At 36.5% G+C, this 72,089-nt stretch overlaps 3 protein-coding genes and 1 pseudogene across 3 annotated transcripts; 2 read left to right on the top strand and 2 right to left on the bottom strand.

Annotated features, from left to right (window-relative positions):
• Positions 1 to 28,806: 28,806 nt before the first annotated feature.
• Positions 28,807 to 36,788, bottom strand: LOC113337776 (annotated as a pseudogene).
• Positions 36,789 to 36,935: 147 nt separating this feature from the next.
• LOC113337774 (chaperone protein ClpB1-like) lies at positions 36,936 to 41,006 on the bottom strand. The gene is made up of 6 exons (XM_026583369.1): positions 39,638 to 41,006; positions 39,127 to 39,308; positions 38,348 to 38,970; positions 37,971 to 38,250; positions 37,683 to 37,880; positions 36,936 to 37,412 (listed from the first exon to the last, which is right to left on the bottom strand). The coding sequence occupies exons 1-6, from the start codon at positions 40,803 to 40,805 to the stop codon at positions 37,113 to 37,115; spliced, it is 2,751 nt and encodes a 916-aa protein (XP_026439154.1). The 5' UTR covers positions 40,806 to 41,006; the 3' UTR covers positions 36,936 to 37,112.
• A 7,286-nt stretch (positions 41,007 to 48,292) lies between these two features.
• On the top strand, positions 48,293 to 52,515 carry LOC113337937. The gene is made up of 6 exons (XM_026583471.1): positions 48,293 to 48,471; positions 50,741 to 51,298; positions 51,419 to 51,579; positions 51,683 to 51,820; positions 52,141 to 52,172; positions 52,392 to 52,515. Exons 2-6 carry the CDS (start codon positions 50,815 to 50,817, stop codon positions 52,513 to 52,515), a joined length of 939 nt encoding a protein of 312 aa, XP_026439256.1. The 5' UTR covers positions 48,293 to 48,471; positions 50,741 to 50,814.
• Positions 52,516 to 53,842: 1,327 nt separating this feature from the next.
• Positions 53,843 to 55,456, top strand: LOC113337936. The gene is made up of 5 exons (XM_026583470.1): positions 53,843 to 53,848; positions 53,943 to 54,059; positions 54,302 to 54,831; positions 54,931 to 55,135; positions 55,322 to 55,456. The coding sequence occupies exons 2-5, from the start codon at positions 53,997 to 53,999 to the stop codon at positions 55,454 to 55,456; spliced, it is 933 nt and encodes a 310-aa protein (XP_026439255.1). The 5' UTR covers positions 53,843 to 53,848; positions 53,943 to 53,996.
• The last annotated feature ends 16,633 nt before the right edge of the window (positions 55,457 to 72,089 follow it).

The following is a 72,089-nucleotide window of genomic DNA, read 5'->3' as shown; positions in this document are numbered from 1 at the left end:
CAATTGTGAATTACAGCAAGCTTCAAAATCTGGGTGTGAATATAGTTGGTATAACTGTCAACATGGTGCTAAAAGAATTTTATGCAATCTTGACAGGGCAGTAATTAACAATTTGTGGATTGAAAAGCATGCAGGCTGGAATTATAAAGTTGGTTTGAGAATAACTTCTGATCATTCTCCACTTTTAGGTGGTTGTGTAAGCTTTCCTAAACCCAAAAATGTCCCACAAAAGTTTCAAAAAATTTGGATTGATCATCCTAACTTTATGGAAGTTGTTACTAAGTGTTGGTCTGAAAAGGTAGAAGGGGATCCAGCTTTTGTGTTCCAAAGCAAACTTAAAATGTTAAAAAAAGTGCTGGTGGAATGGAACTGGAAAGTGTTTGGAAATGTAAATGAACAAATCAAGGAAACTACAAAAGAAGTTCAAGAAGCAATGAAGTTATCTGATGACAATCCATTTAATGAGGAGTTATTAGACAACTTAGTAAAATTTGAAAATAAGTTGAATACAAAAGAAGTGCAGTTAAGCACAATGCTTAAACTTAAAGCTAGAACCAAATGGGTTAAATAAGGGTCATCAAATACCAATTTCTTTCATACCAAGCTTAAAGTAAGACAAGCAAGAAACTCAATCTATGAATTGGAGAATAACAGCAATGAAATCATTACAGATCAAGGTAAAATAGCAGAAGAGCTTGTTAAATTTTTTGAAGAAAGATTCAAGTTCAAAAAAGCAAATATTTCAGAAACATTGCTTAAAGTAATTCCAAAAATAATCACAACAGAAGATTAAACTATGTTGGATGTTGTCCCAGCTATTGAAGAAATTAAACAAACTATATTTGAAATGGATCCAGATAGCTCTCCAGGTCCAGATGGATTTTCAGGTAGTTTTTACAGGGCATGTTGGAAGATAATTCAAGATGATGTGGTCAATGCAGTTCAATTTTGCTGGAAAAGAAGATTTATTCCAAAAGGCTTAAACTCTGATTTTCTTGTGCTGCTCCCAAAAGTAGAAGGTGCAAGATCTCCTCAGCAATATAGGCCAATTGGTCTAAGCAATGTAAGTTTCAAAATCTTCACCAAAATCATTACATCAAGAATTTCAAATCTCATGCATAAGCTAATTTCTCCTCAACAAGCAACATACATCAAAGGAAGAAACATACAAGATCAAATTATTTTAGCTTATGAAATGGTCAATGAAATGAAAAAGAAAAGAAGAAATGGCAATATTGGTCTCAAACTGGATAAAGCTCAGGCTTATGATTCTCTGAGTTGGAAATTTCTTTTTCAAGTTCTAAAGAAGTATGGGTTCTCATATACATGGTGTTAATGGCTAGGCATTCTTTTTGAGCCTGCAAGAATTTCAGTCATGATAAATGGAGGACCAAATGGTTTCTTTTCAGTGGGTAGAGGGTTGAGACAAGGAGACCCTCTATCTCCAATTCTTTTTGCTTTAATGGAGGATGTTCTTAGTAAAAATATTACAAAGTTGGTGATGGAGGGAAAGATAAGTCCAATGGTAATAAGGAATGGAATTCATTCCACTCATATGTTTTTTACAGATGATGTTTTTATCTTCTGCAATGGAGCAAAGAAGAGTATTCAAAACCTGTTGAAACTATTAGAAAAATATCAAGACAGTTCAGGCCAAGTAATTAACAAGATAAAAAGCAAACTTTTTGTGGATGGAACAACCACAACAAGAATGATGCAAATTAAAGAAATGATGCAAATGGAAGTGAGTAGCTTTCCTGACAAATATTTAGGAGTCATCTTACATTCTGGTAGAGTTAAAATTGCAACTGTTTGGCCCATAGTGGAGATAATGCAAAAGAAGTTGGCTAGATGGAAAGGCAAAATGCTTGCTTTCAATGATAGACTTGTGCTGATTAAGTCAGTTCTTTGTAGTGTTCCAATTTATAGCATGTCAATTTGTAAATGGCCAAAATCAGTGATCAAAATATGTGAAAAAATCATCAGAAATTTCCTGTAGTTTGGAGATGGTGACCTTAGAAAATATAAAACTCTTTCATGGAAGAAGGTGTATTCTCCTTACAGTGAAGGGGGTCTTGGCTTACAAAGATTGGAAGTTCTCAATAGAGCTCTACTCATGAAGATTCTATGGAGGATAATAAATTCAGAAGCTGAGTGGGCCCTATTTATCAAGGCTAAATTTCAAAACAAACGGCATCAATGGAAGAGCAACTGGTTGCTTTCATCTATTTGGCCAAGTCTGAAATGGGCTTTGAATCACTTGAAGGAAAACATAAGGTGGTGTCTTGTAAATGGACAAAATATATCTTTCTGGTTTAATTCATGGTTAAGCAATACTCCTATAATTGAAGAGGTTGGATTCACAGATTATGTTAAGGAGCATATCAATCTAAAAGTCTCAGACTTAATTCTTGAAGGAAAATGGAATTTACCTGAGGAGCTAAATCAAATTCTTGCACATTACACTCTACCTGCAATTGGTGTTGGTGATGATATTCTAATATGGAAAGGAGAAATTAAAGTTAACTTTACAACTGCTTCTGCAATCAATTTAATAAGAAACAAAGAACAGCCTTTACAATGCCACAAAAAGATTTGGAATTCATTTTTACATCCATCTATAGCAAGCAACATACGGAAAATAATCCAAGGAGTGTATGTGGATGATTCTGTAATGGTAAAAAGGGGTTTTGAATTAGCTTCCAGGTGTTGCATTTGTGAAGAAGAACAAGACAATATGCATCATCTGTTATGGGACTGTAAATTCAGTAAGAAAATTTGGCATTGGATATGCTCTGTATTCAACTTTGCAATTCCAAAATCCTTTGAAGATGTGTGGAGCAGTGCAAAAAATAAAAGCCCTTTCATTAAAGAATGCTGGATCATAGCAGCCTGTGCAATTCTAAAAGAACTTTGGTTCCAGAAAAATAAGTTGTGGTTTGAACAGATAAAACCAAATATTCAAAGCTTTAAGGCAAGAATCAAGAAAACAATTTATGAAGGAAGCCTCAGAATGAGAAGCAACAAGTGGGATTCTGACATTGATAATCAAGTAATCCTGTACTTTAAACTTGAGTGAAAATCAAATTTCAAAGTATTAAAACTTGTTTCTGGAGTCCACCTTGTCCTGGTTTTATCATGTTCTGCTGTGATGGTGCTTCTATTGGGAACCCAGGACTTGCTGGTTTTGGTGTAGTGATTAGAGATCATTTGAGTCAGGTATTGGGAGTGATAACTAGAGGAATTGGTATTGCTACAAATTATATAGCAGAAGTGTATGCAGTCATAAGTACAGTGGAGTTGGCTGTTGAATGGAAGGTGCATAATGTAATCCTAAATTCAGACTCCAAAATAGTCATAACTGAATTTGAAAACAACAAGATGCCTAGGTTTGTGAAAATGAGATGGCAGAAGGAAATTAGACACATTCAGTCTATCATCTTCTTACACAGCTACAGGGAAACAAACTTTGCAGCTGACACAGCTGCAAAGAAAGGTGCTAGATTGGAAGCAGGGCAAAGACAAGTCTATTATGGAAGACCTAATTTTCTAGCAAGAGTAGAGCAACCAAATGTGGAATATTATAGAATATTTTATGTTTGTCTAGTAAAAAGCCTATGTAGTTGGCTTTTTTTCTTAGTATCAATTTCTTCCTTGTAATCTTTCAAATCATCCTTTTTAAAAATTAATAAAGTGTGATTCAGAAAAAAAAACAAATATTATTTTCGTCGTTTCATGAAACTCCTCCGTTTGAGCAAAAACCCCTGGTTTCTTCATATTTTCTCAAATATTGTTCAAACCATGAAAAAGCCAAAAAGTCAAATGGTCACATGACCGACTAGGCTATTCACGAAAAACATTAAAATATTATTATTATTTTAATATTCTCAAAATATTGATAGAACGAGCAAAGTTATACTTGCTCATTCGATCAAATCGAGAATTTCAGTCAAAGATCAAACTCTTCTGAAAATCCAAAATATTGCTCGAACGCACATCAGAAAATACCGAAACTCTTAGGACTGAGACATGGAAATTATGGTGACACGGGAATGCTTCCTTGAACGACCAAGGTTGGCCCTAAGGCTTACAATGATCCGGTCCCACACATTCCTATGATTTTGACCTATTTTGCTCAATTGCTCATATTGGGTCCAAACTCTTTCCAACCAACTTGGAGTTTGCTCAAACGACCGTAAGCTGGTCCCACGACCACCAAGATTCGGTCTCATTCCCTCTTGGTCGTCCCTCACTTTTCCATAATTAGATTTTATCACTGAATGCTCAATCGATCACTATTTTAATAAATGATGAAACCGACATTTAATCATCATTCTTTCACCAACCGGTCTACACTAAGGACCCTGGTACACGCTCTCTCGAGCACTTGGGCGCCACATGGACGTCCATCATCCCATGAGGTCGGTCCCTCCTTCACTCATGACCTATTTTCAGCAATTCATCAATTGACGAACAATTGATCAAAAATTAGGGTTTCGAATAAACGCTCCACAAATCATCATTATGAGCAAGTTCAAACACTAATAAATTTATGTTGATTCAGCAATCAACATCTGGATTAATCATATAATATTTGGTAGTCTACCAATATTTTAATTAATATTTTATTGGGTCGTGTTACCAATAAATAATCCGTCGAATTGAGCAATACCTTCTCAGATGCTCGAATATTGATCCAACTATCAATATTCAGTATTTTATCAATATTCAATGATTCGTCGAATTGAGCAATACTTGCTCAGTTGCTCGAATATTGATCCAAGTATCAATATTCAGTAATTCGTCGAATTGAGCAATACTTGCTCAGGTGTTCGAATATTTATCCAACTATCAATATTCAGTAATTTTTCGAATCGAGTAATACTTGCTCAGTTGCTCGAATTTACAATATTTTCTCAGACGAGCAAGTATCAATATAAGAACTGCATGTATGTTCAATTCATGAATCACTGAGCATTCGTAACTCATGCTCAACTCAACAAAACTTAGACTCATTGTATAATCAGTCAACAACTGACTAATTAATACACGTCTGCCTTGCAGGCTTCACAAATCATGAGACATCAATCATGTCACATGGGGGGATATCAATTAGGGTTATGGTCTGACGGCCTACGGCACGTGGATTAATCCACGATGAGAAATGTGAGTAAGTCATGCAAACGGTTGAAGGAGTTAGCAAAGTAGTGGATGGACGGTTAACCAAGTCTCCGCACGACCTGGAACTGGTTTCTCCACGATTTCCCACTTTCCCACTCTTTCACTCAAGAAACCGTCACACTTACAGGGATCAATGTGTTTATTCTGACAATATAAATAAGTCTCTGGATCCATGATTGAGACAGGATAATTTTTCGAGTCATCCCTCTCAGAAATTCCATCAATCGACCAGAACTTACTTTGAACTCAACAGTTCACAGAAAACTTGCAGAAACCTTCAACACATCCATAATCCTTGATTATCATTGATCCCACACAGTTCTCAGCTTCCCTCCTACAGATCAACTCATCTCCCTCTTTGTGACCAAATTGACTTTGGAACAGCCATTGACTTGGTTTAGTCTGGAGTCCTACCGATTGATCTCTCGAATCTAAGCACTCCCTTCGCAGTGCATCTGTGTGAGGTTGAGCAGTTTGCTCGGTTGAGGAGTCTCGACAACACGTCCGTCTCTTCAATTCTCTAAAAAACCAGCAAATCATTTTTTCCCTTTCTACAAAGGGGTACCACAATTTTCACTTTACTAGGTAAAATGCCAATGGTGTGCACTCGCACACTCCAAATGCGTTAATAGGCTCTTTGGAGGTACACTCATAAGTTGCTTTTCGATTTCTGGAAGTCATAAGTTAGTTTGGCAATAATTTTTCCGAACGACTTCTAGAAGCAGAAAAGTTATTTTTTTGTGAAGCAAATTAGTTTTGCTTCCGACTTCTGTTTCTGACTTCTACTTCTGGAGAGCAAAAGTCGGAAGCAGATTTTATCCAAACTTGCTATAAATCTTGAGTAATCTTCAGTAATAATAGAACTTCCAGAGATATAATATGTCCACTGAAACCGTCCATCGATAATTATTAACTTTTTTTAACTTACATCTACAAGTCTTTGAGCTACATCACAACACTCAAATGCAACACACATTGTCAGCCAAAAAATAAATTAATTGGCCCAAGTGATAAAAACTTGAAAACAAATTTCTAACTCTTGACAAAATAATAAAATTTACCAGACACGGATTCTTATAATTCACATCAAAGAAAGTTTGTAAAACTATCGAAGTGGGTAACCAGACTCGCGTGTCACTGAAGCCACTAAAAGAACTTAGTCCTCCATCTCCTCATCCTCGTCTACCTCAGCTATCTTCATCCTCTTGACATCTTGAATTGATACCTCATTCTTCACACCATTTGGGATCTCAATCAGTATAACATACTTTCATTATTACAAGAGACTTATCTCAAGAAAATAAATTGAACATAGTTAAAACATTATGTTATAAAACATTTATGCTCTTCGGATAAATATTTAGGATTACCAATTTTTGTTGGGAAAATATAAATCATGCTCATTCAATTCTATTCAAGACTTTTTTGAAAACAGACTTCAGGTATGGAGTAAATTCTTAATCAAGATGATAGGACAACTATGATTAAATCTGTTCTGAACTCTATTCCTGCACATTATATGAGTAATTTTAGATTTCCAAAAAACACCTTGCATCATCTTGATACTATATAATGAATATTTTGGTGAGGGAACAAAAATAAGAACGACGTTAATTTTATTGCATGGGATTCTCTATGTTTTTAGAAAGAAGATGGAGGACCTTCAGAAATTTAGAAAGTATAACAATTCCCTTATTACTAACCTAGCATGGAGATTGTGTAAAGAAGCTGACAAATCTTGGGTGAAAAACTCGAAAGCTAAATACTCTCCTTACTGTGAATTTATAAACTTACAAGAAAAACACCGGAATTCGTCTTGGATGTGGAAACCAATAGAACAGGGATGACTAGAAAATGTCAAGAAATATCATAGATGGGATTTTAGGTGTTGCACTAAAATTCTAGTTTGGTATTATAAATGGATTAGAGGTCTTGATACCCCACCTACCCCTAATGATAACTTTAGAGAACCAGCGAAAATAGTTATGTGACAGATCTTATGCTTTAAAATCCCAGAAGATGGAATATTGGACTAGTGCAAGCCCTTTTTCCAAAACAAATCGCTGACCTAATTCTTCAAATGCATTTAGTTAATCATGATTAAGATAAATGATCTTGGAACCTAATATAACTGGAGAACTCACAATTACATCAGCATACAAGGTACTGACCGACAATGCTTATTGAAAAAGCTGGGGTCTAACAACCACACCCAAAATTTCTCTTAGCAATCTGTATGGACATCTCCAATATAATTCCAAGAGAATCAAATAGACAGTCAGACTCAATCACTGGAAATATATCCAAGAGTTTGTATCTCAATTTCTCAATTCAATCAGCAATCAAACAAATACGAATTTGCGACCCCGATTGAATATAAGAAATAACTTGGATGGTATCAAAAACCAATATCCAAGTGCCAATCAATATAATCAAAAACCAAAGGTTGGATTCACAATTGATTGAACTTACGCACAACCTGTGATATTTCAATTATATAAACAAATATAATGAGGAAAAGAAATAACACAGACACCAGAAGTTTTGTTAACGAGGAAACCACAAATGCAAAAAAAATCTGGGACCTAGTCCAGATTTGAACACCACACTATATCAAGCCGCTACAGACACTAGCCTACTCCAAGTTAACTTCGGACTGGAATATAGTTGAGCCCTAACCAATCTCACACTGATCAAGGTACAATCGTGTTCCTTACGCCTCTAGAACCACGCCGGATTCTGCGCACTTGATTCCCTTAGCTGATCTCACCCACAACTAAGAGCAGGGGCGGAGCCACATGGAAGGGTGGGTGTGCAATTTCCCACCCATCCCATTTGGTTCCCAAGCCCAATTTTCCATACTTTAGCCCAATTTATCCATTTTTACCCATTTTGCACCCCTTAAATGTCCACCTATTTATAACTTTCCCACCCAATTCTTAAAACCTTCCTCCACCGCTGACTAAGAGTTGCTACGACCCAAAGCCGAAGACTTGATAAACCAATCTATCTCACACTTAAAAGTCTATTAAATAGATAAATTTGTCTCTCACAGATAAACCTATGAGTTTTGTTCCGTCTTTTGATAATTAAGGTGAACAAGAACCAATTGATATACTGGACTTATATTCCCGAAGAACAACCTAGAAATATCAATCACCTCATGATAATCTTAATTGTATGGTAACGAAACAAGATATTGTGGAATCACAAACGATGAGACGAAGATGTTTGTTGGAAAAGCGGGGGTCTAACAACCTCACCCAATATTTTGCTTAGCAATCTGTATGGACTAACTCCAATATACTTTCAAGAGAATCAACTAGACAGTCAGACTCAATATTAACAAAAAATATATCAAAGAGTTATATCTCAATTTCTCAATTCAATCCATAATCAAACAAATAGGAATTTTTGAGCCTGATTGAATACAAGAGAAATAACTTGAACGGTACCAAAGACCAATGTTCAAGGATCAATCAATTTCAATCAACAACCAAAGGTTGGAGTTACCAATTGATTTATTCAATGCACAACCTGTGATATTTCAATTATATAACAAAATATAATGCGGAAAAGAAATAACACAGACACCAGAAGTTTTCTTAACGAGGAAACCGCAAATGCAGAAAAACCCCGGGACCTAGTCCAAATTTGAACACCACACTTTATTAAGCCACTACAGACACTTGCCTACTACAAGTTAACTTCGGGATGGAATGTAGTTGATCCCTAATCAATCTCACACTGATCAAGGTACAATTGTGTTCCTTACGCCTCAAGAACCATGCCGGATTCTGCGCACTTGATTCCCTTAGCTGGTGTCACCCACTACTAAGAGTTGTTACGTCCCAAAGTTGAAGACTTGATAAAAAAATCCATATCACACAGAAAAGTCTATTGAATAGATAAATCTGTCTCCCACGAAAATACCTACGAGTTTTTGTTCCGTCTTTTGATAAATCAAGGTGAACATGAACCAATTGATAAACAAGACTTATATTACCGAAGAACAGCGTAGTATTATCAATCACCTCACAATAGTCTTAATCGATTAATGAAACAAGATATCGTGGAATCACAAACGATGAGTCGAAGGTGTTTGTGACTACTTTTCAATCTTACCTATCGGAGATAAAATCTCGAGCAAATCTTAAAGAAGATAGTACTCAATCACAATAAAAAACAACAAGATCAGAACACGCAGCTACAGAGAAAATAGTTGGGTCTGGTTTCACAAACCAATGAAGTCTTTAAGTCGTTAACCTACAGGGTTTCGTGAAAAAACTAAGTTTAAAGGATACTCGACTCTAGCTTATGCAACTAGTATCACACATGAGGTGTGGGGATTAGGCTTCCCAGTTGCTAGAGTTCTCCTTTATATAGATTCCAAATCATGGTTTGCAATCTAAGTTACCTTGGTAACAAAGAATTCAATATTCACTGTTAGATGAAAACCTGATTAGATTTAAGCTAATATATTTCAACCGTTAGATTGAACTTAGCTTGTTATACACAAATGAAATGTATCTTCATTTAGGTTTGAGTAACCGTACCTAAACGTGTACACTTAGTCGGTTCAACAATAGTTAACCAATGGTTAGCCATATGAGCACTTTCATGTCAACCTTATTCATCTTTAACATAACTAGTTCAAATGACTCAAATGAAACTAGTTAGAGATTTGTTCAATTGCTTAGATCTCATAGAAGTATACAAGACACAATTGAAGAAAAATCGATTTTGATTCACTTGAATCAATTCATGAACCTCATAGTCACGGTTTGAAAAAGATTTCATTCCTTATTATATAAATGTTTTAGTTCATGAACAAACCGATTTTATAAAGTAACCTACTTAAGTATGCAAACGGGTTTGCATACCTAAGTAGCCGGACCGAGTTTGGTTACGCCAGTATGCGTACGGGTACACATACCAATTCATACTTCCAAACTCCAGCAGAAATTCACGGAACCCAAACTTCCTCCAGTACGCGTACGGGTACGGATACCTAGGTTCCGGACTTCCAACAACCAACCAGTACGCATATGGGTACGCATACTTAGGTTCCCGGTTTTGGATTTTACACAAATGTGAATACACGCTATGTTTATATCCAAACATGGTTACTTGTTCTAAACTCTCATTTCAATCATTAGAACTTTCTTAGAGGATGACAATAGTTGTTATCCACAAACTATTAGCATCAAAGCGATTTTCAAGTTATTGAAATAATCAATATGACCTTCGTAAAGACTAAAGATGAACTTGGTTAAATCGAAAGCTTACCAACACATATTTCGAGAAATAGATAAGTGAGTTAAACTCAGCTCGAAATAGCAAATGTGTATAATTGAAGTCTATATAGCAATACGACTTTTGTCTCAAATAGGAGATAAAATAGATAGACTTTTGAGTGATACATAAGTTCAAGTCCCCACATACCTTTTGTTTATGAAGTTACACAAGTTACCTTGAGTAGTTCTTCGTCTTCATTTGATGAACGGCGTGGAGTCTAAATCTCAACTACACTTATTATCCTAATTCGAGACTTATCTATAAGTAGACTAGAAATCAAGACTTACAGTTTTGGCAACTAAACTTGACAAACAAGCTTGATATAGCAACGCTTGCGAGTTCTACTGAGAAGTGCTCTAATATTTGTGACTACTTTTTATCTTGCCTACCGGAGAATCAATCTCGATTAAATGTTAGAGAAGATAGTACTCAATACGATAGAACGGAGCAAGGTCAGAACACGCAACTACAAAGAGAACAGTTGGATCTGGCTTCACAATCCCAATGAAGGCTTTAAGGCGTTAACCTACAGAGTTTCATGAAAAACCTAAGGTTAAAGGAGAATCGACTCTAGTCACAACTAGTATCACACAAGAGATGCGGGGATTAAGTTTCCTAGTTTCTAGAGTTCTCCTTTACATAGTCTTCAAATCAGGGTTTGCAATGAATGATACCTTGGTAACAAAACATTCAATATTCACCATTAGATGAAAACCTAATTAGACTCAAGCTAATATCTTTCAACCGTTAGATCGAACTTAGCTTGTTACACACAAATGAAAAGTGACTTCATTTAGATATGAGTAACCGTACCTAAACGTGTGCACCTTGTTGGCTCAATGATGGTTAACCGAAGTTAGCCATATGAACACTTTCATAACAACCTTATTCATCTTAACCACAACTAGTTCAAATGACTCAAATGAAACTAGTTATAAAGTCGTTCAATTGTTTATATTCTCATAGAAGTATACAAGAAACAATTGAAGCAAAATCGATTTGATTCACTCGAATCAATTCATGAACATTATAGCCACGGTTTGCAAGAGATTGCATTCCTTATTATATAAATGTATTAGTTCATGGCACTATCGATTCTAGAACTTAACCCACTCCAGTACGCAAACGGGTACGCACACTTAAATATCCGGACTTGGATTGTGTCCGACAGTATGCGAACGTGTACGAATACTATCACACATACAAAACATCAGTTTAATTCAGTACGCGTACGGGTACACATACAATAGTTCCCGGACTTCAACTGAGTTCGCCAGTACGCGTACGGGTACGCATACCAAGGCACCCGGACTTTACCTGACCTCGCCAGTACGCATACGGGTATGCATACCATATCGGTCTTGGATCAACATATATGCAAGTACGCATACTATGTCTATAATCCAATTATGGTTAAGTGTTCTAAACTCTATTTCAATCATTGAAACATTCTTAGAGGATGGTAATAGTTGTTTTCACTAACTATTAGCGTCAAAGCGACTTTCAGGTTATTGAAATAATCAATACGAAACATTCCGAGTCTACATCAAATTACTGTATCACACAAATCATGTAAGATGTTACCATGAAATTTTTACATGATCATATTTTGACTATCGTCAAGAGCATAAGATGAACTTGTTTAAAGCGAAAGCTTACCAACACACATTTCGAGAAATATGTAAGCGAGTTAAACTCATATCGAAATATCAAATGTGTATAATTGAAGTCTATATAGCTATACGACTTTTATCTCAAATAGGAGACATAGTAGATAGACTTTTGAGTGATAGATGAGTTCAAGTCTCCACATAGCTTTTGTTGATGAAGTTCCACAAGATCCCCTTAGTAGTTCTTCGTCTTCAATCGATGAAAGCCGTGAAGTCTAATGCTCAACTACACTTTCTATCATAATCCGAGACTTAGCTATAGGTCGACTAGAAATTAAGACTTATAGTTTTTCCAACTAAACTTGACAACAAGATTGAGATAGCTAAGCTTGCGAGTTCGACCGAGAAGTGCTCTAACAATCTCCCCCTTTGTCAATTTTAGTGACAAAACTACCAATACATATGGAATACAAAATAAATAAACTTTGTAGCTCTCAATCCAAATGCTTGATTTCCTTGGTTCTTCAACATTACTCGAAATCTTCATCACTTCCAAGTACTCCAGTGATTATGAATGTGTTCAAATCAGCATCATTGTTGTTGAAGATCCATATCTATAACAATCAGAAAACAGTTGCTTCATGTCCATTATCTATTTTAACAAGAATATATTTTCTTAACATAAATAAAATAAGAAATTAACACTTTTACAAAACTTGTGCAACCTTGATGCAATCCTGATTTTCTCAAGTTAAAGATGAGGATGCAGACGTCACTAGAATTAGATAGTGACGGAGTGAGCAAAATGCTCACATCTTTTATCACATAGTGACTTATCAAGGTTTTTTGATAAACAAACTTCTTGCCTCGTCTGAATATGGTTCTTTTGGATTTCTAGTTGTCTTCAGGAGTATCCTATTGATTACCCAAGGCCAGATTCATTCTTTGCATGTCGTGTTCATGTTTGGCAATCCCTTTGTTATTCCTCTTGAATTTCCAACACTTACTCTGAACATGATTTGTATTTCCACAAAACGAACAAATCAAGGAAGATTTATTGTCTTGCTTATTTGCCTCATGTTTATCACAACATTCATCATTAATTATTCCAAAACTGGATGGAACAAATGAGTTGTTTGTGCTCACGGTTTTGCTTTTGAACCCAAAACCATTTGTGTTTCCGAAAGACTTCTGACCGAATAATATTGTTGAGATTTTTTCAGAACTTCCAGACAACCTTTACAGGTCACACTTAAGGGTATTAATCTATTTTTCCTTCAGAGACAGGATCCTGGTTAATTCATCATTAAGGAAATCTACCTCAAGAATTTTCACCTGAAGTGATGATTCAAGTTTCTCTAACGAAGCCTTTAGTCGAATATTTTCTTGGTGAAATTCTTCACACTTATACAAGAATTCAAAAATCTCAGTGTCAGACTCAAACTCTGAATCATGATTTGAGTAGGAAGAAGTTTCTGCTGCGAGAGCTGAAAGTTCATTGCACACATCGTGAGTATGCAAGAGTTTGACAACCTGGGATGATTTTTCTTGTATTGAATCATCTGAAGCCTTACCCAGAGAGATACCTTTCTCACATATTTTGCTTCTTCTTACAATATCCTTGGTCTTTTGTGTAATCAGTGATTTATCAAAATCAACATGATAAGAACAATATTCATCAACCCAAGACAAGTTAGAGGATTCGCTTGTGTTGGTCACAACATTAAAAGCAGATGTTTTGATTGTGTTTTGATCAAGATCAAGGATTTTTAACTTTCCAACAAGAGTATTTCTGGAAAGCGTATCAAGGTTATTTCGTTCAACGATGGCATGCTTCTTAAAATCATATTTGGCTGGCAACGATCTGAGAATTTTCATCAGAATGTCCTTTTCAGGATTAGTCTTACCCAACGCAAAAGATGCATTAATAATTTCAGACACTTTGTGATTAAACTCATCAAATGAATCCTCATTAGCCATACGAAGGTTTTCCCAATCAGAACATAGGTTTTGAAGCCTAGCTTCTTTCTTCGAGGAATTTCCTTCGAGTACAGTTTCTAAGATATCCCACGCATCTTTAGACCGGGTGCACGTAGTCACATGGTGCTGAAGATCTGGGGTAATGACATGTATGATAGCATTTAAACCGCCAGAGTTTTTCTTTGCAGCGAGAACCTCATTAGGTTCATATCTACCAATATCCTTTGCAATAGATATCTCGTCTATTGTAACCATTGGAGGATCATAGGCATTAACAACATAAACCCATGATTGAAATCACGCGCTTGAAGAAAGGCACGCATAGCAATTTCCCACCATGAGTAATTTGAGCCATCGAAGACTGGTGGTACGTTTATAGAGATAACACCTTTGTCCATAGAGACGGATCGCTACAAACACAGACTTATGAGGTCTTAAACGTGTTTTCCCTGCTCTGATACCAATTGAAAAAGCGGGGTCTAACAACCACACCCAATATTTCGCTTAGCAATCTGTATGGATAACTCCAATATAATTTCAAGAGAACCAACTAGAAAGTCAGACTCAACCAATGGAAATATATCCAAGAGTGTGTATCTCGATTTCTCAATTCAATCCGCAATCAAACAAACAGGAATTTGCGAGCCCGATTGAATATAAGAAATAAATTGGACGGTATCAAAAACCAATATCCAAGTGTCTATCAATTTAATCAACAACCAAAGGTTGGATTCACAATTGATTGAACTTACGCACAACCTGTGATATTTCAATTATATAAACAAATATAATGTGGAAAAGAAATAACACAGACACCATAAGTTTTGTTAACGAGGAAACCGCAAATTAAAAAAAAAAACGGGACCTAGTCCAGATTTGAACACCATACTATATTAAGCCGCTACAGACACTAGCCTACTCCAAGTTAACTTCGGACTGGAATGTAGTTGAGACCTAACCAATCTCACGCTGATCAAGGTACAATCACGTTCCTTACGCCTCTAGAACCACGCCGGATTCTGCGCACTTAATTCCCTTAGCTGATATCATAAACAACTAAGAGTTGCTACGACCCAAAGTCGAAGACTTGATAAACCAATCTGTCTCACACAGAAAAGTCTATTGAACAGATAAATCTGTCTCCCACATATAACCATATGAGTTTTTTCCGTCTTTTGATAAATCAAGTGAACAGGAACCAATTGATATACCAGACTTATATTCCCGAAGAACATCCTAGAAATATTAATCACCTCACAATAATAATCTTGATCGTATGGTAGTTGAAAAAGCGGGGGTCCAACAACACCACCCAATATTTCTCTTAGCAAACTGTATGGACTAACTCCGAAATACTTTGCTAGAGAATCAACTAGACAGTCAGACTCAATCTAGATAAAAGTATCTCAAGGAGTTAATATCTCTCTCTTGATTTGAATTTTACTCAAGCTAAAAACAATAGCGAGTCTTTATCAAATACAAGGAATACTTGGACGGTACCAATGACCAATGTCCAAGGATCAATCAATATCAATCAACAACCAAAGGTTGGATTTCCAATTGATGATCACGAACGCACAACCTGTATTATTTCAATTATATAAAATATAATGCGGAAAAGAAATAACACAGACACCAGAAATTTTGTTAACGAGGAAACCGCAAATGCAGAAAAACCTCGGGACCTAGTCCAGATTGAATACACACTGTATTAAGCCGCTACAGTCACTAGCCTACTGCAAACTAACTTCGGACTGGACTATAGTTGAACCCCAATCAGTCTCCCACCGATCCAAGGTACAGTTGTACTCCTACGCCTCTGATCCCAGCAGGATACTGCGCACTTGATTCCCTTAGTTGATCTCACCCACAACCAAGAGTTGTTGTAACCCAAAATCACAGACTTGATAATAAATAGATCTGTCTCACACAGAAAAATCTAAAAAAGGATAAATATGTCTCCCACAGATAAACCCTAGGTTTTGTTCCGTATTTTGATATAAAATCAAGGTGAACAGGAACCAATTGATAATCCGGTCTTATATTGTTGAAGAACAACCTAGATTAATCAATCACCTCTCTACAATCCTTCCTGGATACACAAGAGGATTGTCGAGGAATCACAAACAGTGAGACGAAGATGTTTGTGACTTCTTTATCTTGCCTATCAGAGAACTCTTACGATCTCAAGCCAATCAATCGACTGTACTTGTACGATAGAAGATGCAAGATCATATCACACAACTACGATAAATTAGTATCGGTCTAGCTTCACAATCCCAATGAAGTCTTTAAGTCGTTAACCTGATTTTAGAGAAGAAAATCAAAGGTTAATGGAGATCGACTCTAGCGGGCGCACTTGTAGCACACAGACGTGTGGGGATTAGTTTTACACAATGCTAGATGTATCCTTTATATAGCCTTCAAATCAGGGTTTTGCCATAGTTACAAAGAAATCCTTATTCACCGTTAGATGAAAACCTGATTTAGATTCAAGGTAATATTTCTCAACCGTTAGATCGAAAACTTAGCTTGTCACGCACACTTGGGTAGACGTTTACCGGGTTCTTGAAAACCATGCCCAAACGTGTACGTGTATGTTGGTTTAACATAGTAACCCAAAAGGTTAACCATATGAGCATTTCATATTAACCGTGTTCTTCTTCACCATAACTAGTTCAATTGACTCAAATGAACTAGTTAAAGAGTTGTTCAATTGCTATGAGATCTTATGTAACTACACAAGACACAATTGAAACAAAGATGATTCGATTCGATTGAATCGACTCATGAACATTATAGCCACGGTTTGCATAAAACATTCCTTAGTAATTTAATGTTTCATGTTCAGATCACATCTTTAGATCATAACCTCTTAATTTCACAAACAACTTCGCGGACTTAAGTTAATCGGTTGATTTTTCCAAACTCAGCAGAAATTCTCGGAAAGAGAACTTCCGCCAGTTCGCGGACTGGGTTCGCGGACTGAGTTCGCGGACTTAGCACACAAACGAGTTTTGGAAAATCCAGCAGAAATTCTCGGTCGAGAACTTCCGATAGTTCACGGACTGAGTCTGCGAACTAGGTTCGCGTACTTGGCAAGCCAATTCCACAATCTTCCTGATTTCTCTTGATCAACAAAGTTTGAAAACTTCGGTTCAAGGAATACATGGTTATGTAATATAAACTCTTATTTCAATCATTGAGACATTCTCAGAGGACGCTATGTAGCCGTTATTCACAGACCGATTCACGTCAGAGCAATTCTCAAAGTGATTGAAACTTTTCATGACTTTCGTCACTAGGTGAAGATAAACTTGATCAAAGCGAAACGCTTTAGCAACACACGATTTCGAGATAAAAGATAAGCAATGAATGCTCAGCTCGAAATGTCAAATGTGTATGATCTAGCCTATATAGCATACGACTTTTGTCTCATAAGAAGTAGGAGATAGAAGAGATAGACTTTTGAGTGATAGATAAGTTCAAGTCTCCACATACCTTTTTGTTGATGAAGTTCCACGGTTCCTTGTATAGATCTTCGTCGTTGTATGATGAATCGCCATGAAGTCCTTGAGCTCAAATACACTTTTCTATCCTAGTACGAGACTTAGCTATGTAGGCTAGAAATCAAGACTTATAGTTTTGATCACTAACATTGACAAACATGCTTGAGATAGCAACGCATGCGAGGTTGACCGAGATATGCTCTAACAATCTCCCCCCTTGTCAATTTTAGTGACAAAACTATTAATACATATGGAATACGAAAAATATAAACTTAAGTGGCTCCTATTCCATAGTCTAATCTTCAACGTTCCTTGAAATCTTTGTCCTTCCAAGTACTCCAATGATCCCAAAGGTTGTAAGTTTAGCACCATCGTTGTTGAAGATCCGTAGCTATAACAATGAGAGAAATCGAGATTCTCGATCATTATTATACAGTGTCACAGTATTATTATATAACATCAAAGTCCAATTGTATCACGACTTTAACAATAATACTACGGTGATATGTATCACTTCCCCTTAGTCAATACTCCATCTCGATCATGGAAACCACTCCCCCTTACACAATGATCCGAAAACCATATGTATTTGTAGTGTGAACTACAATATTTCTCCCCCTTTTTGTCAATAAAATTGGGAAAGGTACAAGAATGGGATCATAATGAAATTTCCACAAGAGACATTTCATGACCAAAAGAAAAATACATACCAACTTAATTTAGATGCAATATAATAGCCGAAGCTAACATCATTCATCAAGGAGTTTTAAGATACAAGATAACCCCTATATAATTCCACAGCCGCACTCCCCGCAAGATATTACCATTAAGCACAAGTTCAAAAGAACTCTCCCCCATTTGATGTCATTCCCGAGAGAACAACAAGAGCGACCTTAATTTCGAAAAAAAATAAGGATTTTTTATTGGACACCAAAAACCATAGGAATGATTTTCTATATCCAACGCTCAACCAAATTAACCACAAGTAAACCCATAATTAATTCAATTGGAATACACAACTAAATCAAACCACAAAAGTGATTAATTTAATTGAAAGTTCTCAACATAAGTAAACTCACGGAGCTACGACTAAGTCAATCATATGGAGATGACTAACTTAATTGTTCAAATACTCAACATAAGGAAAACCTTACGGAATATATGACTACATTAACCAAAGAACATGATAGTGTATCCTTTCATATACTCAACACAAGAACTTGTGGAATATATGAAAACTCGACTAGATTAATTACAAGAGAACCTATAATTAATCTAATTGGAATACAAACAACCAAACTAATGACTGAAGTAATCAATTTAATTATTTTGGGCTCAACATAAGAGAACTTATGGAACCCCGACTAAGTTCATCATAGAATATGATAACCTTAACCGTACATGTACTCGACATAAGAAAGAAAAATTATGGAGTACTAACTAAATAACCAAACTAGTTGATTAATTTAGTTCCTAATGCTCGACATATAGTATCTTATGGAACAACCAACAAACCCAAGGTAAATCGACTTAGTTGTAAGATGCTCAACATAAGACACACAACGGAGCCTTCACGGTAAAACATAATAAAATGGATCAATGAAGATCAATACCGTGGATAACATATAAGGATCTATTCTATTTTCCATCATAACGACATAATAGACTTTATCCTTGTTGAACAAAATATTTTATCTTATTTTCCATCAAATACATGACTGCATAGGCATAACTTTTGCATATGTCAAAAGTCCATTCGTCCTTTCATCAATACGAATACCGATTCATGAACGACTTTACTTTTGACAGCAATATGGGACCTTCAAGTTCACTGACGTAAACAATACATATCCCATAAAAATATTGCAATATCACAAACCATTAAAATACTGCAATAAACATCATCCTCCAAATATTTTTAGAATTTAATACCAATAAACCTAAAAAAAATAACATAAGAAGATGAAAACAAAAATAGCTATGTGTAGTCACAATCATCGCTATTCAAAGCACTAGTTATTCATCCAACTAATCCAAAAAGAAGACATCCTAGGAGACAATGCCTTTGAGAAATTCAGCATCATTCCCAAACTCCTTGTTGTCAATAGCCATAGGAATATACGGTTCACGAAGATATGAGTTTATATCAACGAACTATCTTGGCTGATTATGTCGTACCAAGGCTCTCTGAATTTCTAAGGACTTTGACACAAAAGCCTTTATTTCACGAATCTCCTTTTTACTTCCTTCAACTTATCAAGAACATCGGAAAACTTCTGAGAGTTAGAAGGCACAACCTTGGGATTTCTTGTATTCCTTCTTTTTCTTTTCAGGGACTTAGAAACACGAGATTTTTCTTTTTCCTTGATTGAAGATTTAACAATCATGTTGACATCCTTTCCATCTGACATGGTGCTTTGAGAACAGTTATAGACAACTGGATTTGTTTGATTGAATCACTTAACTCAACAAGCAATCTTATATAGGATGTCAAAAAGGAAAAAGGAATGTAGGGTTCGAAACCTATTGACAGGTTCGTATACTCCCAACTCTAAAACCCTATAAAGAGTAGAATTGTCGATAATAACCCTTTATTTTATTTGATAGACAGAAAATAACAAATCTAAGAAAAGAAGGAAAAACTTTATTGAAGCCTGAAACAACACTCAATCTTGTCTCTTTTCGATCAGGCACATGAGACAAGATTTTCCCAACAACACAATCAAGTTGTGTTGCGATGAACAACGATTTGTCCATCTTTTTCCTCAAGGGAGGAATCTTCAGACTTCTGTCTATCAAAATGATTCGACCATACTTTCTTTTCAAATGGTCTTACTCTATCCATGGAAACCAACTTCTTAGCCGAAGATAAGATCCTACATACCTCCGCGGTCTTCTGAGCAAGTTTCAGCTTCCTTGCTAATCGATCTGCTCTTCGTTGAAGTTTGCTGGCGTGCCTTATTTGGTTTTTTTACTTGTAACAACTTGATAGTTCGTGTCCCTTCATCGAACAAAACGAGCACGTCAAACTTGGATAGTATTCAGGCATCTGAGATGTGCAAGAAGCTAGACATACAGTAGATCCTGAAACATTACTGATAATGTTTCCAGTTAGAGAATCTTCCAGCTTGATTGGGTTTCCTTCTTCTCCGAACCCGTTGAGGTTGATATATGTATTGCTACAAGTATCAAAATCAATGTTTTCACCAAGGAGCCCCACACTTGATTTCCTATCTTCATCAGAGTCAAAGGTTTCAGACATTTCATCAAGTCTTACAGCTAGACCTTTGTTCTCAGTGTATTTTCTACGATTTGGGCATTCGTTAGCAAAATGGCCAAAACCATTACACTTAAAGCACTAAGGAATGTCCTCGTCATTAGCCTCATCAGCATCCCTGTTTTTAGGAGGTACGCGACCGTGAGGTTTGTCTGATGACCTAGGTTTGTCTCTTGAAAACCGTTTACTTCTCTTCAACAGAAGATCCCTAAACTGTCTTGTGATCAAGGAGACCGACTTGTCAAGGTATTCATCTGAAAAATCATTCTCAGACTGATCATTCTTAGAGACATGAACACTTTTACCTTTGGCAAGTAATTTAGTGCTCTTCTGTGCTTTAAACGAAACATCCTTACCGACTTTGGATGTATGCTCATCGTCAAAGATCTTTAGCTTCCAAACCAAGGTGTTTCTGGAAAGATTATTGAGGTTATTCCCCTCAACGATGGCATGCTTCTTAGACTCGTATCTAGATGGCAGCGATCTGAGAATTTTCATCACAATGTCCTTTTCAGGAATAGTCTTACCCAATGCAAAAGATGCATTAACAATTTCAGACACTTTGTGATTAAACTCATCAAATGTTTCTTCATCTGCCATACGAAGGTTCTCTCAATCGGAATTAAGGTTTTGAAGCCTAGCTTCCTTTTCACTGGAGTTTCCTTCAAATACGGTTTCTAAGATATCCCAAACATCTTTATACCTAGTGCAATTAGACACATGGTGTTGAAGACTTGGGTCAATGGAATGTATGATAGCATTTAACCCTTCATAATTCTGCTTTGCAGCAAGAATCTCGACAGCGTTATATTCACCAATATTCTTGGGAACAGTTCCGTCTCCAGCTGCAACAACGAGCGCATCATAACCATTCACCACATATACCCATGATTGAAAATCACGTGATTGAAGAAAAGCTCACATAGCGATTTTCCACCATAAGTAATTGGAGCCATCGAAGACTGGTGGTACGTTAACAGAGATAACACCTCTGTCCATAGAGTCAGATCGCTACAAACACAGACTTATTAGGTCTTAAACGTGTTTGCCTGCTCTGATACCAATTGAAAAAGCGGGGGTCTAACAACACCACTCAATATTTCACTTAGCAATTTGTATGGACTAACTCCAAAATAATTTTCTAGAGAATCAACTAGACAGTCAGACTCAATCTAGATAAAAGTATCTCAAGGAGTTAATATCTCTCTCTTGATTTGAATTTTACTCAAGCTAAAAACAATAGCGAGTCTTTATCAAATACAAGGAATACTTGGACGGTACCAATGACCAATGTCCAAGGATCAATCAATATCAATCAACAACCAAAGGTTGGATTTCCAATTGATGATCACGAACGCACAACCTGTATTATTTCAATTATATAAAATATAATGCGGAAAAGAAATAACACAGACACCAGAAATTTTGTTAACGAGGAAACCGCAGATGCAGAAAAACCTCGGGACCTAGTCCAGATTGAATACACACTGTATTAAGCCGCTACAGTCACCAGCCTACTGCAAACTAACTTCGGACTGGACTATAGTTGAACCCCAATCAGTCTCCCACCGATCCAAGGTACAGTTGTACTCCTACGCCTCTGATCCCAGCAGGATACTGCGCACTTGATTCCCTTAGCTGATCTCACCCACAACCAAGAGTTGTTGTAACCCAAAATCACAGACTTGATAATAAATAGATCTGTCTCACACAGAAAAATCTAAAAAAGGATAAATCTGTCTCCCACAGATAACTTGAATTTCATGAATTTCACCACTAGGTGAAGATAACTTAATCAAAGCGAAACGCTTTACCAACACACGATTTCGAGATAAAATATAAGCAATGAATGCTCAGCTCGAAATGTCAAATGTGTATGATCTAGTCTATATAGCATACGAGTTTTGTCTCATAAGAAGTAGGACATAAAAGAGATAGACTTTCGAGTGATAGATAAGTTCAAGTCTCCACATACATTTTTGTTGATGAAGTTCCGCGGTTCCTTGTATAGATCTTCGTCGTTGTATGATGAATCGCCATGAAGTCCTTGAGCTCAACTACACTTTTCTATCCTAGTCCGAGACTTAGCTATGTAGGCTAGAAATCAAGACTTATAGTTTTAATCACTAACATTGACAAACAACGCATGCGAGGTTGACCGAGCTATGCTCTAACAGCAGCGAAACAAGATATTGTGGAATCACAAACGATGAGACGAAGATGTTTGTGATTACTTTTTATCTTGCCTATAGGAGAATCAATCTAGAGCAAATATTAGAGAATATAATACTCAATGTGATAGAACAGGGAAAGATCAGAACACACAGCTACAGAGAAAATAGTTGGGTTTGGCTTCACAATCCCAATGAAGTATTTAAGTCGTTAACCTACAGGGATTCGTGAAAAACCTAAAGTTAAAGGAGAATCGACTCTAGTCGCCACTAGTATCACACATGAGGTGTGGGGATTATGTTTCCCAGTTGTTAGAGTTCTCCTTTATATAGTATTCAAATCAAGGTTTGCAATCAATGCTACCTTGGTAACAAAACATTCAATATTCATCGTTAGATGAAAACCTGATTAGACTCAAGATAATATCTTTTAACCGTTAGATTAAACTTAGTTTGTTACACACAAATGAAAAGTGAATTCATTTAGATATGAGTAACCGTACTTAAACGTGTGCACCTTGTTGGCTCAACAATAGTTAACCGAAGTTAGACATATGAACACTTCGTATCAACTTTATTCATCTTAACCACAACTAGTTCAAATGACTCAAATGAAACTAGTTATAGAGTTTTTCAATTGTTTATATTCTCATAGAAGTATACAAGACACAATTGAAGCAAAATCGGTTTGATTCACTCGAGTCAATTCATGAACATTATAGCCACGGTTTGCAAAAGATTTCATTCCTTATTATATAAATGTATTAGTTCATGGCACAACTGAATCTAGAACTTAACCCACTCAAGTATGAAAACGGGTACGCATACTTAAGTAGTCGGACTTGGACTGTGTCCGACAGTATGCGAACGGGTACGCATACTGTCACACATCCAAAACATCAATTGAATTCAGTACGCGTACGAGTACACATACAATAGTTCCCGGACTTCAACTGAGTTCGCCAATACGCGTACGGGTACGCATACCAAGGCTCATGTACTTTACCGGATCTCTCCAGTACGCATATGGGTACGCGTACTATACCGGTCTTGGATCAACATATATGAAAGTACGCATACTATGTCTATAATCCAATTATGGTTAAGTGTTCTAAACTCTATTTCAATCATTGAAACATTCTTAGAGGATGACAATAGTTGTCTTCACTAACTATTAGCATCAACGCGATTTTCAAGTTACTGAAATAATCAATACGAAACATTCCGAGTCTACATCAATGATTGTATCACACAAATCATGTAAGATGTTACCAGGCGATTTTCAGATGATCATATTTTGACTTTCGTCAAGAGCATAAGATGAACTTGGTTAAAGCGAAAACTTACCAACACACATTTCGAGAAATATGTAAGCGAGTTAAACTTAGCTCGAAATATCAAATGTGTACAATTCAAGTCTATGTAGCTATACGTCTTTTGTCTCAAATAAGAGATAGAGTAGATAGAATTTTGAGTGATAGATCGATGAGTACAAATCTCCACATAACTTTTGTTGATGAAGTTCCACAGGCTCCCCTTAGTAGTTTTTTGTCTTCAATCAATGAATGTCGTGAAGTCTAATGCTCAACTACACTTTTTATCCTAATCCGAGCCTTAGCTATAAGTAGACTAGAAATCGAGACTTATAGTTTTGGAAACTAAACTTGACAACAAGCTTGAGATAGCAACGCTTGCGAGTTCGACCGAGCAGTGTTCTAACACTTATGTCAGAAATCAACAAGCTCAATATATCCCAAAAATAGTTTGGAAACAACTATGGAAATCCAAAGCCCCTCATAAGGTCAAGTTTTTTATTTGGAAAGGCCTAAAAGGGATTGTTCATACTAGGAAAAGCTTAGTCATTACAAGATAAATATCGATAAGAATTGCCCACATTGTTACAGAGAAGAGGAATCTTTACAGCATCTTCTGGTTGAATGTGATTGTGCAGATCCATTTGGTTTCCAATGAATGTGAATGTGGCAAACATTCAGTTGCACCACATAGACATGACATCGTGGATTGTTAGTTGGTTTACTAATATTTTAAGGCACATATTCAGAAAATAGAACTACTTGAATTCTTACACTAACGTGCACAGCATGACATATCTGTAAAAACAGGTGCATGAAAGTTTTTCAAAACAAAAGCATAAGTACTCAGTATACCACCAATTAGGCCATTCAAATTCTAGTAACTCTTTGCATCGCAGACTCTCAGGGCCAGACTAATGTAGTTATTGCAGCAGACAAAGAAGCATGGTCACATCCACAAACTAATCAACTAAAAAATGAACGTAGATGCCTCTTTTGATCAGTTTACAAAAAATATTGGTATTGGTCTAATTATCAGAGATTCTTCATGTGAAGGCAGGGGTATCAGGGGCAGACACTTCAATGAAGGATTAAATGATGAGTAGGCGGAATGTGTCCACGAAAGAAGCTATATTATGGGTCAAGGAATTGAAGTTACATAATTTAATCTTTGAAGCAGACTGTCGGAATGTAGTTAGTTCAATCAGTAATGCCAACCCTTCTGTTCATTGGACGAACCAACGGATTTTCGAAAAAATAAGGCATCTTGTTGTTTCCTTTCCGTATATTGGTGTGAGTCATATCAAAAAAAATAACTAATAATATAGCCCGTGTAATAGCTAACTAAACTGGAGCTAACAAATCATCTTTTGATTATTGGTAAAATATCCCATAGGAATATGTTAAGATCATTAGGGATGGTCGGATTGTTAGCAAGAAGATATGTAATGTTGGCTTTTAATAAAGTTGTTCTTTTGCATAAAAAAAAGAAAGTGAAAAAGTTAGTTTAATAATATAATGAGAATAAAAATGGAGGCGTTCTTTTATTTTTTTACTAATGTGGGACCTACAAGAGATTCAACTTTAATCATGCGAAAGGTATGGAGTCGTCGGACTAGGTCCTTGGTATGACGCCAAAAGATGATACTAGGTATCGGAATAGGTATGAACAAAGGCGTTGGTCCTACATCTTTGTATACATTAGACCAAGGTTTTTGAGCTCGGTAGTCGGTGCACGATAATATTTGGTACGGCGAGACGTTGTATTTAGTGGGAGGAAATGAAAGAGGGAAATAGTGGAATGAGAATATGATTCCTACAAAAATGGAAGAATTTACGATCCACTTTTATATTTTTCCTCCCTAGAAAGTATAATTCATTTGAATGATATTGGCTTCCCACTATCCAAATATGTAGATTTATTTTCTTAAACAGTATGTATAAAAGACTAATACTGTAGTCATTTTTAGAGAAAGCGCACTATAGTCTATACAAAGAATAAACCTAAACAAGAATAGGTGGAGTGAACAAATAAAACAATATATCTGAGTAAGGACAATGTGTCGAAGTCGGGAATGAGAGGATATTAGTTTGTCTTTTATGTATTTTGATATTTTTCCCATTAAACTAGCATCCCGATTAGAAATGTTGCATATTTTGGGTTCACTAGTCGAAGATGAACTATAATATTTTGCTTGAGGACACATCTGAGAAATTTTTATCTTTTTATTTTTTTCATTTTGTGTGTAGAATGTCAGTCATACTTGCACAACTTTGGACATTGGTACTTCAAGTTTTTGAAGGACTCATTCAATTTACACTTTTATTATAACTTGGTCATTAATAGTTTATCATGTCTTCTTCCTTGAAAAGAACCCACAACCTCTTTTCTGCCATTCCCACCAGGTCACCACTTCCAGGATCGGTCTTGGAGGGTAAGCAGTGAAAGATCCACTTTGGGGAAACATGCCTAGAAACGCAACAAAGAAGAAGTGTTTTATCATATTTATCCAACTAATTGCGTAAAGAAGTGAGACCAATATGAAGATCGAAGACAATGAGACATAATTTTCCAACTGATTGGAAATCGAATTCTGCGTATCATGACGTGTTGTTAAGTTTTTAGATATCTCTCTCTCTTAAGTTAAGTTTTAGGGTAATATTATAAGATTTCATTTTGTATACATGATTTATTTTAAGTTTCAGAATGCCAAATAGATTCAATTAGGTTTCTATTTTTCAGAGATTTTGTTTCATGCGTTCAGTTATATTTCCTTTTTCGGAGATTTTGTTACGATTTAGTTGACTCAAAATCAATTTCCACTTTGCCTACAAGTTGACATGGAGAACCCTTTCTTGTTATGATAAAATTTGTGCCTCAAAACTTTCCTAAAATTCTTGCTCCAGAGACAAACAACATGTTATAACTACATGACCAGAAAACGGATATAAGGATTACAAACTACTCGTATGGCATCTTGGGGTTTCTTTCTTCACCTTCCTAGGTGAATATTTGGACATTGTACATGCCTTTTCATGTTAATTATTACGTTGGATTTTCGGTACGAAAATTTAGATCATCGATGACTATATAGTTCTTTTAAGATATGGGGGCAATAACTTTTGGGTCTGCTTTGGGGTAAAAAAAATCTCATGAACGGCCCTGCCACTTCATCTTTACGAGCTTTTTCTTGGTAAGTTAAAAGAATTTGTCAAGATGCTACAATCGAAATGATAATTCAAATCGAAGCAATTGGATGTCGGACTCGGGCCTATATGACATGACCGATCGATAGAAATACTCCAACACTCCGACTTGTATCATTGATAATAATAGGAACTGAATCATTATGGCAAGGAAAAGTTTGATTCAGAGGGAGAAGAAGAGGCATAAGTTGGAACAGAAATATCATTTGATTCGTTAATCCTTAAAAAAAGAACTAAACAAAGTTCCTCCATCTAGCCGCAAATCGCATTCACGAAAAGGCACATAGCTTACGAGGCCAGATACTCCTTATTCCTAGATCTCAATACCAGCGAAATCAGGGGTTACATCGCCTCGTCCATCTTTCTATATTCAGTTCTTTAGCAACTACCTCTAACCTCTCCCTTCCTCATTGATCTGAGACACCAAAATTGGCAAAGGAAATGGCACCAGGGCCGGTCCTGAATCTTTTTTTGGCCCGAAGCATACAAATTATTCTTGCCCCCCTCTTTTCATTTGAAGGCTTGTTTTTTTTCTTAAGCAGAGGCGTACTTGTAGTAAACAAGAACTATGATTGGTGAAATGAATACTATTTACCATTTCTCAGTTATAGCTTGAAAATTGAATTACTAGAAACCTAAAACAATTTCAGAGGGTAGAAGCTTTGGACAACATCAACTAATTATGCTTGCAATTAGTTTTGTCGTGTACGGTTAACAAGTCAATGCCTTTGGCTTTTATTGAAGAGTCTGCTGAAAATCCCCAGAAGACCACCTATTTAATAAAGCCATTAAATTGATTACTTAAAACTTAACCAAGTATTTTTAACTAGGTAGAAAAGAAAAAGAGATATTAGAAGGAATGGCTAGTAAGATTCTACTAATTTTTCATCAAAATCACCAATCATGATGATGGTTTATTACTAGTAAGGGTAGAACCGTACAAGTACTCGTAACAACATTGGACCTAGTTTTCTCCTCATCCTATTCTGCTTTGCTGCCTTCAGAATCGTAGCATTAGCAATTTATGTAGTACGCAAAACTAGTAAAGTTTACTTTAGTTTTTATTGGCAATGGTAATTTCATTGGGATTCAATTCAATTCAACTCCAAAATTCATAGATAATTCAAAAACACATTAATTTAAAGATTAAAGAACTAAAAAAGTCATCTAACATCAATAATCATTATATCCAACTATGATCCGACAATAATATTATGGAACAAGAAAGAGAATTAACACGTACAAGAACACAAAAGAAGAAAAATGAGAATCAAAAAAACCTTTACTAATAGCTCTAATTATTTTTTTCTTTTTAGCCGGCCGGTAAGGAATATCTAATGGAATGGGTAAGCGCTTCCATTTAAGCCCTAAAACTATCACACAATTATGAATAAGCCCCTAAAATAAATTTATTTTTGATGAAAACCCTCGCAAGAATTATTTTGTTGCCCCTTGAGCCTTGTTCAAAGTGGGGCTTTCCCTGCTTCCCCTATTGGCCCAGCCCTGTTTGTTTGAGCAACTTATGAGATACTGTCCACCAGTAACAATATCAATATCAATATCAAACGCAAACGCTAAACCTAACCCTAAAACAAAAACAAAAACAAAAAAAAAGGCTTGAAAGTACTTGGTGGAATGGTGGAAGTTTTGAAAGCTGCACGAAAGAAATCAGTAGAAGAAGTAAAGGAGCCTCCTATGAGTAAAACAACGCGACCGGAGTTTGCTCCTCCTTTAGCCTCAGAATCTGCTGTTGCGGGTGTGTGGTGGTGCCGCTGCTGACAATTCGACTTTGAAGGATGAAATTCCCTCTGGATCATCATCATCTATCCAAGAATTTAAGGAAATTGTTATAAACAACTCGGACGAATTATCCGATAAATATAAAGAGATTCCTCATACATACATAGCTGATCTGATATTAAATTGGGATCCTAAGAAGATAAACGACGAACAAGTCATCCGGAGTAAAATCCAGGGTATCGTCACTGGCCTATGTAGCTTTGAGTTTGAGGAAAGGACAGAGTATGAGCTTATGGTTTGGGTCGATGACGGTAGCTGCATTTCCGGGGTTGGCATTGACCACAATAGTGTGGAACGTCAAATAGGCATGTCTCTGCATCAGGTCAATGCTGCTCTCTCTTCTCCAAACTATGATGAAGCTTGGAACATGCGGGACACCATGGCGGAATATGCGACAATGTTGTCCAATTATATGGGTACGTTTATTGTAGAGATGAAGAATAACTCTCTTGTCCCTGTTGCCGTTGAGGTGTCTTCCACACTCGATAGAATCCTCAACTGGGGATGCTTCCATCTCACTTTGAGTAGAGTCCAAATGAGTTGTATGTGTACCCCTATTCTTTAGAATCTTATATAATGTCATGGCTTGCATACTAGAAATATGTTGCCGCACTTCCAATCTCTAATTTTAAGGTAATCATACAACTATCATAAACCAAGTGGTCTCAGACCTACTAGAATGTGTCAACTGAAAGTCCATTGACAGACTTTTTAACGAGCATCTTTGACAACTCCATCACCACCTTCTCTAGCCACTTCCTTACTGGCCTAGCACCATAAACCTGTTAAAAAAACAGAAAAGATTGTAAGAAATTGCAGGAATACTTTGACCAAGTACAGGTGTATCCTTAAAGAAACTCTTCCCGTTTCTTTAAGGCAGACTTTATAATCCTAACATTATATATCCCCAAATAAGAATTTAAGAAGCACTGTTCACGCATGTTACATCATAGATACATGAGGACCATCACATAAGTCGCAAAAACTCAAGTTGAGAAAACAATGCTATCAGGACCACCAGATAAATCAGGTTGTAGAAACAAGTTTTCATGCATACCAAGATAGTATTGAATAGATCACATACCAGATCGTGGCTTTCAATCAATACAACATCCAATGCAACATCCGACACATCTAGTACAGTTCTGCATCTCTCATCTGAAATTTAGCTACTTCCCTCATATGAAATCTACCCTCCCTCCCCTCCCTCTGCATTTGAGTTCATTTCCAAGGTTTGAGGTCATAATGATAACTGAATTCTTGAAGTCAACTGTGCGTACTTGGCCATCAGTCAGTCTACCATCATCAAGAACTTGAAGGAGCGTTGAAAACTGAAATATGAGCCTTCTCAACTTCATCAAACAATAGAACACTGTAAGGTCTCCTCGTACAACAAACACGAATGAGCAACTGCCTCAGCAACGACGTTCAAAAATAGATGTGCGTAAAAAATGAATGCAATGGAAACAGTTGCTTGCAACTTACCCTGGAGGAGCTCTAATCAACCGAGACACGGAGTTTTGCTAATTCGGATATATCTTTCCGAATAAGAAGGTTCTGATCACCAAAGAGACAAAAAGCTGTTCAGCAAGGGCTTTCGCTAGCTCAGTCTTACCAACACCAGTTGGTTCCAGGAGGAGGACTGATCCTCTCGGTTGTTGTCGTCGACCTAGCCCTGCCCTAGACCTCAAAATAGCCTCCGTGGCTCCGCCACTGCGGATACTGCTTGATCTTGCCCAACTACCCTATTGTGCAACCTCTCACCAAGCTCAATCAATTTTTCTGTTTCATGACCCGAGTCTCAGAACTGGAGTACTGGTCCAACGGCTTATTACTTCTGCAATTTGTTCAGATCCCACAGCCTCCTCCGTAAGCATTGAGTTTGCACCAATGCTCCCTTCAACTTTGGTTAAGGCAACTTCTATTTCCTGAAGAGACCCGTAGTGGAAGTCTGCAGCTCTACAAGATCCCCTTCATTTTTAGCTACTTCAATGGCTCAACCGCAGCTGTGATCTCCTCTCCTTACTGTTAAGTCTTCGAATTTCATCAATTAAAGCTTTCTCTTTCTTGTACCTCATCAACAGTGGTTGAATGGCATCTCTCAAATCATCCAACCCCTGAGAGGCCACATCGTTCTTCACACCAATCAGTATATCAGACTTCTCCCCGGTGCTGGCATTCACCAAACCACCATTCTTCTCCACTCGATAGGCAAGTTCATTTCCATCTATACTTGCATCAAAATACACAGTAGAGTTCTCAGCAATCTCCTCTCTAACAACCATCTTCGACAACTCTGTCACCATAAACCTGTTGATCGTACAAAACAGATTGTAAGCAATAGCAAGAATAGTTTGCCCAAGTTTTTTTTTCTTTTCTTTTTTTGCTCGATCAATAAGAATTTCATTAAAAACAAAAGAAGTTTTTTACAGAAAAACTGCCATTTTAAGGTAGCCAGAGCAAAAAGAAATTAAAAAGAGCAACAAGAAAGAACCCAAAATCTGGGATCAAGTACATGTCAAAAGGAAAATTAAAATTTTCTAAACCGATGAAAATTCTGGTGAGGAGACTCAAGATTCACCAAGAAATCAGGTCTGCCATTATATTCAATAATCACTCCTCTGTCTAAACCTGCACCAGCCTTAGCCAACTTATCGGCTGAGTAATTTACCTACTGTAACAAATTGAATCCTGAGAATCTTTATACAAAGCTTATTCCACCTTGATTTAATAAACCAAGGGATCTTTTCAGAGCAGAAACTATTAATCACACAGACTAAGAATCTGAACGGATGAGCATATTCTGAGCTCCAACACTAACCGCCCAGTCTGCACCACAAATAACTGCCATTACCTCTGACAAAGAATTCATTGCTATACCTATACCCCCAGACTTAGCAAAATTGGATTTCCCTGGATGAATTCTACAGATGAAACCATAACCAGCACTACCAGGATTACCCCTGGAAGCACCATCACAATAAACCAAAATCTGGTCCTCAAGTGGTAGTTCAAAACAAACTTCAATGATCTGTTGTCTTATGAGTTTCCTCAAACCCAGGCCAAAAGCCCCCAGTACATGATGATCATAGCTTGTACCCCACATTTCTCCATTCATTCTTATATCACAGTCCATTGTGAATTGCGAAGTCCTTCTTTTGATTCAGTGAATAGTTTGCCCAAGTGTACCCTCGACCCAAACTTATAATCCTATAACTACCTTATTATAATTCTGCAACTATAAGTATAAGAAAAATTGTCTACATACATGTGGCATCACAGATACACCTGGACGACCGTCAGATAAATCGCAAAAACTCAAGTTGAAAAATCAGGTTGAAGAAACAAGTTTTCGTCCAAAAGAGCACACTACAGAATAGATCACATACCGGATCGCAGCTTTCAGCCAGGACAATACCCAATGCAGCATCTGATACAGCTAGTGAAATTCCCTTCTCAGCCAGGCGAGAAGCACGTCTCTCATCTGAAATCTGGCTACTTTCCTCAATTGATATGTGAAAGGGGATCAAAGACGACAATTTCGTCAAGTCGATTAAGCAGCTCCGGCCTGAAGTGCTTTTTCACCTGCATACACCACCAGAAAATGAATGTCAGATGTAAAATTGCAAAATCACCACAAAAAGAAAATGCTCAATGATGCTGTTCCTAATTCTTACATCACCCTCCCTATTGCAGTCTCCGTTGTACATTTGCCCAAGAGTCCAGCAAGGTTAGAGGTCATGATGATCACTGAATTGTTGAAGTCAACTGTGCGTCCTTGGCCATCAGTCAGCCTACCATCATCAAGAACTTGGAAGAGGGTGTTAAAAACTGAATATGAGCCTTCTCAACTTCATCAAACAAGATAACACTGTGAGGTCTTCTCCTTACAGCCTCTGTAGGCTGTCCACTTTCTTCATGGCCCACATATCTGAAACACGAAGCACACAAATGAGCAATTACCTCAGCAATGACAGGTCAAAAATAGATGTGCGGACAAAATGAAGGTAATAGAAACAGTTGCTAGCAACTTACCCTGGAGGGGCTTTAACCAACTGAGACACCGAGTGCCATTCCATATATTCAGACATAACTAGTCTGATAAGAGTTTCTCATCATCAAAGAGCTTTTCGCTAGCTCAGTTTGACCAACATCTGTTGGTCCCAGGATGAGGAATGATCCAGTTGGTTGTTGTGGTCGACCTAGCACAGCCCTAGGCCTTAAAATAATCTTCGCCACTGCGGATACTACTTGATCTTGCCCAACTACCCTCTTGTGCAACCTCTCACCAAGCCCGATCATTATCAATCTTTCTTTTTCATTTTCCCCAAGTCTCGTAACTGGAATACTAGTCCAACTGCTTACTACTTCTGCAATTTGTTCAGGTCCCACTGCCTCCACAAGCATTGAGTTTTCACCAATGCTTCCTTCAAGTTTGGCGAAGCCAACTTCTATTAATTGGAGAGCCCCGTACTGCAAATCTGCAGCTAGAACAAGATCCCCTTTATTTTTAGCTACTTCAACTGCAACTGTTACCTCCTCTCTTTTCCGTTTAAGTCTTCGGATTTCATCAATCAAAGTTTTCTCTTTCTTGTACCTCATCAACAGTGGCTGAATGGTATCTCTCAAGTCTCAAATCATCTAACTCCTTCGGTACCTAAAAAATGGGATCAAAATAACAGGACAAAAACTATTGAGAAAACAGAATAACTTAATAAACCTATTGATCAACATACAACTAAAAACCATGGAGATAACAAGAAATCCATAAAAAAGATCTTAAAGGGAGCATCACAGGAGTACTTGACAGTTACCTCAACTAGACGAGCTTTGCTCGCTTTGTCTTTTTCTTTCTCAAGAGCATGAAGTTCCCCTTCTACTTGAATTCGCTTTCTTTCAAGATTATCTATCTCCTGGGGTTGACTATCAACCTGAACCCTTACATTTGCACATGCTTCGTCAACCAAGTCAATTGCCTTGTCAGGTAGGCGTCGGCCTACTAAGACACCAGAAATCAACATCTTCCATTCAGTGCACATACCAACTAGAATATTGCAGCTAGTCACACACCAATATCTAACAAAAAGAATAGCAAGACAACATTAACTATCTGCCTCTTAGGAATTACAATCAGGGCACCAAGAGATTTAGAATAGTCCATTACTGATGTTATATCCTAGATTCAACACTAGTTACCACACATGAATCAATAGTAATGTAGTATAATCTCAGTCTATGATACTCAAACACGAATCAAGATAATCAATACCAACAGTATAATAGAGTGAAAGCAAAAAAGTGAAAAACATACCAGTAATATACTGACTGGATAGCTGAGCAGCGATCAGTAGAGCCTGGTCCTGTATCCGAACACCATGGATTCCTTCATATTTATCTCTCAATCCTCTCAATATATTAACAGCATCAGGAAGGTTTACCGAGAACTCATTTCACACTAACCAGCGATTCATGTAATCAAAGCTCTGGGTTCATGTTAGGGCTCCCATATACAAGCTTTGCTTTCAGAGCTCTCTCGATAAGACTCCTGTACCTGCGACCATAAAAAATGGTACACCAACATAATCAACAGGAGATAAATCACATCTGAGGAATTATTGGTCAAGAAGATAAGTTCAGGTTCACTGGAAATTGATTAGGCGGCACTTTAGTCTAAAGGTTAAAATATCTATAATATATTTGCACATCAGCTTGGCCGAAAGAAAAAAGATCCCTGCTTGGCCAAAAGAAAAGAGAGCATTTATAGAGGAAGACGTGCATCTCACAGGAAATACCAAAATTATATCATTCCAATAGATTGACATAATCCAAATAAAGCGACCATTTGGAACAACATCATTCATGATTTCAGGTATAACCCTTTCCGTCCTGGGCTGCATTTCATGTTTTATATGTCACACTTCTTGTATTGGTTTAACTCTCCATTTTTGTTTATTCTGTTTCCACGAATAGTAGGAAATCGAAGGAAAATTTCAGCAAGTATGGCCTACAGTTTGAAAAAGTAAAAATGAAAGACTTGAAGGTATATGCTAGTGGCCTCTACAAGAAAGCATGCAATTCTATTGTACCAACAGTATCTTAAGTATTTCAACATATGCACAGTCTTTGCTCAGAAAAGTACCATCTTTGTAAAGAAATATCAGCAGGTTGATGAAGAAGGCAGCTCTATAAAATCCCTCTAAATGATCCCCACGTTTTGATGCACCAGTGACCTCTGAGGATAAGGAAAGATAAATCAGTTTTTGCTTCCTACATTTCACAACATTGATTAAAAATGAACTAGAAAGAAATTAAAATGAACTAGAAAGAAAAGGAGGCATTACCTGCTTAGAGTCGCCCCACCTAAGGAAGGCAGAGAATCACTGCAAGCAGGACCATATATACTGACTACCAACAGTACCATATCTTCTGAGACATAGTGAGTCCAGGTCCTTCAATCCCCATTCTTACTGAATAGATGACAGATGAACATAACAATCAACGACAGTTACGACACATTTCATAATATTCCAATTTGACATCAAGCAGATTGGTTTCTAAGAAGGTTGCAACTAAGACGCAACTTATGTGGGAATATATCTCATCCAACTCCCAAGTAAAGAGAAGTCTCCACACATCAATTAGGAGGTGCTCTAAATTCATCCTAGGATTACTCGTGTATGAAATTCAATAGATATGTTAATTTACATACAAATGGTAGTAAACCAATCAAAATTTCAGCGCTAACACATAAATATTCAGCAAGTATGCAGCAATTCCTACCTTCTTTTACCATCGTGGTGGTGGCACTTTTATCTCTACACCTTGAAATCATTAAAGCAGCAAGAGTAGGTTTATCCAACCATATCAAAACCTCCAAATGAGAAACTCAGAGAAAAGCATCAAGCTCCGGCTCATATTGAAATAAGAACTGGCTAATCCCAATCAAAAGAGAGGTAACACAAATGAACACCATATCGAAAGTGTTCCTTATAATCAATCTATTAATCAATAAAAATGTAAAAACAATACCTTCATCAAATTGAAAACCTTAACTAATTGTTCCTTCAACATCCCGATATCTAATCCAGCTGCATCAACTTGATTCACTCTTGATATTGGTGGCTGTCACCAACAACAACAACAAATTGAAGAAAAACCTCAAAACCCTAGAAAATTCATCTCGGAAACTATACGACTAGTACACTTTCAAAATTTAAGAAAAAAAAGGGGTAACCTGAAAAGAATAAGTGGTGACAGAAATCTTTGGGACGGTATCTCCAAAGAGGGCAAAGAAGATGGGATTTATCCTTCTTCCATCTCTCTACAGGAAGAGATGAGAAAAAGAGACGGAGTGAAAATTGATTCTCTTCTTCACTGTTTTTTCTACTCTTCTTCCAGTTTTCCGGCTCCCCGATTTAATTTAAGATGATGGCAGCTATAAGGGGTACCGGTTTCCAATTTTCATGCCAGACTACACAAAACCAACCAGCCTCGGAGATAAAGATGTGTCAACTGAAACCAACCGTTTATATTGACAAGTTAACTTTTATGCGCTTACATCTACGAGTCTTGGAATGCAACACAAATTGTCAGCCAAAAAAAAGGAAATTGCATTGGTCAAGCGAAAACAAATTTCTGACTCTTTAATAAAACATCAACAACAATTAACCAAACACAGATTCTTACAACTCAGATCAAAGAGAGTTTGCAAACCATCAAAGTGGGAAAACAGACTCATGCGTCACAGACGCCTGCACTACAGAAACTTAATCCTCCATCTCCTCATCTTCATCGACCTCTGCTATCTTCATCCTTTTCACAGCCTGAGAGGCCACGTCATTCTTCACACCATTTGGGATCTCGATCAGTATATCAGACTTCTCTCCAGTGGTGGCATTCACCAGTCCACCGTTCTTCTCCACTCGATAGGTAAGTTCACTTCCATCTATACTTGCATCAATATACACAGTAGAGTTCTCGTCAATCTCCTCTTTAACAAGCATCTTTGACAACTCTGTCACCACCTTCTTCTCTAGCCACCTCCTGATTGGCCTAGCACCATAAACCTGTCAAAAGAATATAAAACAGATTGTAAGCAATAGCAAGAATACTTTGTCCAAGCACGGGTATATCTGAGCAATAACATGTTCCTTTTCCTTCACCCTGACTTATAATCCTAAACCTTCTTCACATTGTCTCGGGGAATGTAACACATACAGATGAACTACACAAACTCGAGTTGAAAAAACAATGTCACCAAGATTATAAGATGAATCAGGCTGAAGAAACAAGTTTTTCATGAGAACTAAAACAAAAGAGAAGAATAGTTCACATACCGGATCGTAACTTTTAGCGAGTACAACATCCAACGCAGAATCCGACACAGCTAGTGCAATTCCCCTCTCAGCCAAGCGAGAAGCCACATCCCTCATCTGGAATCTGGCTACTTTCCTCAATTGATCATGTGAAAGGGGATCAAAGACAACAATTTCATCAAGTCGATTAAGCAACTCGGGCCTGAAATGCTTCTTCACCTGCAGACACCAATAGAAAAATGTATATCAGTGATAAGTTCCAGAATCTCAACAAAAAGAAAGTGGCACAACTGTGAGTATCTTTCCTACCTCTTGCATCACTCTCTCTCTTGCAATCTCCATTGTACATTTTCCCATGAGTCCAGCTAGTAGGTGTTCAGCTCCAAGGTTTGAGGTCATGATGATAACAGAGTTGTTGAAGTCGACTGTGCGTCCTTGCCCATCAGTCAGTCTACCATCATCAAGAACTTGGAGGAGGGTATTGAAAACTGAAGTATGAGCCTTCTCAACTTCATCAAACAATATAACACTGTAAGGTCTCCTCCTTACAGCTTCTGTTAGCTGTCCACCTTCTTCATGGCCCACATATCTGAAATACAACAAACACCAATGAGCAACTGCCTCAGCAATAACAGTTCAAAAGTAGATGTGCGTAAATGAAATAGAAACAGTTGCTTGCAACTTACCCAGGAGGAGCTCCAATCAACCGAGACACTGAGTGCTGTTCCATGTATTCAGACATATCTATCCGGATAAGAAGGTTTTCATCATCAAAGAGCTGTTCAGCAAGGGCTTTCGCCAGCTCAGTCTTACCAACACCAGTTGGTCCCAGGAAGAGGAATGACCCTGTCGGTTGTTGTGGTCGACCTAGCCCAGCCCTAGACCTCAAAATAGCCTCCGCCACTGCGGATACTGCTTGGTCTTGCCCAACTACCCTCTTGTGCAACCTCTCACCAAGTCCAATCAGTCTTTCTTTTTCATTCTGCCCGAGTCTAGTAACTGGAATACCAGTCCAACGGCTTACCACTTCTGCAATTTGTTCAGGTCCTACTGCCTCCGTAAGCATTGAGTTTTCACCAATGCTCCCTTCAAGTTTGGCTAAACCAACTTCTATCTCTTGAAGAGCCCCGTACTGCAAGTCTGCAGCTCTAACAAGATCCCCTTTATTTTTAGCTACTTCAACCGCAACTGTTAGCTCCTCTCTTTTCTGTTTAAGTCTTCGAATTTCATCGATTAAAGCTTTCTCTTTCTTGTACCTCATCAAGAGTGGCTGAACTGTATCTCTCAAATCATCCAACTCCTTTCGAACCTAAAAAATGGGACCACAATAGAGCAAGAGAACACATTCAGAGGACAGAATAACATACTAAACCTATTGAACAACATGAAACTAAGAACCATTAAGACAAAAAGAAATGCATAAAGGATCTCAATGGAAAATCACAGGCATATATTTGATATTTACCTCAACTAGACGAGCTTTGCTCGCTTTGTCTTTCTCTTTCTCAAGAGCATGAAGTTCAATTTCTACTTGAATTCGCTTTCTCTCCAGATTATCTATCTCCTCAGGTTGACTATCAAGCTGAACTCTTACATTTGCACATGCTTCGTCAACCAAATCAATTGCCTTGTCAGGTAGACGACGCCCTACAGAGACACCAAAAATCAACATTTTCCGTTCAGTACACAAACCAACTAGAATATTGCAGCTAGTCACGACAATAACCAACACTAAACACAGCAGGATAACATTTACTAATCTGCACATCCCGCGATATATGGCTTCTGAGGAACAACTCTCAAGCACCAAAAGATCTAGTAGTAGTTCATGTTACTGATGATATATCCTAAATTCAACACTAGTTTCCACACATGCTGGGATTAACAGTATAATCCTAGTCTATAATATAATACTCAAAACACAAATCAACATAACAAATACCAATTGTATAATAGAGTGAAAGCAAGAGACATACCAGTAATATACCGACTGGACAGCTGAGCAGCAACCACAAGAGCTCGATCCTGTATCCTCACACCATGATGTCCTTCATATTTATCTTTCAATCCTCTCAAAATACTAACAGTATCTGGAATACTAGGCTCAGCAACATAAACTTGCTGAAACCTTCTTTCAAAAGCAGCATCCTTCTCCACATACTTCCTATACTCTTCTAGTGTAGTTGCACCAATACATCTCAACTGCCCTCTAGCAAGCATTGGCTTAAACAAATTAGCAGCATCCATTGATCCTTCAGTTTTACCAGCACCAAGCACAGTATGTATCTCATCAATAAACAGTATCACCTTCCCTTGTGCTTCTTCAACTTCTTTCAACACAGCTTTTAACCTCTCTTCAAATTCTCCTCTATACTTAGCTCCAGCAACTAAAGCACCCATATCCAATGCAATCAACCTCACATCAGATAAATTACTGGGAACATCTCCTCTAACAATTCTCTGTGCTAATCCTTCGACAACAGCCGTTTTCCCAACACCAGGCTCACCGATCAACACCGGATTATTCTTCGTCCTCCTCGATAAAATCCTTATAACTCTACGAATCTCTTCATCACGGCCAATAACCGGATCAAGCTTCCCAACCTCCTCAACCAAATCACGACCATAAGTCTTCAATGCCTGGAAATTAGTATCACCAGATGCACTCTCCACCTTCTTATCACCTTTCGCACCTCTCAATTTCTCAATCTCCGCTTTCACTTTAGACACAATAACACCAGTTTCCTTCAACACATCACCAATCTCAGAATCCTCAAGGAGTCCGAGAATCAACGAATCAACAGCTAAATAAGTATCACCTTTCGATTTCTGTGCAGATTGAGCTCGTCTTATCACCTTAATCAAAGAAGTACTCGCTGGGATATGATCTGGTGGTGGTGTTTGAGACGGTAATTTCTTCAGAAATCTTTTCACCACTCTTTCGAATGATTTAGCAGCTTCTTCTCCTTCTTGATCAGCAGCATTGATGATTGATTGACGGAGAATGCCATTATTATCGGATATCAATGCATGTGCGAGATGAATCGGTGTAATCTGTGCATGACCTGCTTCTGATGCTAGTTCTTGCGCTCCTGCAAGAACTTCGTTGGTTTTCATGGTGAATTTATCTGGATTCATACTCATTTTTCTTTAAGATTCTAGAGTTTGTATCTTGTGATGAAACTGAAATGATGAATGAAATTTCAAATTGAAATGAAGATTTTGGTTTGTTGATTTTGTTGTTGTTGTGATCGTTTGATTTTGATTTTGATTAGAATTGCGTTTTGGGTGGGTAGGGTTTCGTTCATTATATAGGAGGAAATGAGTAACTGATGGGGAGGAGGTGGGGGAGGAGGAGTCTAGAAGAGTGATGAAATGGCTAGAACCTACTGGAGAATTCCGGTGGGTAAGTGTTAAAAGTAACGCCTCCACGTGCTACGCTGTCGTTCAATTTGCATCTTTTTTTTTTCTTGGCTATTTCCACCCAAGAAACTGCTGGTTATTTTGGAGTGGTTTCTGCCTAACGCCCAATGTGTCCATACCAAGGGGTTTCTTTCTTTTTTTTTCCTTTTCTTTTCAAGAGAAAAGGAGCTCAACATAGCTCCATTGTATTAAAGGACCTGAATTAGAGAGTTTTGAACGGATACATAGAGGTGGAGAATGTGTGTTCCATCACAAATTTACATTCTCGTGCACAGCGTGTTGACTGTCCATACCAAAGTTTAAAAAACGGTCGTTATTTCTGAGAAAACGACCGCGACCTAAGGCGTGATACATATTTCAAACCTTGACTCTTCATATGACTTCAAGTACTATGCGGGTAAATAAAAATGCTTTTTCATCAGAATGCCCTAGGATGCAGCATGCATTTGAGAAGTGTGTGGAGACTGCAGCAGGGGTTTTTGAGAAGTGGGCGGACAGGATGAGTTCAAATGATTAAAAATTGGACAAAAGGGATAAAATAGGGTTTGGCGTGCAGTTGGATTGGATAGGAAATTGGGCATTCACCCTTCAATATGGATGGATCTCGCCCATGTAGCTAGTGTTGAATATATGATCAATATTCAAATAGGTAGATTTAAATATACGATGGGTTATTGATATAACTTGCGAGAAGTGAGGGAAAACACAGTTGGTAACTATTTATGATTTGGAGAGACATAAGTTATGAAAAGACAACGGTACCCAAATATACCTCAATCTAAAACTCTTCCATCTATAAGTCCTTTTTCCGAAAGTGATTGTCTATGGACTGAGTCGAGACAATACAACTAATCGGTTCATACTTCGTGTGATCGTCTATGGATACGAGATCGAGACAATACGAAAACAAGATAACTTGTGTGATTGAATATAGATATAAGATCGAGACAATACAACAACGAAGTATGTTTACTTGATAATAGGTTCGGACTTAACCAAACACAATAGGATTGCTATCAAGTAAATAGGAATTAACGTTTGTGTAATTTACTTTAAATTATAATAACAACAATTATAATTGCGGAAAATAAAAGTAAATGACACAACAAGATTTTGTTATCGAGGAAACCGCAAATGCAGAAAAACCCCGGGACCTAGTCCAGAATTGAATACTCTCATAATTAAGACGCTAGACAAAATCAAACCAACTTCGTATAGTTGATACCAAGCAACTAAACCTATATAGTTCACCTAGTTCCCTCAGTATCCCTGCGCCTCCAACTTGCAATAAGTCACGCACTTGGAACAATTCCTTTGGTTCATATTCCAAACAGTAAAGGAACAACAAATCTGTTCGGTAACAACTCTTTTCAAACTACGTGATATGATTTTGACAAAAGGCTCTTCCGCCTATCCCAATATACTCCTTTGTCGGGTCCTTAGATCAATCTTCAACAACTACCAAAGTAATTGTTTAGATTATGCAATCAATACTTTGAATCACAAAGAAACGTATTGATGTCGATATACTCAACTAATCAATCCAATCTATCACAAAGATAAACCAATTATAGTTGGATCCCTTTCCAGTCGAAACAAGTATTGTCACACCAAAGATTATGAACCCAAAAATCTTTTTTGTCTTCAAATCTTCTTTGATATTCAATAAACACCTGCACACAATCAACTTGAATCTCTTGTGATCAATCACACACATAACAGAGTCTGTTAACAATTGACTATCACAAGACGTCTTTAGATCTGCAAACAATTCTAAAGATCCCCGTCGAAACTTCGATTTAGTTTGAGTGAATCTTATATCAGAAGAGAAGATTCTCAAGCATAAACAAACTAGGTGCAATCAAAGTTCAACAACCATTAGTCAATCAAATTAATCGAAAAGTAATAATAAACTGCGATTGTCTAGTTTCCCACCAACGGTACTCGTAGAGCTTCCCAATCCCAAAGAAGTCTTTAAAACGAGCGATCGTAAGATATTTCGCCTAATTAGGGTACTTTCCTCTCCGAATAGACGACTCCACCAGTAACAACACAACTAGGTAGTTTTGCTGGCTTTAAGGATTAGTTTGCTTGAAATGCAAACTTCAGTATTTATAGACAAGGAAGTTTGGACACCAAGGAATTTCCAAAACCGAAAATATTCTCAAAGATATGCAATAAGGGAAAAAATGATTTTCATAATTCCTGGAAATGCTTTGTCCAAATATTGACCGAAATCTCAGTAGAAAATATCCAATTAGTAAATGCACATTACCAATTTTTATTTTCTAAATATATGCATTTTAATTGCTGGAAATTAAAAGCATATAAAACTAAAAACCTTAATTAAAATATTCTCAATTTATTTCGATCCGGGATTCTCCTTTAGATATCAAGGAATATCTTGAATGATAAAAGATAAGAGTTACTGCACATGTTCAAACTATGTCGACATCTTTACTTTGTAAATCCTTTTCCATATTTACAATCTTGGAACAGATTTTCCACACTTCCAAACAAGTTTAGAATTGGTTCATCTGACTTCCAAGAACTACGTGATTGATTATCCTATCAAATCACCATTAATGGGTTTTACGGTTCTACCTCAACATAAAGTTTCGGTTCTACCTCCAAGTGGGTACTAGGATCGGTTACACTAGTTACCATAAAATGGCTAACTAAGTACTAGGATTAGTTACCACTTCTTATGGTAAAACTTGTGACCGGTTGACCAAGTTATAGGATCGGTTATACCAACTTACTAAAACTCGTTAAACCTCTTACAAGGATCGATTACACTCTCTCTTGCGATCGGTCACACCTCTTACTAGGATCGGTTACCCAATGGCTAGTATTTAGTCACACCAATTTCAAGATATCGATCTTATCATCTCAGGTGATTACTTAAGATCGGTTTCACTAATAAAAGTCATACCAATACAAAATTCAGGCCTTGTGAATAGTTTTACCAAGATACATAAACAAGTTATGAGCGGTTATACTAAACACACATATTGGTAATCCAAATATTTGCAATGAATAACAATACCAATAAGCCTAGCGATTTCCCTTTCGATTCACAAAACAAGTTTATGAATTTACTTCCTTTAAACGAATGTAAAACATTGTTTCCTAGGACGAAATCTTCACCCATACCATACATAATCACAATAGCATTCATACGATTATGTCGATGTCTTATATACGAAGTTCAAAGACGTTATACTTTGTATTGTAATTTCTTAATACTATGTCTAACTAGAGTATAATCATTCACAACTTCGCAGTTATGTTTTCAATATGCACGACTTGAAAGATACGTTAGGAATGAAACAATTCAAGTCAAATATTACTGACCTCAAGAGGAAGGATGATGTCATTGATGTAGCTCTTTACTCTTCTTCACATTCTTCAAGTCTTCACGTAATACTTGTAAGTCTCATATCCTAGTAACTTTCTAGCTAACCTATACGAAGTTGACTCTAGCATATAATCAAGCGACTCCTTAAATGAGTTTTGATTCACTAAAATATGACAACCAAACTTGACATACCAACGCTTGGTGGGTTCAACCGAGCTATGCTTTAACAAGTTAGTTACTTGGGCGTTTCAATTTGAAATAAGATCTCAAAGGTCATGTTCATAGTTGGAGTATACTAATGGCTCCTCATATATGAGGTTTTGAAGAGACATGTCCATGCCTCTTTATATCTATAGAAGGGTTTCAGTAATATGCAATAATAGAATGTTAAAACTATGCTCTCCTTATTTCCTAAATAGAGTAGTTATACCAATTTAGAGTTCAAGGGTGATTTGTTGATTGTTGTTGATCGCTGATCACACAAAGGTTTGATCGTATCCTGGAAAACGGTTTACATTTGATCTCGCAACAAACTCTTAATGAGTGGGAGCAAATTACATTTAAAGGAAAGCGAGTATGCGACTTCAAGCCATTGATGTTTCTATTACATACCCTAAATTTCCAATAGCTAGTCATCACTCTGAGGACAATACATTGTGTACCAAGAGCCGCACAATTAGCTCATCTAGCCCCGTTCCTTAATGCAAGGGGCTTGTGGTCCATGAAACTTCCAGGTCGATTTTGTTTCATAAGTGCATGAAAATTTATTTATGTTATTATATTTAGGAAAAATATTGCCAGGGCATCTTTGATATAGTAGTATCATATGAGGCTTGCCTCTTTTCCGAAGAAAAAATAGAAGAAAGATATAGTAGTATTATGTCCTTTCATTTGGGTGTTTGTGACGTCACCAAACTAGGAGTTAGTTATGATTAACTTTTTGTTTGTTAAGTAGGTTTTAATTGTCGTATTTTTTAGCCTCCATATTATGGGGAAAAAACCGAATATCTTTAATGTTCACATATATTTTTTTGCTGCAAAAAAAATTAGATATCTCTAAATTCGTGGAATTCCTGAAATCTATCGTATATTAGGGTTTGTAACTCATCCAAATATGTATTACGTTCGATATAGATCGAAATTTTCTTTTATTTGTGAAATATTGAAGATTCTATAGTAATTGCATACTCCATATTTCATATCCATTTGAGATTATAGAAAATATAAATCTTCAAGATATCTCACATCCTTAATGAGGTAATTTTCTCATATCATCACATTTGATTTGATGGATATGTTTATATTAGACATGACTGAATCTTTTTAAAGATAACTAAATGGATAGAGCACAAAAACAATAAAATTGACAACCACCTTTACAAGCTTAGCAAAACCTGTAATATACCACACCTGACATTTCAATACGTTTAAGAAAAGAAGGTCTTTCATGTTAATTGTTCTTACCCGGCATCAAGTTCAGCCCCTTTTTTAGCTAAAGTGTCAGCAAAGTAATTAACTTCTCTGAATTAGTGATAAAAGATAACTTCCTCCAAATCCATAATCACATTTGTCCATCTTGTTCTGACAAACCAAGGCACTTCTCCCCTCTGATCGCACAATTACCTTCATGCATTTTAGAAACACTGCCCATTTTAAAGCACACAGAACTGCATACACTTCTGCTATAAAATTCGTGGCAATACTTATACCTGCATGTAATGTCCCTACCACTTGACATTGTCGCAAGCTGTAATTCCAAAACCAACTTGACATGGATTCCCAATTAAGACTTCATCACAACATAATAGGGTATAACCAGTATCAGTAAGATTCTAAAAGCATTCTTTTATACATTGGTACCTTATACTTCTGTGGCAAAGCATAAAGAAAGAAATTATTTGAATGTCATAGTCTTGTCCACATTTGTTTTCTCTCATTCTATGTTCCCCTCATGCACTATTTGAACAATTATGTTCTTAAAGTTATTGTAGTTAGGTTCCACTTCACCAAATAATTTCACATTTCTTTGAAACCACAATTCTTTCATACTGGAACATGTTGTTGTCATCCATATCTCTTTCACCAGATGACTTTTATTAAAGTGCAAAGTGATGATTCAAAATACTTCATTGTAGAATTTGTGGAAAAACATAATCATGTGCATACATGTTCAGATCAAGTGCATATGTTTAGATCACAACGAAAAATAGAGAGTTCTCAAGCAACATTAATTGAAAATATGCACTATGCAGGTATAAGTCCAAAGAATACTTTTGCATACTTAAATGTTGAATCACTCAAATAGATTGGAATAATCGTATATAAAGAAGAAGGCTACAAAATGTCTTAAGGAAATGTGATGTTGAACATTTGCTAGAGTACTTTCAAGAAATGCAAAAAGATAATCCATATTTCTTTTATGCAATTGAAACGGATGTGATTGGTCAGTTGTATAATTATTTCTCGAGCGGTGCTAAATGTAAGATGGAGTACAGTTTCTTTGGTGATGTGTTGGTGTTTAACACAATATTTGGAACAAATGACTATGATAAACCGTTTGCATCTTTTTTTGGGGTAAGCAATCACGGCCAAAATTTTTTTTTTTTGGATGTGCTTTATTTTATTATATGAGAGCACAATGGTTGTTCAAGACATTTCAGAATGCTATGAACGGGAAACATCCAAAGACAATTTCCACAGCCCAAGCAGCGCCTATTATGAATGCTATTAAACAAGTGTTCCCAAATATTCATCATCGACTTTGTCTTTGGCATATTTTCCAACTGGCTGTGAAATATCTCTCCCAAAATACAGGTGTGCTTTGTTTTAAGTTTTTCTATGTTTATTTAGGTTTTCATAGATGACATCCATTGTCATGTATATTTAGATGTATAGGAAGTAATATACAATGATTCAGATGTAGAAAAATCCACCCTTTCTGGTTCAATCCATCGAATGCTTTGGAGGTTGATAAAAATGACGTTAGTGCTTCATTACCAGACGGTTCAATTCTGCAACAAGGTTCTGCGTCGTTGATCCCTTACTATTGTCCACAACTTCGCGTTGAGGTACATACCTAAACCTTGTTCTGTAAATTAAAGTTGCTATTCTATATGTGTGTGTGTCTATATATATATATATATATATATATATATATATATATATATATATATATATATATATGTTGTAACTATCAATTCTTGTGTTATTTTTAGGAACCAATAATATTAGAAGGTGAAGGAACCCATAATATTGTCGAAAGTTTCCAATCTAACCAGAGAATTTTAGCACTTATATTGGAATAATGCAATAACGCTAAATAAATTAGTTTCATCAAGGTAACCAACAATCTGCGAAAATGATCATTTTACTATGCCTTACTAATGTTTCCTTGATAAGAAACAATGAACTTAACCATGACCGGAACACCAATTTCATTTGGATGTAAACATTATAGTTTTAAACAAAGTTTTTGTAAGGACCCTCAAGCTTGTCAACGCTATTTGACTGGTCTAGCAGTAATCAAGAGACGATTTAGCCACTAATGAATCGATTAGATTAACACGAACGTTAACTAATAGAAATTAATCTAACAATAATGTAGATACGAAATTAGTATTATCGAATAGATCTCGAAAAGGTATGTGCAATGGACTACTCGAATGTGTCATTCGGATACCGGACGAAGAAGATAACATCAGACTTAAACGAGGGAAAAAATAGTCATTGTGTATCTAAACCGACTGGGGTTTCCCTCATCCGTTTTCTTGTGTTCCTTAGTAAATCTAGTTGCCATATCATCATTTAAGCGTGTCGATCAGAAATCATTTTCTCTTTTCTACTCTATTTCCTTTCTTCTTTCTTTGCTTCTCCTGTTCTTCTTCTTTCTTCCTCTCGGTCGATTTTATTCTCAATGGTTCGAGATTGAGTTTCTCGAAATTAGATCTTAGAAAGCTTGTAGTTGTTGAGTTGAGGGAGAAGGTGATGCTGCTGCTGTCGTTTGAGTTCTGGAAAAGAAAAATTATGGTAAGCAGAGTTAGGATTTCGTTTTTGATTGAATTTTTTTATGAAATTGTTTGTTTTGATCGATTGTAGAGTGGGTTTGTTGTTAGTTGAAGTGTAGATGAATTTATGAAGTTTAATTTCGATTTCGTAAAAATTTAGGGTTTCTGTTCTTCCCTAAATCAACCAGAAGTTAGGGTTCTTGTGAATTAGGGTGATTGAGTCGGTTGCTGCTGATGAAGAAGATGAATTAGATTGAGGTGATTGAAGTTGGGATTTTAATTCAAGGTTTTGCAGAGAAGAATCAGAAGTTAGGCTTTTTATTTTAGAAGATGGTTTTCCGTAGAATTGAGGTGTGAATCAAATTAAGGTTAGAGGATATGAAGATGGGTCTGTTTCTGTTTCAATGGGGTTGACGATTGTGGGTTGAATTACAGAGAACTAATTTCAGGGAATGAAATGAGTTAGTGGTGATGTGATTATTAGTGTTTTGAGATTGCTGGTGTGGCGAACTGAGATGGTGGTGCTGGTTGTATTGATTAGGAGTTGTGGTGCTAGCTGAAGGCTGAGATGGTGCAGATGGATAATTAGAATTTTGTTTGGGTTCAGCTAATGTGATATTGATGGTGAACTGAATTGTAGGTAGTTGCAGTTATAGGATGGATGAATTGGTAGTGCTGAGGGGTTGAGCAGAGACAAGTCAGTTCTGAAGATTGTTGTCACAGAAATTGCATAGAAGGATGCTGCAATGGTGGCAGAACTGGAAGTGCAAGAATGTAGAATTGAAGCTAAGCTTTTGCTACAGATGGAGATGAAATGCATTGTGGTGATTGTGTAAATATGATGATATTTAGGGAACTGTGGTATTAAAATGAAAGAGATGAGTTGTAATGGAGTGACAAGAGGTTATGGTAGAAGTTTAATGAATATGAAGGAAGTTATGTCTTAGAGCAGATTGTAATGGTTGGAGTTTGATTCTAGCCTGGGAAATAGGTTGATAGAAATTATATGTTGTTTTTGGTGTTATGATTATGCATTAAAATGTTTGGCTCTGTTCTGCTCTTTGTTAGCTGAGCTAGATGTCTGATTTAGATCTTGTTTTGTCTGACTCAGTTTGTCTGATTGAGTCGACTCACTTGATTCAGTCTATATGGCTGAGTTGAACCATTGACCCTGGACTTTGACAAACGTGGACTGTTAGTTGGCTCTTTTGACCGTCAGTGACCGTTAGTTTGACCCAGATGGACCGGGCTTTAAGTTAATGGGCTTGTTTGGTGGACTTGGGCTTAGAGTTAGTTTTCCTATTGGAAAATTTCTTGTTTGGTCCTAAGCCCATTAGGTTATTTATAGTAGGGTCCAACTGAATTTTAGACTTACCACTAGGTCCATAATATTTTGAAAAGAGCAAAATGACGAGCTTACCCTAGTAGTTACCACGTGTGAAGAATGCACCCACTATCTATTCCCGTACAAAACCGCTGAAACGGTCAGAAAAATCATTCGTTTTCTAAGAGAAAAAAATTTCTCTTCACAGAGAATTCAGAGAATCCTAGCTATCCCAAATTCATTTAGATATTTTTGAGACAACAGATCTCAAAAATCATTCAGAGATTTTTGCTAGTTTGAAAAACCCTAAACCTAAATTTCTCTTCTCTTCCGATAATGGTTAAAACAAGAAAAATCACAAGAACAATCCAAGAAGAAGAAACAATAATGGATGATAGCACTGCTCCTAGAACATCAGAAGACGATTCAAGAATTTCAAGACGAAAATCAAAGAGAAAAAAGAGTAAAAAGGTTGAAACACCGAAATCGAAGAAAAAAGGTACTGATTCAGAAAACCTATCTACATGCAACTTCTACTTTGTGTTTCTAGCACTTAGAATTGGCAGTACATAACTATAAAACTGCAGAATAAGAATCAAAAGTGATATGCAATTTGTTTCATTTTATTTATGATACATAGAGCCAGCAGTACATATATCAAATACTGAGGTTTTTTCTTAATTAGGTTGTTTTTTGGCAGTACATAAGTCCAGTAGTGAATGGGTAACATTGTTTATGTGTCTATTTACCACTGTTTGTGTTTCTGGCACATAATTGGCAGTACATAACTAAAAAACTGAGACATTGTAGTGTTTATGTACTCTAAATTCATCTGTTTCTTTGTTTATGTGATAATGATCTTTGGATATGAAGTACATAAGGCCAATAGTGATTGATTGTGTTTCTGAGATGATGAATGTGTAGTCCACAAATGTTGTACTGAAATAAAACCAATTAAATTTTGCAGGTAAGGTTGTGCCAAAATCTGTTAGGAAGTTGTATAAGTCTGGTTTCACAGCATTACATAGCCTGGTTGCCAGAATGAAGGCGAGTAAATATACTTTGAGTGAAGCCACATTGGAAAAGATAGCCGAATCTTCTTATGGACAGATGTTTTTGATGTTCTGGCACACTAAGTACTCAGAAAGTCATTGGGAAAAGTTGGAAGCTGCAGTGAAAAAGTACTTGAAGTGTTACAAAAGGGGTCGAGTCAAGAATGAGCTCACATTTGAGTTTGTTAGAAGAGGTGAAACACACATTATCACGTCGACACCAGAAAAAATGGGTGTAATGTTTGGAATGCTAAGAATGGCAGGAAGAAGAACTGATGACACCTTTTTGATGGTAGGTGGTGGATGGAGGCAGAAACCATTCTACATTAGACACTTTGGTGATAGCAACACGGTTACAAGACCAATGCTACAAGATGCCATCTTGAAACTGCTCAAGCGTACTGGTATCAAGAATTGTAAATCTGAAGGTGGCGAAGACAGTGATGATGACAATGATGAACAAGTAACCGATAGTGAAGATGATGAAGATATGGAGTACAGGATACCAAGAGTAGAAACTGAACAAACAATTGAAGATATGGTTAAGCTATTATGCCTGTTTATGTGTATTACTTTGTTTTTTACAACAAAAGATGCTCATAAACTCAAAGAAAAGTACTTTGGTTTAGTTGATGATCTTGAGAAGTCAAAGAATGTATCTTGGCCTGACCTGATACATAGTTTCTTAGAGAAGAAAATCAATCAGAACTACAACACTCCCGAGGACATCACTGGTTGTGTCGTCTATTTGTTGGTATCGATCATCTAGTACAAGCTTTTTTTTTTCCAAGTACATATTTACTCTACTGTCATTTAAGTTTCTGTATTTGATTCTATTGATGTTATTTTTGTCATAGTTGTTGTATGCGGAGCATACTCACTTGGTGAAACCAGTGACGTTACCAGATGATCGATACCTTCCAAGAGCGGCAAGGTGGAACATCAAAGAAATATCTGTTGAGTTTCTAAAGGATATGGAGGCTTCGCAATACACAGTAAGTCCCTAAGAAAAACAATACATATTACTAGGATAAGTTTTATTTCATTATGCTTCTTGTAGTTTTGGTTTAGGAAACAATGATGCACCAGTACATATCTAAAAAACTGATTAAAGTTGATGAATTTAAGTATAATTATTTGTGTTTTAAATAATTATACTTAAATGATTTGTTTTAGGTAGGACACTATCAGAAAAGCAGTTTTCTGATTGACCAAAATGATTGTGTGTGTGTCATATGCACTATTTATTTGAGTACATATATGTTATACTGATACAAAAACTGGTTATATGTGTGCGTTATATGTACTTTTCCAGTTCTCTAAAGAATTTAAGGATGAATATACTATGTATGAAAAAAAATGTTGAATGAAATTGCTCAAAGGCTTCCAGTTGAAGAAGTGCCATTGACAGTAGATTGGCAAGAAAAATTCGAGGATTTGGAAGTAAAGAATGAAGATTTGAGGCTGACAATTGCAGAAAAATGGTGTGAATTACAGAGCAGGAAAGAGGACGGCCTCCCCATTGATGTGAGTATCCTAGAAGAGCTTTTGAATGATATATCACAGAGCTTACCCACCTCCACAACCAAACTCGGGAGAAGAAGAATCTAGCAGTAGCTCTGAAGAAGGGCATGATGATTTGGATGACACCGTTCCATCAGCAACTACTCTCCTTGGTAACAGAGGATGAACAGGAAATTCCAGATGATACCCAAGAAAAGTCGAATGAACAGGGAAATGCTACTCCAACAATGCCTGTTATGGGGGGCTCTGAAGAAAATCTCACACAGTTCGATATTGAAGTTTCACAGTTTAAAATTTGGGCTAGATCTGATTTGGAGCGAAAGGTGAAAGAGCTGCAAGAGGAAAAGAGCATGCCAGAACCATCACAGGTAAGTTATATTCTTTCTAGTATTAGTTTAGTTTGTAAAAAACTAAAACTTGTCAGTACATATCTACTATACTGAAAAAACATACAAGTACATATCTGCAATACTGATTAAAAACATATCACCTTATGTTGAATAACAGACTGAAAAGGCTGAACTCCAACAAACAGCAGCGACACAAGTTCTGGGTAATATTGAAGTGGAAATTGGTTCTCTTAGAGATAGACAGGTGAGCGAATTGAACGTTACACTAGTTACCAATTTTATACTTTGTCATCCTATAAAATAATACGGTTTGGCATTGCATTTATGTAGGGTGCATCGCTTGAAGAAATGTTGCCGAATATGCAGTTTATGCCTTTGGTTTGTGAGCTGCCGAGTCTCAAAGAACTGCATACCGTGCCGATGGAGAAACTGATTGACCTGGCCATCCATGGGAAGGGTATTTATACCGATGAGTACTCAAAATATCTACAAGCTGAAATTATGGGAGATCCTTATCCATCCTTAGGAATTCTTAGTCTGGAGTACCCGTCGACTGGTAGTTTACCAAGCTTGGAAAAAATGGAATCTTCTCAAATCTTCGACAAATTTTATGCTAAAGATCTGGATCCTCCATCACAAGTTTCAAGACCAACTTTTGACTTGGGTTTAGGACCAAGTGATCAAAATGGAGAAGAGGTGCAGCAGCCTGCAATTGATCTAGGTGCACCTGATCCACCTCAAATCCATCTTGCAGCTGCGCCTGCGCATAATGAAGCTCCAGCTGCTAGAGGAGCATCAGATCAAGCTCAAACGGATCCCTCGGATGAGCAAGCTCAAATCGATACTGCACCTACACTTTGAAGCCTCTGCAATTGTTTTAGCTGCAGCTGAAAAAGCTCGTTTGAAAGCTGATCTTCAGCAACCTGAACAAGAAGTATGAACATGTTCTAAACCTAGTACATATATCCTTCTGATACATATAACCAGCAGTACGTATATCAATTTTTGGTCAAATAGCTCGTAGTCTGATTTGTTTCAAATGCAGGGAATAAGGAAACCTTGGGATCCCATTCCATTCAATGAAGTAGAAAGGAAGAAGAAAATGAAGAATGACAGAAAGCAACAGCCTACTAAAAATTAGAGAGTCTTGTAAGTACCTAAATCTACTTCTGTTTAATGAATTTATGTTTTGTTTTTAATGATGCTTTTAGCATATGTACTAATGCTGCCGATTCTCAAACAGAAGTATCCAGTTTTAGATGCTGAAAAGGCAGAGGAAGCTCGACTGAAGAAGAATATGAGCGCCGAAAAAGCTAAAGCATATGCTGAGACTCTCCAACTTCTTTCTGAGCTACAGAAGGTAATTATAATTACCAAAAAAGTGAAAAGTAACAAATTTATCAATACTTAATGGACCACTTATGTTACATATGTTCAATAACATGGGAAAAACCAACAGTACATATGTTATGTACTCAGTGAAACTAAAAGTACATAACTTCTGTACTGAAAAGAATCCAAGAATACATATGTTCTATTCTGTTCATTTTTTTTTTGCTTTTTTAGTCTCTCATTTTTTTTTACGTTTATGGTATATTGAAGGATAACGAACCTGGAGTTAGTCAAACATCAGAGGAAGATGACGTAACACTTGCCAAGAGACTCGAAGATAGGCTGGCTACAAAGAGTAATGAAGTCAAACCAATAGCGAAGTCGACCACGTCAGTCATGGACAAGGAGAAGAAAAAGCCGACTATCTCAGCCAAGGAGAAGAAACTTACTCCAAAAATCACATACACCCCTCAGAAGCCAGTAACTCGGAGCCACCCGCAGAAAAGAGTTGATCCTGAGTTTGCTAGTGGCAAAGGACTGTCGGGACATAAAAGGCGAAAAACAAAGTCCAGAACTGAAAACCCAGTTGGAAAAGATTGCCCAACAGAGAAAGTTCAGAAAAAGGATAGCGAGAATGTGAGAAAGAGAAAAGCTAAAGGTGATCCAAATCTGCAAGAACTTACTAAAAAAGTGAAGAATGCACGCAAGTTGTTGAGCCTAAGGAAATCTCCGTTCTATAAGGATTTGAGTTCACAACAAAGAGCGCTTCTCTCTCCTTTTTTTGACAAAGCTACCTCAATGTGAGTCTCTCTTGGATATGTCCCTTTCATTTTAACAAAACTTTATGTACTTCGTTTAGAATCAAACTTATAATTGATTTGGATTATTTGAATTTGCAGCAACAGTGCTTGGAAAGCTCCTGCTGTGATTGGTCATCACATATTATCTGCAGAGACCTTTGAAGATCTGCTACATAACAGGGCTTTAGAGGGAGATCTTATAAATTACTGGCAATACCAACTGAAAAAAGCATATCATAATGAGCAACCAGTGAATGGACAGAGAAAGTACATTCCAGTACTCCACATTGATCCAACAGGCTGGGTATGTTTTCCAATTTATCTTGATAAACAACATGCATCATGTCTTTGTAAAGGGCATAGCATATCTGCGAAACTAAAAAAACAATTTTTTTTGATGTTGTAACAAATATTATGCTTTCATATATGTGTTTTACACTATAATTTTCAGTACATATTTACTACACTGATAAATTTAATTCTTTTTCAGTTTTATTTAAGTGACCCAGTACATCAAGTAGCAGCAAACAGCTGTATTCTTACCCATCAGGAATATGGAGGAAGGAACCAGGAAGATTATTATTCCAATGTCACACCAAAACGTGCATTGGACGCTTCTTTATGAATGCGAGAAAGGCGAATTCTTCCACTACAACACTTGGGAAGCTGTATCCAAAAATGAGTGTCTCGATAATGCTAATCTTATGGCAGAATACTGCTTGTTAGCAATTAATGAACGCTTGTCGAGCCTGCGCCTTCCACTTGTAAGCAGAGTAAAGATGATTAGTTACCCAACACCTCAACAGGGAGACTATCCAGATTGTGCAATATATATCATGCACATCATGAAGAAAGTTGCAAAGGAGTAATTGATGGAGTGCGAATGAGCTTGGGAGACCCAGAAGAACTAAAGGACAAAATACATAAGAAGAGGATCTCTTTAGCATGCAAAATACTCTCAGCAACATCTCCTCCTGAGGAGAGCTGGAATATTCATGCTCCAAAAGGTTTTTAAGACAGTGCTTATATGAATTAGGAATGCATAGTAGAAGTTATCATAGAGAACATATTCAGAGTTTGCTAGTTTGTTTTAGACAATATCAAAGTTTAGTAATTATTCTTATTTATTTTGATAACAATTGTTCTCGAAACTATGGTGTTTGTGTTTAATCTATGTACAGTTGTTTGGCTTTATAAAAATGTTGACATGTTGGATGGTAAAAGTCCATAGTATGAAGTGTTTTGGTGTGTATTATGTAACATAGACCAGCTATTAGAGTCAATTGAAGAATATGACTCTCTAAATTTGTTAATCATGATGGGAGAGAACATGAATCTCAGAGCTGGTCTCTTTGTTTGGTGTGTCTTAATTGAACAGAAAGTACATAATAGTTGTGCTCAGAAAGTCTTGAACAAACTTGGAAATCAACCTGAAAACCAATAATATTGAAAGTGGATAATGCAGTACAAAGTACCATTAAAAGAGTCTTAAATGAGCACAAAGTACCTTGTCCCAGAAAGATATCAAACAGTACATAATTTCAGCACTCTAAAAAAAGCGAACAAAAGTATTTAAAATGATGCGCAAAACAGAATCTGCATTGTGACCAATAGAACTAATAAGGGAGAACTGAAAATCTAAAACTCATGGGTATGAAGGAATGACAGTGCACGTTGCCTTGTTGTGGTGAGTTTTCTTCTTACAGTTGGAACAACGGACGGACTTCCTAGCTTTCTCCCATGCATTCTTGATACGATTTCCCTTTGGCCTACCTGGTGGAACTCGTGGATGGGGTGGAAAAATAGTATCCTCTGGCAGATACTGCTCTGGCCTGTTGTAGTTGGGGATTGGTCTGATAGCAATTGAATACAGCTGCTGAAAATTTGTAACTTTGAAGTAGTCTTCGATATAATCTACGTATCGATCACCCTTGGCAGATATAGCTGCTGTAGCATGAGAGCATGGAAAACCATAAACACGCCATCTTTGGCAGGTGCAAGTCTTGTTCAGCAGATCAACAGTGTGAGACCTGCAGATGCGTAAAAAGCTTTTCAGCACAAATAACTTAAAAGCAGTACATATATGCAGCACTGCAAACAAATACAAAAAAAAAACATATGATTCACTCCTACATGTATGCTATAGTACAGTAAAAGTTGTTTTATGGGATAAAGCTAACCTAGGCGAATGAATCTCATACTCATACGCAGATGACTGAGTAACATTCCAAACTCGACCAATTTGAATATGTTCTTTAAGTAACGCCTCGTAGGTAGGAGTGAGCTTCTCTGGGTCCATCAAAAGACTCATTTCGCGACGTTCATTCATCAACTCCATAACGCGTAACCTATGAATGGAACAAAAAGAACGTAATAAATTTTGAACAAAAAAAAACAAAAATGAACCAAAAACAAAGAAAACACCAACAAAAACACACACACAAACCTGATCATGTCAACGAGGGGCAGGCAGGCAACCTCTTGTCTTTCCGAATCCAATTATTGAAGGACTCAGCAACGCTTGATGTAGTCTGACCAAATCTACAGCCAGTGAAGAACGCGCTGGACCAATGTTCCCTAGGCATATTGCGGCAATACTCAGCAACCCCAGGCCTTCCCATTAACTCCATTTCCATTAGTGCTTCTTCATATCTTGCTGGTGTGAGAGCATAAGTTGCTTTTTTGAAACAAGCCATAACTTCTTTGTACTTCTCGTCCGATTTCCTGATTGGTAAGTTTCCTTGCAAGTGGTAGTAACAATAGCCATGATGGGAAGTAGGAAAGTGTTTAGGAATAGCCCTCAACAATCCTTCATGACGATCAGACATAAAGGTGATAGGACGGTCATCAACAATGTTGCTAAGATTGCACATAAACCAATCCCAATTGTCAACATCCTCTCCTGGGACCAATCAAAGGCTAGCGGATAAAAACCTGGAAAAAACAAACAGTACATATATTATATACTGTCACTAAATATGTTGCTATATTCATAGACGTAACATATATTATGTACTGGAAAATAGACTAAGAATTTCCAGTACATAATAGACATATTGTACTCAAAAAAAGGTCTTATGCTTACATATATGAATTAATGTGTGTTAGACACAATAACTTTTCAGTACATAAATGGTATACTCAAAAAGTTCCAACGATTAAAAGCAGTGAATAACTTGTAAACAATAACAATTAAAACGTAACAAAGAGCACTTGCCTTGATTCCCATTCAGACAAGTAGCAGCCATAAGGGTACCTCTAAATCTCCCGGTCAGAAAAGTTGCATCAACAAAAATCATTGGTCGACAAAGTCTATAACCTTCAATACAAGCGCCTATTGCGATGAATAACCTTTCAAATGTCTGAGTTGCATCGTTAAACTGAAAATCCTCATAAGAGCCAGGATTTGTTTCTTTCAATGAATTCACCCACCAAACCAGATCAGAGTAAGACTTTACATCATTCCCAAAAATTTCATGGTGTGACCGTTCCAAACCATGATATGCATGGTGATATTTGATATTAACACCAGCACCAACTTTTATATAATCTTCAATTTCGCGAGGCTTGATAAGTGGGTTGTGCATCACACGATCATGAATAAGGTTGTGTACCAGCTTCTTCGATACTTTAGGACTTCTCAACTTCACACCAGCTCCACAAGTGTGCCTCCCAACATACTTTTTTATCCTAAAAACATCGCAAGTAGAATCAATAGCAACTGCATGGATCATCCAAGTGCATGGGACTTTACTGCATTTCATTGTGAACCTTTCACGATCATTCTTCACCTTTGTTACGCGATACCCAGTCTTCAAACAATACTTTTGACAGGCCAACCGAACAGCATCAACACCACCACGAAAAAGCTTGTTAGGATCATCAAAAACATTCTCCCACCCATCGGACAGAAGAGGTTTAACAATTTCTTTTCCATCAGTTTCATAACTATCTCTATCTGCCCTAATCAGTTCTGAATTGTTGTCGACGTCGCTGAATGTAGAGGAACTACATCCACCAGCAGAAAGAAAATCCACATGCAGCTCAAAGAACGCCGATTTCTTTGAAAAATGCAAGGCAGCGAGACCATGAAGTTGAAAGTCAGCAATCACAGGCACTTTGACACCATTCTCAACATAAGTGATGATAATCTCAGAAGGGTTCAAGGTTCTCCAGTTTTCACAAATAAGAAATTTCAGGTCATCAATACTAGACTTAAAAGTAACGAGGTGAGCAAAATGATGATGCTTATAGTAAATGTATGCATAGCAGTAGGTATTTGGATTGGAACACTCTGCATCAGACATGTTTTGAACCTGCAAATGTGACAAAGATGTAACAGTATTAAAATACAGTATTTCACATACGTACTGATGGGTCAAACTAAAAAAAGTGAGAGATCTATGCAAGAAACAGAATCTAAGAGCAGAAACAATGAGTATGTCATATATGTACTGCTGGATAATACGATCTGAAAGTGAGAACAAACCTGATTTTGAAAAGAAAACAGAAAGATAATCAAATCGAAAGCTAAAATAAGCTAAAAACTTAACAATCTAACCAAATAACTGAATAAATACGAACAAGATTCATAAAAAACAAACAGAACACAACCAATCTCCATGATCCAAAATTCAAATCTTAAACATGATTCAAAAACTGTAGCAGAAACAATGAGTATGTCATATATGTACTGCTGGATAATACGATCTGAAAGTGAAAACAAACCTGATTTTGAAAAGAAAACAGAAAGATAATCAAATCGAAAGCTAAAATAAGCTAAAAACTTAACAATCTAACCAAATAACTGAATAAATACGAACAAGATTCATAAAAACAAACAGAACACAACCAATCTCCATGATCCAAAATTCAAATCTTAAACATGATTCAAAAACTGTAGCAGAAACAATGAGTATGTCATATATGTACTGCTGGATAATACGATCTGAAAGTGAAAACAAACCTGATTTTGAAAAGAAAACAGAAAGATAATCAAATCGAAAGCTAAAAACTTAACAATCTAACCAAATAACTGAATAAATACGAACAAGATTCATAAAAAACAAAAAGAACACAACCAATCTCCATGATCCAAAATTCAAATCTTAAACATGATTCAAAAACTGTAGCAGAAACAATGAGTATGTCATATATGTACTGCTGGATAATACGATCTGAAAGTGAGAACAAAACTGATTTTGAAAAAAGAACAGAAAATCGAAAGCTAAAATAAGCTAAAAACTTAACAATCTAACCAAATAACTTAATAAATACGAACAAGATTCATAAAAAACAAAACAGAATACAACCAATCTCCATGATCCAAAATTCAAATCTTATAATGATTCAAAAACTGTAGCACAAACAATGAGTATGTCATATATGTACTGCTGGATAATACGATCTGAAAGTGAAAACAAAACTGATTTTGAAAAGAAAACAGAAAGATAATCAAATCGAAAGCTAAAATAAACTAAAAATTTAACAATCTAACCAAATAACTGAATAAAAACGAACAAGAATCATAAAAAAAAACAGAACACAACCTATCTCCATTAAACTGTAGCAGAAAGAAGAAAACGAAAAGATTAAGCAACATATCTGTTAAAAATCGCAGAAGAAATCTTCAGAAACTCTAGTTCCAAATCCAGAAGAAGAAAGAGGGCAGAATTTTCCCAAGAATAATCGGCTGAATTTTTTTTTAGAAATTTTGAAATAGACTGCTTTAATATATGTAGGATTGGAAGGGTAGTTTAGGTATTTAGAAATTTCGTACAATTTGTCCCGCACGTGTACAGGACCTGGGCTTAAAAAATTTGGTCCATTTTCATGTTTTCTCTTAATTATGGACCTCTGATTAGTGGGCTTTAATGGGTGGACCTGCCACTAACTAAGAACACTATAATGGTACCTATTGGTAATTCCTAGTTTCCTATTTTGATGAATTAGACCCCTTGGGGTCCGAATTAGCTTTGGTTCCTCATACAAAGTTGTAGATCTTCTTAAGACTAATCTAATGGATTATAGAACCAACCCAATTCATTTAGTAAACCTTATCTATACTAAAGATAGAGAATGAAAAGGTGTAAAGTCATAAATGAGCTTAGAACCATTAGTTAGATTTGTATGGGCCTTGTATGAGCCTTTTGGCTAATTCTTAGAGTGCTTGTGTGATTAACAGTTAGTCTTCATTAACAACGATCGATATAAAGGGTGAACTAGTGGATTGAGGATCTCAAGGTAGGAGTGGTTTTCCTTCAGAATCAGGTGGGAACTCTGTAACCTTCTTGTTATCATTAAGTTCCTTTTCATATGCGAGCATGCTGTGCCATTACTTCTTATGAGTATATTTGTGTGCAAATGATTGGGTATGTTGTGTAATATGCACTGTGTGGATTCTCCAAATGTTATATCTATTTTAATGCTTATTATAGCCCAGGTGAGGCAATATGGTTATATAGGGGAATATTACCTTTTACAATTTCTTGTGAGAATCCAATCGTTTGCATATTATGCTTGATTGCAAAACCTTCGGGACTTATGATGGTAGATTCTTGAATCATGGTTTGTATGGGCACTCCGTGTGGATGTGATATTATTAGAGTCTGGATTTATTCTGCTTTCGCTTTCTCCAATGAGTTTGGCGAGGTCTGAGTGACATATTTTAGTTGTTCTTGCTTCACTTTTGTGGATTCATCCGGTGGTGGTCTTTCACGGATATTGCCACTATGGATGCAATATCTGAGGAAGTGGAACTAGAATAACATTCTTTCATGAATGATATATATTATGATGCTTGTTGTTTGCTGAGTGATTAATTTGATGTGTGTTTGAGTGAAATCCCCGCGAGGTGTGACTGTGGTTTCCCCACAGCTCTTTGCTAAGTCTTATAGCCCAGATGAGGCAATCCATAACACGGGAAGTGCATATAATAACTATCTAGCGCGTAAAGCGAAATAGTATTACTTTTTATTTTATAACCTAATTTATGTCGTTAATGACCCAGATGAGGAAATAGTATATCGAGGTATCTGGGGAAATTACTCTTACACATGTTATGCACAATGAGATGTTTTAAATTACTTCTTCTTAGCACTGTAAAGCATATTAGTGATTACTTGAAAGTTATTTGTTTCCATTGGGCACCCCTTTGGGATGACTGCTCACTAGTTCCCACTTCAGTTTCAGTGATCAGAAGAAAAGGTGCGCTCGAAGATAACCGTTTTGTGGCTTAAAGCTTTTATCGTATTAAAGATGTTGCATAGCTTTTGTATGTGTATATTTATGTTAACCTGTAAAACAACACATTATCATATTCATATCACTCGAGAGATCTTCATTTATATAATACCAGAGTGTATGGGTTTGCCTTTGGGATTAACTCATGTAATTATGATTATTAGAATCAGTAATCTTGATTTGATGCTTCAATTGGCAATTAGATTATAATCCTATTAGCTAAGCAGGTTTCGTATTTGGGGCGTCACAACTTGGTATCAGAGCTCACTATTAGATTTTACATGGGCAAGAATATATAATAGTTAGTGACAATTTATGAATTAGAATAGTTTAAAACTGGAATGGGCTGTGAGATAATCCTTAATCACTAAAATATAGCAATAACTAAAATATTTGTTTGAATTGATTTGTTTGTTTATTTCACTATGTGTACATTTTATGAAGTAAAATTGTAGGGTAAACCAATTATTTTATGTGAGTTTAGAAAATAATAAGTCTAAAATTATGAATACATAGGCAAACCAACACTAAAAGAATAGTGAGATTAGTATATTTGATAGATCCTGAATATCATATAGAAACTTTATTACAGAGTAGTTGGTAATGTACTTTGAACCAGTAATTTATTGAAATAGAAATTAGTACTGTAGAGAACTGAAGTCTAAAATTTACAGCTTCCATTATAGAAGTTCATGTAAGAAACTTAAATTTCCCTCTTGGATAAAACTTAAATCAGTGTAGTTGAAGCTAGAGCTACAAATTATAAAGATTAGTTGTAGAAAGACATACAAGGTTGTGTTTCATTTCTTGTTGTTTCGAACTCATTTAAAATGAGTTGTTTTCTTTTGTGCGTCTGTAAGTATGAGCAGTACTTGCATTGAGTTGAGAGATAGTTTTTCTCTAAGGTGGGGAGTTTTGAACATTTAGAAGGATGGTTCTATTTTCTAGGAAGAAAATGAATAAGGTGGGGAGAATGTAAGGACCCTCAAGCTCGTCAACACTATTTGACTGGTCTAGCAGTAATCAAGAGACGATTTAGCCGCTAATGAATCGATTAGATTAACACGAACGTTAATTAATAGAAATTAATCTAACAATAATCTAGATACGAAATTAGTATTATCGAATAGATCTCGAAAAGTTATGCGCAATGGACTACTCGAATGTGTCATTCGGATACCGGAGGAAGAAGATAACATCATAGTTATACGAGGGGAAAAATCGTCATTGTGTATCTAAACCAACTGGGGTTTCCCTTATCCGTTTTCTTGTGTTCCTTAGTAAATCTAGTTGCCATATCATCATCTAAGCGTGTCGATCAGAAATCATTTTCTCTTTTCTTTTCTCTTTCCTTTCTTCTTTCTTTGTTTCTCTTGTTCTTCTTCTTTCTTCCTCTCGGTCGATTTTATTCTCAACGGTTCGAGATTGAGTTTCTCGAAATTAAATCTTAGAAAGCTTGTAGTTGTTGAGTTGAGAGAGAAAGTGATGTTGCTGCTGTCGTTTGAGTTATGGGAAAGAAAAATTATGGTAAGCAGAGTTAGGATTTCTTTGTTGATTGAAATTTTTTTATGAAATTGTTTGTTTTAATCGATTATAGAGTGGGTTTGTTTTTAATTTAAGTGTAGATGAATTTATGAAGTTTAATTTCGATTTCGTAGAAATTTAGGGTTTCTGTTCTTCCCTAAATCAACCAGAAGTTAGGGTTCTTGTGAATTAGGGTGATTGAGTCGGTTGCTGCTGATGAAGAAGATGAATTAGATTGAGGTGATTGAAGTTGGGATTTTAATTCAAGGTTTTGCAGAGAAGAATCAGAAGTTAGGCTTTTTATTTTAGAAGATGATTTTGTGTAGAATTGAGGTGTGAATCAAATTAAGGTTAGAGGATATGAAGATGGGTCTGTTTCTGTTTCAATGGGGTTGACGATTGTGGGTTGAATTACAGAGAACTAATTTCAGGGAATGAAATGAGTTAGTGGTGATATGATTATTAGTGTTTTGAGATTGCTGGTGTGGCGAACTGAGATGGTGGTGCTGGTTGTATTGATTAGGAGTTGTGGTGCTAGCTGAAGGCTGAGATAGTGCAGATGGATAATTAGAATTTTGTTTGGTTTCAGCTAATGTGATATTGATGTTGATAATGATGATACTGAGATTACAAATGTTAATCAAGGAAGAGCTGGTATGGGTTACAGCTAGATAATGATTGTTAGAAGCTGAATTGGTGGCAGATAAGAGTTGAGTCTAGTTGAATTGGTGGTGATATTACTGGGATGTTGTTGTTGTTGTAACTGATATGAAGATATGAAGAAGTGATTGAAGCTGAAATTGCAGGTTAGATGTACAAATTTTGATTAGTATGCATACAGTTTATGGAAGAGACTTTGATGATGAAACTGAACTGAGTTGGATGGTTGAAGCGTTGCACTTGAGATGGTGGAATTGAAAATAAATTTAGAGTTAGAATTAGTGTTGTTGTTGATCAACTGTTGGTAAACAAAAAGAAGAGGAAGGTCAGTGTTGTTTATTATAGGAGAAGTAACAGTAATTGAAAGGGAGGTTATAATTGTGGTGTTGTTGAACTGAATTGTAGGTAGTTGCAGTTATAGGATGGATGAATTGGTAGTGCTGAGGGGTTGAGTAGAGACAAGTCAGTTCTGAAGATTGTTGTCACAGAAATTGCATAGAAGGATGCTGCAATGGTGGCAGAACTGGAAGTGCAAGAATGTAGAATTGAAGCTAAGCTTTTGCTACAGATGGAGATGAAATGCATTGTGGTGATTGTGTAAATATGATGATATTTAGGGAACTGTGGTATTGAAATGAAAGAGATGAGTTGTAATGGAGTGACAAGAGGTTATGGTAGAAGTTTAATGAATATGAAGGAAGTTATGTCTTAGAACAGATTGTAATGGTTGGAGTTTGATTCTAGCCTGGGAAATAGGTTGATAGAAATTATATGTTGTTTTTGGTGTTTTGATTATGCATTAAAATGTTTGGCTCTGTTATGCTCTTTGTTAGCTGAGCTAGATGTCTGATTTAGATCTTGTTTTGTCTGACTCAGTTTGTCTGACTGAGTCGACTCACTTGTTTCAGTCTATATGGCTGAGTTGAACCGTTGACCCTGGACTTTGACAGGCGTGGACTGTTAGTTGGCTCTTTTGACCGTTAGTGACCGTTAGTTTGACCCAGATGGACCGGGCTTTAAGTTAATGGGCTTGTTTGGTGGACTTGGGCTTGGAGTTAGTTTTCCTATTTTGATGAATTAGACCCCTTGGGGTCCGAATTAGCTTTGGTTCCTTCTACAAAGTTGTAGATCTTCTTAAGACTAATCTAATGGATTATAGAACCAACCCAATTCATTTAGTAAACCTTATCTATACTAAAGATAGAGAATGAAAAGGTGTAAAGTTATAAATGGGCTTAAAACCATTAGTTAGACTTGTATGGGCCTTGTATGAGCCTTTTGGCTAATTCTTAGAGTGCTTGTGTGATTAACAGTTAGTCTTCATTAACAACAATCGATCTAAAGGATGAACTAGTGGATTGAGGATCTCAAGGTAGGAATGGTTTTCCTTCAGAATCAGGTGGGAACTATGTAACCTTCTTGTAATCATTAAGTTCCTTTTCATATGCGAGCATGATGTGCCATTACTTCTTATGAGCATATTTGTGTGTAAATAATTGGGTATGTTGTGTAATATGCATTGTGTGGATTCTCCAAATGTTATATCTATGTTAATGCTTATTATAGCCCAGATGAGGCAATATGGTTATATTGGGGAATATTACCTTTTACAATTTCTTGTGAGAATCCAATCGTTTGCATATTATGCTTGATTGTAAAACCTTCGGGACTTATGATGGTAGATTCTTAAATCATGGTTTATGTGGGAACTCCGTGTGGATGGGCTATTATTAGAGTCTGGAGTTATTCTGCTTTCGATTTCTCCAATGAGTTTGGCGAGGTCTGAGTGACATATTTTAGTTGTTCTTGCTTCACTTTTGTGGATTCATTCGGTGGTGGTCTTTCACAGATGTTGCCACTATGGACGCAATATCTGAGGAAGTGGAACTAGAATAACATTCTTTCATGAATGATATATATTATGATGCTTGTTGTTTGCTGAGTGATTAATTTGATGTGTGTTTGAGTGAAATCCCCGCGAGGAGTGACTGTGGTTTCACCACATCTCTTTGCTAAGTCTGCCTAGATGAGGCAATACATAGCACGGGAAGTGCATATAATAGCTATCTAGCGCGTAAAGCGAAATAGTATTACTTTTTATTTTATAACCTAATTTATGTCGTTAATGACCCAGATGAGGAAATAGTATATCGAGGTATTTGGGGAAATTACTCTTACACATGTTATGCACGATGAGATGTTTTAAATTACTTCTTCTTAGCACTGTGAAGCATATTAGTGATTACTTGAAAGTTATTTGTTTCCATTGGGCACCCCTTTGGGATGATGTGCTCACTCGTTCAAACTTCAGTTTTCAGTAATCAGAAGAAAAGGTGCGCTCGAAGATAACCGTTTTGTGGCTTAAAGATTTTATCGTATTAAAGCTGTTGCGTAGCTTTTGTATATGTATATTTCTGTTAATCTGTAAAACAACACATTATTATATTCATAGCACTCGAGAGATCTTCATTTATATAATACCAGAGTGTATGGGTTTGCCTTTGGGGTTAGCTCATGTAATTATGATTATTAGAATCGGTAATCTTGATTTGATGCTTCAATTGGCAATTAGGTTATAATCCTACTAGCTAAGCATGTTTAGTATTTGGGGCGTCACAGTTTTATTAAGGTTCATCTATTATGTAGTTGATAATTGCTACTTTGTTTTACAGTAACAGAAAAATGATGTAAAGCTGGTGTTATATTGTGTGGGAGATGTTTTCGAGTACGATATGTAATAATACTTTATGAATGATTTTGTGGAATTTATTTGGATCCAAAATTACAGACAAATCTAGTGTTTAATTACTTTTGAAATGGTTCGAAAGTAGAAATGTGACTTTTTTTTGTAGACTTGGTTTGGATCAAATGCAAGAGTTTTCTGCAATACATGTCTTTGGGATTATAGATTTTACTTAGACAGATTGAGTTCGAGGTTTGAGTAGAAAACACATTCAAAATTTCAGGATTTTTTTTATATTAAACATAAACAGGCAACCAAAGCAAATAGTAATTAACTCGGTCAGACTTATTAACACCCGAATATACAGAAGCTAAAAAAACAGGAGTGAAAACTATACCAAAGACCAAATAAGGGAAAGTTAATCGTGGTTTTTTCCTTAGAGAAAGGGCTATGGAGTGAGAGCCCTCATTGGATTTGAAAGAGTTTGATAAAAATAGATCAAATTAGATGCTACTATGGGATGAGACCTCTCACCCACACAACCAAAACCATTCACATACTCATTCAGATGAATGAGTGTTCGAAAGTCTTCACTAGGAGGCTAAAGATGTGTCGCTCACTTAAAACCCACCAAAAACGGGAAGTTGAGCCGTTTCAATAGATTTTCTAGTTTTTTATTTTTTTAATCTCTTTTATGCGGGTCCCATTAGAGTTTTATAAAAAAAAAATACCTAGGAGGCACATCTTTAGCCGCTTGGAGAGAAAAATTCTCTCCAAACGACTGAACTTCAGCCTCCTAGTCTATAATTTTACTCGCTCACGGTCACAAAGTCAGTATTTAAGCTAGACTCTTAGGTTTTGGCAGTGAATGAGTGTTAAAAATACTCATTCCATAACCCTTGCTCTTAGTTCTGTGACATCACAAACACCCAAAATAACTGGACATGGTGCTGCTAAATCAAAGTTGTTCCAGCATTGCAAGAGATCTTTTTTTTTTTCCTTATATTTGATTTCACTTGAGTATGGATATCAGTAATCATTACTGCAATGTTTGTGATTTTCGAAGTTATCTTCCAATACAGAGAAACCAAATGCAAGTGCACACTATTTGGAAATACCTAGTATTGGAAGGTGCGTGAACTTTCCAACCTCTTAATGAGGTTACTCATTTGCTTTTTTTTGATGATTTTGGGGATAGGGCAGATGCCCGAGTTGTTATACTTTTGAGTTAGAAACTTAGGTGTGTTGTTGGACTTGGTCGTAGGGAAAAGAAAATAGTGAAAACTACAGGGAGACCCATTCTTACACATTTTCCTACTGTGAAACACATCCTCACAAAATCTCACGGGCGCACCCAAAAACAGCCAACAAATTATTTGCAGGCCCAGAGTTTTCAAAATTCGTTTATTTTCTTTTTTATTTCCCAGTTTAGCCTCACTTTCAGTTTCAGTATATCATGTTTATTTTCGAGAGATTGATTATCGAGAGAGATTACCGAGAGAGATTCAATTTACTCAGCAAAGCTTTAGCCTCACTTGTCCTTGATTACCGAGAGAGATTCAATTTACTCAGCAAAGCTTCAGGTTCGTTCGTTTTTATTCCAATCTTTGATTCTGATTTTTGTTTAATCTTGATTCGATTCTATGTTTTAGTTTCTGTAAGATTAGGATCTATTATTTTATGTTTCTGAAGCTTAATTTAGTTTTTCGAATCGTTTTTTAGATCTTGTAAGCTTGTTTTTGAATTTTTGTTTATTTTCTAGGTTTTGAATTTGTTAACATCAATGTAAATCTTTTCGATTAAATTTTTTTGTTTCGATTTCATGTTCCGATGTTGATATACCAATTTACTAGGTTTTGCTTCTGTTCTGTTGGATTTTTTATTTGATTTTTTTTTCCATTCTTATTTTTGATCTTTTATCTGTTATTGATTTTGATATCCTGTTGATTTCTCATCTGATTATGGTTAATGTAGATTGTTTGCTGTTGTTGATTTGATCTTTTAATTTTGAGTAAGAATTTTTGTGAAGCAATATGCAGGATAGATATGTTTGGTTTTTTCTCTTTTGTGTTTTGCAGGGTGAAAATGCCTGTTGGTAGTGCACTAGCTGTAATTCACTACTTCAGTGAATTCTTAGCACATCCTGTTGATGTCAACACAACTTTGGAGTCTTTGAAGACAGCCGTTTGCCAGAACTGGACTCGTTTATTACCGCATCATGTCAGATTTTCCTTTAATGATGGAAGCAAGTTTGTGCGAGTTGATTCTGATATTCTGGTTCAATGTTTTGTATCTCGTTGCCACTGTAAAGGTCAAAAGAGCTTTGATTTACTTGTCGAAGTTGTCTGTAATTCTTCCAGAAGTCGTAGTAGAGATTCAAGTAGTCGTGTAATAGAACCTGAACCCGAACAAGCTATGGTGATTTTCCTTGAAGATGGTTCTGTGCATGTTAACAAGGTTCTTAAGACTGAAGGTTGGGATAAATTACTTGGTGAAGTTGGTAAAGTGTTTTTTGGAGGTGTAGTAGAGGTACGTATCGTAGTGAAGAAATACGAGTTAAAAGCTGGGCGTGTTCTTGTATATAAGAAGAATGAACCTAGCAGGTTCTATGCAAAATGCTCAAAAGAAAATTGCCCTTGGGAGTATAAGGTTTGTGCTGTTGATGTTGAAAACATGATGCTTAAGTTTAAGAAATATGAGAGCAGTCATACCTGTGGTGTTGGAACTGAAAGGCTTTTCCACAGGCTCAGCAGTAAATTTGTTTCTAGTCTGATCAAGGATGAAATCCGAAGTGATCCGAGTTTCAAAGCATCTGATTTGGCAAAGTTTTTCAAAACTAGCTACGGGATCAATGTGAAATACTACCAAGCTTATAACGGAAGAGAGAAAGTGTATGAGGATATATTTGGTGATGAATCCATGTCGTATTCGCATATTTCATGGTATGTAGATTCCATTCGCAGCACAAATCCTGAGAGTTGGATTGATTTTCAAGTTCAAACGGATGAACATGAAGCGAACGAGGATAGTTCAGATGAATTAGAAGATGAGGCACCTTCAAATAAGTTTGTGCGTCTTTTTATTGCTTTCGAGGCATGCATCCATGGTTACCGTTACCTTCGCCCCATGGTTTATGTCGATGCTACCTTTCTTACAGGGACATATAGAGGATGCCTCATGGCTGCAACCGCTAGCAATGCTGAAAATGGTAATTTTTCTGATAATGCATCCTTTTTATATATGTGCATAATGTCTCATGCATTATTTATTTTTGCTTGATAATGTCTTATGCATTATTGTTTTCACTTTTCTGGTTATGCATCATTTCTGTTTTATATGCATAAGACATTATACATTTTTTGTTTTAGGTGCATAATGTCTTATGCATTATGGTTTTCACTTATTGATTTTATGCATCCTTTTTTATGCACATGCATAATGTCTTATGCATCATTTAGTTTAGATTCATAAGACATTATGCATTATGTGTTTTCACTTTTCTGGTTATGCATCATTTCTGTTTTAGATGCATAATGTCTTATGCATTGTTTAGTTTAGATGCATAATGTCTTATGTATTATTTAGTTTAGATGCATAATGTCTTATTGATTTTATGCATCCTTTTTATGCACATGCATAATGTCTTATGCATCATTTAGTTTAGATCCATAAGACATTATGCATTATTTGTTTTCACTTTTCTGGTTATGCATCATTTCTGTTTTAGATGCATAATGTCTTATGCATTGTTTAGTTTAGATGCATGAGCCATTATGCATTTTTTTAGCTGCACATACTTCATGTAGACGCTGGCTTGATTTTATATTTTTTTTATGTGCATGCTTCTTCCCACTAGCCATGGCCCTGGTACCTGGTGAAGATAATGATAACTGGGAATGGTTCATGAGGAATTTGAGTAATGTTCTTGATCATGCTCAAAGGCCAATCACATTTTTATCTGATCGTGGAGAAGGATTAAAGAGAGCGATTCCATTTTACTTTCCTGGAGCCTTCCATAGTTTCTGCTATTATCATCTTAAGATGAACTTACCTATTAATGCATCTGACGAAAGGTATGGTGCAGTTATTGATTCATTTCAAGCTGCTGCTTATGCTCTTAGTCGCGAAGGTTTCCAAACTGCCATCGCTACTATTAGGGGTCTTGGTTGTGGTTGGGTTGCCGACTATATTGAAGATATCCCTCCAGAGAAGTGGTCAAATACATTTTTCCAGGGTTGTAGGTATGGTAGGACATCTTCTACTCTTGCTGAATCCTTCAATAGTTGGATGAAGGTACACAATAAGCTCCCTGCAAATGCTCTTCTGGATCAGATAAGGAAGGATGTGATGAGTATGATGTCAGAAAGGCGTAATACGGGTAATAGTTTCATAACAATTCTCACACCGAAGAATGAAAATAAGATGAAGGCTCTTATTGATGGGGGTTTAACCTGGCTGGTTATACAGTCCGATACTCATGTTTATGAAGTGGAAGGAGGGGACAGTTCTCATAGTATTAACCTTGTGGCAAGGACATGTACCTGTCAGAGGTGGCGCGTCTATTGGTTTCCATGTGTGCATGTTTTCGCATCGATAACAATGTCTGGTTCTAATCCATATGATTTTGTTGAACCTTATTTCACTACTTCATACTTTAATAATGCCTACAGTCATGCAATTCATCCTATTCCGAACTATAACAGGCCTGAAGTTTATGAAGGTAATGATATTATCGATGTACCTGACGTTAGGAGGCCGCCAGGGAGACCACAAGCTAATAGGCATTTGAGCAGGTATGAGAAGCCGCCCAGGAGAGCTATTCAATGTGGTAATTGTTTTGAGCTTGGTCATCATAACAAGCAAACATGTACGAATCCTACCTATTACAAGAAGCCTCCGAAGCCGCCGAAGCAGCCTAAGGGAAGTTAAAGAAGAGCAATTATCTTGTTTGTTTCTTCAGACTATTATTTTATGTTTGCACCTTATTCATTTTTCTTTCATTAGTTTCTGTATTAGTTTTTATGAACAAGTACTTTTTCTGTACTTAGTTTCTTTTTTGTATTGGTTTTATGAAAAATATTTTTTTTTTCACTGTGTGTTTTTCTGCTTCTATCAGATAATGTTTCATTTTTATTCTTAAATGGATAAT

This window comes from Papaver somniferum, unplaced genomic scaffold, assembly GCF_003573695.1.
Source record: "Papaver somniferum cultivar HN1 unplaced genomic scaffold, ASM357369v1 unplaced-scaffold_18, whole genome shotgun sequence".
NCBI lineage: Eukaryota > Viridiplantae > Streptophyta > Magnoliopsida > Ranunculales > Papaveraceae > Papaver > Papaver somniferum.
Note: the sequence above shows the minus strand (reverse complement) of the source record. Positions and strands in the feature narration are given on the sequence as shown.

Coding starts and splice junctions, on each gene's coding strand:
- LOC113337936 (XM_026583470.1), top strand. CDS start 53,997: ATGAGCGCCGAAAAAGCTAAAGCATATGCTGAGACTCTCCAACTTCTT. Junction 54,060..54,301: donor TTCTTTCTGAGCTACAGAAG/GTAATTATAATT, acceptor GGTATATTGAAG/GATAACGAACCTGGAGTTAG. Junction 55,136..55,321: donor ACATTGATCCAACAGGCTGG/GTATGTTTTCCA, acceptor ATTCTTTTTCAG/TTTTATTTAAGTGACCCAGT.
- LOC113337937 (XM_026583471.1), top strand. CDS start 50,815: ATGAAGGCGAGTAAATATACTTTGAGTGAAGCCACATTGGAAAAGATA. Junction 51,299..51,418: donor TGATGAACAAGTAACCGATA/GTGAAGATGATG, acceptor TTACAACAAAAG/ATGCTCATAAACTCAAAGAA. Junction 51,821..52,140: donor TGGAGGCTTCGCAATACACA/GTAAGTCCCTAA, acceptor GTACTTTTCCAG/TTCTCTAAAGAATTTAAGGA.
- LOC113337774 (XM_026583369.1), bottom strand. CDS start 40,805: ATGAGTATGAATCCAGATAAATTCACCATGAAAACCAACGAAGTTCTT. Junction 38,971..39,126: donor GCAAAGCTCGTCTAGTTGAG/GTAAATATCAAA, acceptor CCCATTTTTTAG/GTTCGAAAGGAGTTGGATGA. Junction 37,881..37,970: donor GAGAGAGAGTGATGCAAGAG/GTAGGAAAGATA, acceptor TGGTGTCTGCAG/GTGAAGAAGCATTTCAGGCC.